Here is a 72,089-nt window from a genome sequence, read left to right on the forward strand (position 1 = left end):
GGAGAGGAATTGAAATATTTCGTAGTACATTCACTCGTGACACTATTTTTCTATGTCTTCTGATGAAGATATACCTCTATTCTACCGTATTTTCTATCTTTTTCATTTTTAAATATTTTCAAAATAATTCATGTCCCCGTTGAAAACTTCCTCGTGACTAATTTAGTTAGGTAGCTCTTTCGGTAATTCCAACTCACCTGGAATCTTGATGCAAGGGTTAACTCACTCTTCCCAGAGCTCCCATTCGCGCCACTTCACGGCGAGCATATATATTCCACAATGTAACCACAATTTCAATATTTCCTGGAACACCAGTCGACCCACAATGATCGCCGATCCGCAGCTCGTGCCTTGAATACGATTACGTTTCGAGGAAACGCAAAATTTCCCAGTTTCGCGTGGCTAACCCCTGACCCCTTACTCCGAAACTTTTACGCACCTTTCTCCAGGCGAATCACGCCGCGACTCGCGCATACCAATTTGACGAACGCCTGCGGTCATTCAGCTTCGGAATGGTTGCGCAGGTAGTGGTCGAGGCGTCCGCAGAAACGCTCTGGTGTTCGTGGAACGCGACAGAGGGCCAATTTGATCACAAATAGAGCAGCCCCACCCACAACAAGCCCATCGACCGATTCAAAACATTTGCGCCACCCACTGTGACCAGTTCTCGTATACTTCATTCAACCCCCGCGGCTTTTCAACCCCTTGTAACCCTTTCCTCGGGGCCAGCTACTCGCCCCCTTTTTCTCGCGCAGGCTATTTGGGTTCGTTTCGTTAATTTACGATACGGCACGCCACTTGACTGCATTGTGGGTGACCGCATCCCACTGAGAACGCCACAAAATCTACTAAGAATCGATCGTAAATCTTGCGGGGCTAGCTACCATCGGTACCGTAACAAACCTTCGTGAACCCGATTTCCTTGCAGAAAGTAGGTGGGTCTTGCGAGACTGTAGCGAGAAATTTGGGGCTGCAGAGTGGATTAAGGAAGTTAGTTTTGACATTACGTGAATGGGATTAATGGGATCGTGGAGGGGTAAATAAAAGGGGCTTGATAGTATGTGAGGGTGTATGTTACGTTGTTTAGGGTAGGGAGTTGGAAGGTGGTGTTATTTGGAATTTTAATTAAAGTGTGTTTACTTTAAATTATCAATATTTAAACATGAGAATATTTAAGAATTTGAATATTTGAATATTTGAATGTTCGAATATTTGAATATTTGAACATTTGCATATTTGGATATTTGAATATTTTAAAATTAAGCATGTTTAACTCCTGCCTAATTTCCACTTTAAATTCCACATCTCAATAATCCTGAATCTCCACAAAAACCAAATTTAAAATTCAGCATCGCACTTCCTCTTTATCTTCATTTACAAAAAGGAACTCTCTCCATATTTAGATAAAACGCTCCCGCTCGAACTCCCACCCAGAAAAAGCGAAACCATAGAATCACAAATCAAGTATTAATAAGTCCTAAAGTATCTTGCATCTGTCCACCACTTTAGCCATCATCAATCGTCCCCAAAATTGACGTAATCTCTCAGGAATACAGTGTTAAAAAACTCGATTAGAATGCAAGTTCGATAACAAGCTGAACCTTCGAACCGTAATTTATTACTTAGTAGCTGAGCACGGTAGCTGGAAGTAAAAAATGGCGGCCAGGTTGTTGCATAGCGTGTTACTAGACTGTTACTAGAATTGAATCGCGCACGTTGGGCCCTCGAGGTTCGTGGAACGGAGGCCTAGCTGGCCGACAGGTATTGTCGCTGGGCCCAAAAGGGAAATCGCAAATAACTGGATTTTCCGATTCAATGACGCGGTAATCCGCTTACGAGATTCGCGCGAGATTAGGGTGCGACGTTTTGACGTTTAACTGGATCGATCAGCTCGCGCCGACGATGTTATAGGATCGGGGGCGGACTCCGTGCAGAGTTAAGCGGATTAACGGTAGTCCACAGCTAAATAGATATGTTTGCCAACAATTGTGACATGTAGGGTAACAATTGCAACGCGAATCAATTAATCGTGCCGCTGACCAGCCCACTTTGTGTCTACTACTACAACTCGGTTGATATTTGAGTCGTTTCTCAAGTGGAGATTTAACCCTTGAGTACATAGTTCCATGGCAGTCAGTGTATTTATACTAACTCAACTTTTTAGAGTCGACATGGCTGTGAGAAATATCTGTGAGTAAGTTACAGAGATTAATTGACTGAAAAATTGTGGACTTTTTATGTAAATACCATATGAACACCTACTTACTTAAGTGAATATTTAATTTTTTTCTTTTAATGGAGTCACTGTAATTTTTACCATATTGTGTTAAGGTATTAACAGAATAAAAGTTGAGTGTAATAGCTGAGGAATAAGTTGTCACGTCTCTACTTAACTTTTTAAATTTCTTTTTTATTTTGATTGTTTTTTTTTTTTTTTTCAAAAATCGATAGGTTCCTAATTTATGTTTTTATTACAGAACCACTGAGTTTCTCGATTAAGAAGTGTCTTTAGTCCCACTTCTCTAAATATAAATTTAGTATGCAGATGGTAGATGTAAAACATGATTGATTATTTTATGAATGTTTCATTCATTAGCTGGAATTTAGTTTTACATTTTAAAGGTGACACAGAAAAGCGAATTTTTTACGCTCATCTAAATTTCTTTTTTCTGTTTCCGTTTTAACGAGAAAAGGTCAAGTCGAGTTCCACAGAAATGTCCCAGGGAATTGTTAACTAGAAGTCGAACACGAAGATGGTACGCGATGAAACTTTCGCACGTGTTAGAATTAATGAGATAACCATGGCATATCTAACAAGATATTCATCAACGATAAGCAAAATTTTATTCGTGCCTGTGATGCCGCTTTCGAAACTACTCTGGTTCGAAATTCCCTCTTGTATAATGGTATTTGATAAAACGATATCCGATTTTCTAATTCTGGTGTTAACTGTCGCTAGGAATGTGCCTGATAGCGATTCCAAATATTCCCATTTTAATGAAGAAAGTGCTGGACTATATTTAATTCGCAAACTCACCCATTACATAACTCTATATTCTCTATTTCCCAAAAAGATAACTTAAAAAATGCAAAACCTTGAAAAATTCGGAACCTTGTCACTTCCAAGGACCCCTTGGTTTCTCTCCAAAATGAACCCATCCCAGATCCACCTTCAAAATTGCTCAAGCCAGTATCCAAAAAAGTAATACACTAATTCAAATAATCTGCCCGCAACCGGTCGGCTCCGGTACGCAAGTGATAATATAAACGCGCTTAAATTTAAATAATTCCAGCTCGAGTCCGAAGGCAACAAAGCTGTCCCATAAATCTCTCGGTCGTCGCGATAAATCCGACACCTACTTATCAATTAAGCCCGAAGTTAAAATACCGCCGATCATTAACCCGTGTAATCCCGAGAGAAGGGGGAGAAAAAGAGTATCGAGTCGTGCAGCGAACACGTGACCCGCGGTAATATAATTATTTTTACGTACGAGTCCGAGACGGTGCGGATAATTAACGAAATATCCAGATCCCAAATTTTACGAGGTACAAGACCTCTGGTCCTCCCCAAAAACTGTTAAATACGATTTCCTTGGCCAGACGGGAACACCACGTGTGTTTGATAGTGATAGCCCGTTGTTCCCGAAGTTTTATTCGGACACGAGGGAAAGCATAAAAACGGCCGAGGAGAGTGTCGTCGCGACAGCCTGAGGGCTTTAACGACGAGGCTGGAGAATACTTTGGTCCCCGAGGAACACACGAATTCGGTCAGCTACGAGAGGGCGGAAGACCGAGGAAGGGAGGAGAGGTGGGAGTAGCTCGTTACCTCGGAGAGGACTCGTCCAACTTTATGCGAAGGTCGTAAAAAAGACAGGGCGATTTATAAGGCGAGCCACCATAGAAATTGGGCCAGCTTACGACAGAGGACCTGGGACTAGCGATCGCCAGCACTTTGTCTTGCGTGAAATCGAGCGATTCGGGCTGGGGAATCTTTGGACCACTTTGGGAGTTGGTTAGGCTTGGCTGAAATTTATGTCCCAAAGATTTTGCAAGCTTTAGTAATTGTGGCAATTTTTCTTTTTATTTTGATCTCACGAACGATTCGATCACTGGAGATTAGAAAACTTTTTTTAAACCTTAGGAATATAATATGGAGTCTCGAGAATTTCTAAAATATTCGACTTCAAATATCAGAATTCTAAAATTATTTAAATAATATAGAAATATTGAAGCTTCTAGTAATAGACGTCTCATAAAGCTTACATTATTTTCAAACATCTCTTCCTGAGAATAAGCTACAGGGAAATTTATGGTCCTAGGGAACTGCTCCAAGTTCTGTCACTGGAGCCAAGTGGCAAACGAGAGGCGATTGTGAACCACCTTAGCAGAGGACACTCGTGTGCGTGAATTGCCCAAGAATTGATACTTCTTTCCAGAATATTTTCGCTAGGAGTCGTAGAAACGGTTCCCAACTCTCGATTAATCTCGAGATCCTATCGGTCCGTGGAAGTGGGGTGTCGCAACGCGTGGTTCCCTGGGTCCACTAGGTCCACGCGTCGTTTGTATCCAATGGCTCTCTTTTCACGAATTCCACGCCAAAGATGGTCAGGCCAGAGAAACTAGAAGACAGGCAACGTGTTGCTGCGTTGCTACATGATACATTGCCATCTTGACGTGTTCGAGATGTCCTTTTGTGGGAGCACAGATTCTGTGATCAAGGGAATCTAGTCTTCTAGAATACTGTACGATTACTGTCACATGTGTACAGTGATCACAATCTCGCTATCTTCAAAGGTATTCTAGATCCCTGTTTGGCGAGGATAGAAATTGCTGCCTCGTTCAGTTTAATTGAACACGAATCCCTGGTCCATGTTTAGCAAATTTTATGGTTCTGTTTTCTGCTCAGACTGGCTCTTAATTTGTTAATTCCGTGTTATAGTAAACTGTACCCTGAAGAATTGAATGTAGAAACCTGGTACATACTAGGAACTCCGTTATATCACAGAATCTTTTCTTCTGTCTTCTCCTGTAGCTTCGATTTATCAAGAACCTTAAAGTACTTAATATATCTTGAAGCATCCTGTATAACTCCACTATTTTCTCTCTTTAAAATCAATAAGAGTCATCGATAGCAAGATTCCCAGGAACAGTACTCGTAGAATTCTCGTTCCTGAGCAACAGTGGCCCGTGCCCAATAATTGCCAGCTTTCGGCCAGCTCCCTCTTGACATCCCGCGGGACAAAACCGCAGCAGCCACAAATCTAACCGCATGGACGCGCAGCGTTGAACCGGCGACACGTCGTTCGATAAATCTGCTACGGGAGCGCTAACGCGGCCGAATGAATGGCGTTACGGGCCGACGAGCATGCTGAATGCGGGACGCTGGCTCGTTGACACGGTAGTCAAAATATTGGGGGAGTGCCTGGCCCGTTTGGATCGGCCACTCTCTTCTCCTCTCCTTTTTTCCCTCTTTTTTCGCTTTTCTGCTGCTGCCTTTCGCTGCAGGCATTATCGACTGGACCACGACGAGCAACCGTGAACACCTTTTACGAGCCGACTGGAGTTGTCGGGTTCAGGGAATCGCGTGAAGTGTTGGGAATGGTGGGTATAGGTGGTAGCAGCTGAGAGGATGAGGAGACAAGGGTGCAGAGGGTGTGGAGAGTAGAGAATTCTGGAGGAATTTAGAGTGGGGGTCTTTGATTCGAGTGACTTCGGTTTTAGAGCAATATTGAGGAAGGGATTTCTGGATTTAAGTCGACATTTTTGAGTTGTCTAGTTCTTGAACATTTCTGGGGCTTCTGGACCTAGAATTCCTAAGTGTATTGTAAACCTAGCTTCTAAAAGTCAAATTTTTCCCTAGTTACCTAGATATCTACCTACTAGGTACGTACTCTAAAATATAGAGTCGTGTGAAGCTTCTACATAAACTTCTAACCACTTTAGCCTCAACCCTCAACCTAGAAACATCCCATTCTATCACACAGAAGTAGAATCCTAGCATCCCAGTACTCAAGCAACTGTACAAAAAATGAAATCCCACATTTCTGTCATTTTATTTAATCCCATCTCTCTCGTTTACTTTGATCTCTCTGATCTCCATGATCTTTCTGATCTCCCTCTACCTCAGAGTATCTGAAGACTCTGAAGAACCACAGCATTAGAATCATTCTCCGAATAGTTCAGCGATGGGACTCGTTAACGCTCGGAAGATATTCATGACACCGTAGGATGTGGGTACACAGGAGGGTCTCTAGGATGCCGCAACAGGGTGCATTTTGTACCGCGAAGAAACAATGGGGGACCGAAATGATAGTAGAGAGGCTGATCGGTTGAAAGCCGAGGAGCAGCCGGGGACCCTCGTACGAAAGGAGCGTTCAATCGTGCGGAACGATATTCACCGTGTGGTTCCGTGTTATGTACTGGCGCGGTAGTTTATAGTTGTCATCCATTAAGCGTATTTAGACGGAGGGGTTTCTCGTCACCGGCGGAACGGGTCATTGCTTCCTGTCGTCGATCCTCGCGTCGGGAAAGCTGCCTCCTGGGCACGCCAGTGGACAAAATATGAATCTTGTTGCATCGAATAAATTCCAGTGAGTTATGGATCTCTTGATTCTGTTGGAATTCTTAGAACTGGGACTTGAAGTATATGAAAAGTAATTTTTCATTTTATTTTAGTTTTCTAGCAATTATTGCTTATGTGTCAGTCATTATGCTCTTGTGTTCTATCTGCTGGTCCTTACAGGAAACTATCCGAAAAGCTCCTCAAACGAGATCGCCGCGATAAAATCGGGTTCGAGACAAGCACAGCACTCGCCACGTCCGAAGCAGTAATTATCGATTCGTTCGCGTTCGATCATCCTTTACAATTTACAAGAATTCATTAAGCCTCTTTGTTCGCGGCGTGGTTCACGGACAGTGGATTCTGAAAGATGGTCCACCAACTGGTATAAACCTATAGTCACGTGGGGAGGTCCGCGCGAAGGTCGAGCGATTTTCTGTAATTAAATATGCCGAGCCCTGCGAGTGGGCGGTAGGCGGTGGGCAGTCGATTTATCGCGAAAACCGCGAGGACGCGATATTAAATTTCAGATAGGGCCTGGTAGTCCCTGCGCGACGGCGGATTACATTTCAAGACTCGTGCCGCGATCCACGGCCTTGTATCGACGCTTTTGTTCCGATACCATGGACGTTCCTCGTGAGAGCTTTAATCGATCGACTTCCTCGGTGACATTGGACTTCGATCTTGTCTTTGCTGGAGAAATTTGTTCTTTTTTATATTTGGGTATTGCTTTTTGGGGTTTGGGTGCCTGAGGAAATAGGGAATTGGAATTAATTTGTGAATAATTGAGGGTAGAAAGTAAGCTTTCATTAGAAGTTTTAAGTGGTAATAGAGTTTAATCGAAGATATTATGTACCTAGTTTTTTATGGAAACTTTGTTTTACTTCCTAGTATTTTTGCATTGAAATTAAATGCCTTGCTGTTATACATACCCTTATTTTATAAATCTATCTGTGAGGGAATTTCACGAAAAAGGACACAGTAGTTTTCCTAGGTATATCTTTGCAATTATTTAGATTTTGATAGAAAAATCTAAGTCCATCAAACTAATTGTTAAAAAAGAAAAAATTGTCAGTGAAAGATCCTCTATAAAAATACTTCCCCCCTTCTCCCAATTAAAATCAATTTTCCTTCTCCCGCCATTTACCACCGCCAACAGTGGCAACTCTCCCATACGTTATCTCGAAACTCTTCATCACTAGTTGATGAAATTCGTCTCGCTCCTGCAATCTCACAATCAGCACCTCCGCCAAAGAAAGCGCCCATAATTCAGAAGCTTTCGCGAGTTACCTTCTGAAGAGAACAAAATTCCCTCCCCCCATTCATTCCATTCGATTCCTTCAGATTGATCGTTTCCATCCCCCCTCAGTATCATAAATTTCCGCTGATTAAGGGCGCAATAGAAGACGCACTCGAGCGCTCGTTATGCGTATCGAAACGAACGAATCTGCCGGCTACCCAAACACTGTTCTCACGAGAGCGAAGCGTTGCTCGCTGCAAAACGCGCGATTCGACGCGGCTCGAGCGCGCGGCGCGCGCACCTCGCCACTAGACTCTCATTAGCGGCATTCAGCAATTATTCACAGAGGCGATGCTCGGCGAGGGCTGCGAGCCGACCTATCGACGGAAAACCGTTCCGTGACAAATCGAACAGATGTCGAGGACTAGTTAGGATCACGGGACACTTTGTCACAGGCACCACACTGTCACGATCGATGTTAATCATTGCTGATCGGCTGCTGACTCGTCATCCCGCCGTTTGCTAGCGATGCCTTGCGAGTCATCCACTTCAGAGGGATTCTGACCTGCAGTTGGATTGGGGGATTGCAATTTATCTTGTGGTAGTGGGAGTCTTGTGAGGGGTGTTGGAAACAGAGAGATGATAGCTGATTGGGAAATTTTGTGGATTACAGGTCTGTAATTTTTTAAAAATTGAAGAGGAGAGGTTCTTAGTGTGAATTCTAGATTTTGGAAAAAATATCTGTTCATGATTCTACCTCACAATACCAAATAAATACTCAAATAAAAACTCCCCAGAGTTCCTTCTCCCCAACCCCTCCAAATAATATAGTTCACTCCCATTCTCAATCACCGCGCAATCGATGTCCATAATCGCAGCAATAAGAAACAGCATCCCACTGGCTGCGTCGCCGTCCCAACGAGAACGATTCGTCCAAGCGAGCAGTGTCTGCGGGATATCGGTAAAAGGATTCAGCGAGTCCACGGAATCCTGCGCCGGAGGATTCGATCCAGCCTGGCCGTAGATCATTGAAACGTATATCCCGTGGATCGCGGGGTGGTACCTGTACCACTCTCGGGCCCCGTGGAAGGACACAAAGTAGATTCGAGATACCGAGCTCTCTGTGCACTCCCAGTTCCCGTGGGGTCGTGACGGTCGTATATGGCCGCCGGTTGACTTCCAGTTGCCTTCGAGATCGAAGATTCGCCTACGCCCTTTCCCGCGGAAGGATCGCGGCGAAGTTTCGCCCCGAGGACACGCGCTGCGGTCGAGATCCTGTTTCCCGTGGATCACTCGAAATAATTCGTCGGTGTCCGCCGTGAAATCGATACGCCACTTCCACTTGGAGAATTATACGCCTGGGGTTGGGGTGGGGAACCTGGCACCCGTGACCGATAACTCTGCCGATCGCGGCTGTCGTCGCTCGATAACGTGGCGAGGCTTCTGGCGGAGGAGCCTTCGCGGAGGATCGCGCATTAGTATCGCAGACCTTGGTGGTCTTCGGAGTGGTCGAAAGGTGGTTGGGGAAATCGGAGCCATTATCCAGATAATTGTGAGTGATACGAGCTGAGGTTTGTGTAGGATTACGGGTCATTATTTTAGAATTATTGGTGGCAGGAATTGTTTGTTAGACATTGATAATTTTATGAAAGGGAGTATTGTTACGAATTCTGAAGGTGTTCTCATTTTTTTGGAGGTATTAGAATTGAAGTATATGCCTGGTATCTAGAATTTTAGAGTTCAATTTGAACATTGGAAACGAGCACAGATTTTATTTCTAATTTTTGGAAACAAATAATCTTGTTTGTAGATAGGTACAGTAAATTACAATAAAAATGAATTTCTTATATGTAACTTAATCATACCTGACCCTTCGCTAAATCCAAGTTGAATCTTCCAGACTCAACAGAAAGATTCAGAAGTATCTTCACTCAAAACTGAATCAAAGGATTTCCAATTCCAAGCACCATAAGCCTCCCCGATCACCTCCTAAGTGACAGAATTCGTCTCCCTAATCCACACTGCGACTTCATTCCAACCACAGTCCCAGATCTCGAATCAAAAGCACATAACAAAACCCAGAAGATTTGTCTCCAAGGTGGAGCTTAAAATAAGCGGAAACCGGTGAACTCTAAGTCCTCGCCGTTTGCAGTCGCAGTCGGTAAGCCAAGGTATCCGTTACGCGACGATTTGCCTGGACTCTGGAGGATATTTTCGCCAGTGAAAAACGTGGTCGTGCGGCAGAGCGATGAAAAAGACGCTTTAACGAGCCCTAATAGGATTCGTACTGGCGCGGATTTCTGTAAGAACCCGAGGGGATTCCGGTCAAAACGTCGTTAGAGATCGTTCCAAACACCGTGGCTATTTCCAGCCCTGGATCCTTTCGCGCTGGACCCCCTCTATGGTCGGGTGTCCTGCGTGAATGGTCACTCGAGAGCTGGGTCGGTCGCTGACTAAACGATGTTTGCCCACAATGCGATAAACGTGTCTCGCAGAGCCCGAGTGGCCTTTCCGGGTAACCGACCCATCACTCTCCTTCATTTTTCATTTTTCGTCACATTGCTGGAGGCTTTTGTTTTCTGGGTCTTCGTGGGATTCGAAGAGTTGCTTCTGATCTTATAATTAGTGTTCTAGAATTTTGGGGGAAATTGTGAGCTATTTTTAAATTTTTTGCTAGTGTATAGCTTCACTCTCTGTATCTGTATATCACGTGGGGATATTCATGCCACCCCTCAACTCACTACACCGACAAATCACCACTTTCCTAACTTTAACAATAGATACTTATAAAGTATCTAAAGCTACAGATTTGAGCCAAGTCTTAACCCAAGTATTAAAGCTTCTATTGTACCTATCTACTCCAAAATATTTGTCTCCACTCTGAATATTCCATCCACCCTCAACCCACTCCAACCCCACAACACCCACAGACCTACTTCTTTCCTAATTTCCCCAATACCTGACTTTCGATTAGTAACCCATCTCTCCTCATCTCTGAAGCTTCCAACACCGCCACAAGCGACGGGTCCAAGGCAGCTACGCTCGCAAGATCCTCTCCGTGAGTTTTCGCAGCGAGAAGTCGCGTCCCGCGCGCCGTGTCCCTTTGACCTCCTCGCGCGGTGCGTTTTCTTCGCTCGTTGCGACCAAGACGCTTAATAATCTGGCCGTGGTAATCGATTACCGGTGACGACGAATGGACGTCGCGGCGGCGGCGTTTCGCGACGATTCGCACGTCGGCGTGTTCCACACGGACTGTGAAACAGCGATGTCGCGCCAGGGCCTTACGACATTCCGCCGCGCTTTCGATTAATGAGATTGAGTGCCAGTTTTCAGCGCTCGCTGGCGGAATTCAATTAATCGTCCCCGCGTTCCTGAAATCACGGGAATACCGCCGCGATACTCGCTCCTCGCTCGAACGTCATAATTCAGACGGCTGGGTAGCCTGGATTTCAGCGCTGTGTAATCCTGCAGGTGGCTGGCAGATTGCTTCGGGGATTTTTTAAGGAAGCTTTGGTATAATTCTGAGTGGAGGGGTTGATTGTGAAGGAAATTGGGATGTTGATTGGGCTGATGTTTGGAAATTTGGTAAATGAGGTCTTCTAATTCACCGTGGTGATTTGGAGTTCTAAAAGCATTAGTGGTCTAATCAGTCGTTTCAAGAATCTAATTTGCATTTGTGGTTTCCTGATTTAAGTCTGCAAATCAGATTACAAAATATGGGTACCTGGAAATATTGCCGTATTATTTCATACGTGAAGTTTGTGATTAAATACTTTAAATTACATAATAGATTCTATACTCAATTTGGGGTATAGTTTAGTTAGTGACTAAGCTTGCTGTGCGCAGGGTCTTGCTTCTAGGACAATATTTTCGGTAAGGTTCTTGCAAGTGACTTTCACTCACATCAGATTTCATCCGTGTGACTCATACTGTCATACGGATCCACGTATTTCGATCTCATGAGCACTTATGAAACTCTAAAACTGGGATATCCACCTGTTTCGAAACCGAAGAAATATACAAGGTGTGGCCGAAATTATGGTACACATGGACTGGAAGCTATTCCTTGTAGCCAAATAAATTAAGGCTCCAATAATGTAACGGTATTGGAATAAAATAGTAACGCGTGTATCTCAGCGTAAAGTGATAAATTTGAATCTCCAATGAGGAAACCAGAAATGGTTTGGCAGTCGAGTGACTTCGAGGTATTGAGTTATGAAGACCTGCTTCATTAAACTTTGTGGTTACAAACTCTGTAATCTCTACGAATTCCTAATTCCAACCTCACAAGAAGATTTACCAATATCCCTTACCTTCAGATACAAAACTTATCAATTTAGAAAATACGATTAACAATAATTCACCTTTGGTCCTGTTTCATTAAAATCCCAAGCTGCGTAGTCTCTATCACATAAAATCTTCTTAAACCACTGTCACAACACGTGCCTATCCTCTTAATATTTCATCAGCACTTTGCCACTTCTTCGCAAACACTGACATATCCACAATTATAAATTCTACATATTATCAGAAATAAATAATTCAGAGTCCCACTAATATTTACTAAAACCCAAATTTAATTTTGGACAATTTGTTCTTAATTAAATGCACACAGACTGCTTCACTCTTTATATCAGACTCATGATCAGTCTAAAAAATCGTTGCAAGGAGCCGTTTCACGTCGAGAGTCGTTCTCAGAGGACGATAAATCTCGTTTCCTTCCATGTCGATGGGCAGACACCTTCGAAAGAATGAGTTCATATCTTCGGGGGCAGAATCGAGTTCATATTGGGCCCATCTGCCTCCTCGGCGAAGGGCTTCTGCATGAACGAGCATGCACACAGGGACGACACGGCGACAGACAAAACGAGGCGGACGAGTGGATCGACGGACGGACGCGTAAATACATCCGGATTATGTTCGGCCAATTGATCATGAATTTCCAGGCGTTCGCCGCGCCTCTCTGTTTGCTACACATCGACGAATACCAGCTTTCTGCCCTCTGTCAAAAGTCGGATAAATTATTTATAGCGAACGGGAAAATGCTAGGAAAAGGTCTGTGCTGTGATGCACAGTGGTTTTGTGAGTTTTGGGAAAAAAGGGAAATAGGGATTATTTGTTAATGGAGAGACTCCTAGTTATTTTTTGGGGAAGTGTCAGAATTTTAGTTCTGCTTATTTTATTATGATCTAGTTTTTTTGGAGGTGGAACTCTGGAGGAAAAGTGTAACTAATTTTGGAGAACTTGTCTTGAAGTTGTTCCCTAGAAATCCTCGTTTCTCGATGACCCTCTATCTCCTATTAAAATTAGGTCCCCAAATCTCGTTCCCATTCTAAGCAAAGTGGACAGTAAAGCACAGTGACGCAATTCTTACGACTCCGATAGGAAGGTGTGTTCCAGACTCACCATGTCGGTGATCACCAGCTATCTAGCTCGTAAAAAAGGCCACGGGTCCCAAACAGATCGGACTTTCCCAGATTCGTGGCCATTATCTCGATAAAATGAAATCGGTCGTTAAACGAGGAAGCAAGGCAGCGTCTGTCCGAGAGAAGGAGACACAGGGAGAAAAAGCGCCGTGGCACCAGGAGGATTCATAGGGTCAGGGCGAGGGGCAGAGGGGATGGAAACGTCGAGGAAGCAGAGAGGAGAGGGTCAGGAGGGAAGAGGGATCGAGAGCAGGAGGAGAAACGTTTTACGTTCGAAACCAGTTTCTATGGTTTAATTTCTACGGGTGGACATCTTCTTTAATTTATGGCGCCGTCCAACCCCGTCCTTCCTGCCCTCCTACTCTCCTCTTTGAACGCCTTTCGACATTTTATTGGGTCGACCAGACCCTGCGACTCGCACGAAATCCAGAGCGACTACGATAGAAGCCTCGATCAGGCCCACACCTGTGCGCCCTGTTTCACGTTCCACCATCTTTTCCATCGGGATCGCGATTAGCCAGCGTCTAATTGCGATTTCGCAAGGTCGAATCGTTCCCAGCAGGCCGCTGAAAGCGACAAGATCCGGAACGATTCCGCGCCTCTGTCTGCAAGACGCTCGTAGTGTTTATCGGATCTGTACGTTAATTGAAGCAGCGAGCGCGTAATAGCTATCATTACGGCCGCTTATGTCTTGCAGGCCAGCGACTAAATTACATGGGTGAGTCCCGTGGTATAGATACGTCCTGGCTTACGCGTGCAGTCTGTTGCGCCTGCCATTCGAGAGCTGTTATTCGGAGGAGATTTCGTTCTGGGGGAAACTGGGTTGATGGTTGATGCTGTGGGGTTTCGGGGGAGGAAGATGATGAGGGCTCGTGGTTTTAATTTCGAGAGACTATGGTACGGGGATCTAGGTACTTGGGAAACTCTGAATTTTGGGGGTTTGAGGGGAAGAGGGTTGAGGATTGGAATGAGGATGAAAGGTAGAGGAAATTGGAGTAAATACATGTTTGGATGAAATATTGTATTTAGAGTTTTATGAGGATTAGTGTGGACACTTACTCATATGGGACAGAACTTATTTTGTGGTACAACTCACTGGGTATACTTGACTTCTCTACCTTTACTTGAAAAATTTTTAGCTTGAAATTGATACTCTAAATCAAGCACGTTTTGAAGAAGAGAATCTGTGTTCGTAATTATTCGTACAACTGTATTAAATTGGTATGAATTATTCAGTAACACCTGTATCTAGGAATATTTGTTGTCTTGTGATTAGATAAGGGTTAATTGGGTTCTAGGCCTCTGGTAAGATATGTTCATTACTATAATGTAGTACATCATGTGGTATGTAGTCTATTATCTTGCAAACATGTAAAGTAATAGAGGGTTAAAATTGTCCTTATATGTATATGGTAAGGTCTCTATATTCCTTCACTACTATTATAACTTGGAATTAGAATAATATACGAAAATAATGTCTATCATCCTCTATATAAGTATTCACGTAGTTTTCTTAAATTACCAAGCCTTCCAGGCATAAAGTCTCCTAACTTCTACTTCCAAACTCTATATCCATCAGACTCAAAACCCAACATCAATGTTATGGACGACTCTATCTATATCCAATACAACTGAAAAAAGGAATACAGTCATAACAAAAATCTCTATAATTCTCACTAGATAGTGGGTACCATTTTCTCTCAAATAGTATCATACCTCGATCTTACTCCATTTCCCTCTAAAACGACATTACCTACTGCCTTCATATCCTCCAATTCCAGACCTCCCACTTCCCAAACCCCAAAACCCTCAAAATCTCAAGCTGCCCCACTCCACTCCCAACCTCTCAATATCTCACTTGACCCTGAGGTCCTCCACTCGCCCAAATAACGGTCCCCAGGTCCCAACCACAAAAAACGAAATTTCCCATGTGCAGAGGCAGCCAAACCGTCTTGCAACCCAGCGGAGGCATCGAGGAGGCCGAGCAAGGACCGCTGACCGTTTCTCAGGCGAAGATAGGAGCAGCAATCGCGCAGCCGGCGATCGGTTCTCCGCGGGGGCTTCACCGACACAGAGCACGAGGAACAGTAGACCCAACGGTGAGTGGAGAAGCGTGCAGCGGCAGGAAGTGGGGGAGCGATGGGTGGCACCTGGCCAGCGGGTCTCCTGGGACCAGGAGCAGCGGGATTGGCGGACGGATGGGGCCCAACAGGGGCCCATTGGCCTCTGGCCAGCGGGGCGTGGCTCGAGGGGCAGGGCCAGGTCTCCCCTGCCACTGGGGGGAAAATCGGCTGCGGTCGGTACGCCGTGGCTCACCTTAGGCGCCTTCGATGCAGTCGAACAGGTCGCAGCGATCGCGAAGCGCCAGTCCTCTCCCGTCCATCGACGTGGCCGCACCGTGACTCGTGGATGTTCGAGAGAGACAGACAGCCAGATCCAGGGAAAAATAGTCGGATCCAGGACGGGCAGGGAAGGAGAGAGAAAGAAGGAGAGTCGAAGGTGGAGAGGAGAGACTCGGAAGCCAGTCGCGGACTCGCGTGGATCATCGAGATCAGAGCACTCGGGGTCACTCGACGGATTTGCACCGAGGGGAACGGTACACGGAGCCCAGTGTCCTTCGAAGGGGGTGAGATCGGTTGTCAACGCTCCCAGGTGAACTGCTACTGTGTTCCAAGGGTCTGTGCACGTTTACCGTGTGCCAAGCCACGTGACCGTGCTGCACGAGACTGTTCGACGTGTGTGTGTCAACGATCGAACGATTCGCCCTTGCGGGGATCACAGAGGGTTATGGTGTGTAACGTGTGACTAGAGGACTCGGACGATTTGTTTCGCGGAGACCACGGTTGATTTTGTTTGTGGTGAGCTGAGGCACCGGTTGGCGCTCGTGTGGATAACTGGCAGCGAAGGTGAGTGAGATTATCTGTACTCCATATTTTTCGTGACTTCATGTCTCATGCGGGCGTTGATGTCTCTTGAGCTCCCTAGCACCCCTGTGAGAGGCACTCCTTCGTATCTCTTGGTGCTATTATTTTAATTTCACTTCAGGAGAGAACCTTTTTCCTTGATCTTATGAGTGATAGAATTCTTCGAGTATCTTGTGTAATATAAAATCCAAGGAACCAATTCGGTAGAGAATAGTTTTTCAGCAAGAACTAGCTCGAAGGAGGGGTCGAAAAAGTTCAACTAATGATAGTTATAAAAACTAGAAAATAAATCACGCACGTTCAGCCAGTAATCACCGGCGTTTCGTCAATCTCACAGTCCATTCACCGCTCTATTTATCCCTCGTAAATTAAAGTCTACATCAAAAGTGGCTGCTCGCGATTACACCGCGCCGTGAAATTGATAATGCAACGTCGTACATGGCTTGACCGTTCGAAATCTCCCTTTCGGCCAGTGAATTTCGATCATAGTATAATTACGAAACCGTGCAGCTATTTGCACTGGGAATACTGTTATCGCGCTTGTCGAGAACTTATGTGGGAAGTTGATATTTAGTTAGCGAAATGGGGGCGAAAAGTTGAGAGAGAATTATTTCTTAGAATTAATATCTAGATAGTCTGGTCATGTTGTCTGAGGTTCAGTTCAGTGCTGGCAGATATATTGAAAATTTAGGAATTCTGTGAATTAGACAGTTGAAAAGGTCTTGGAGAAATTAGTTGTTGAAAATTGAGAATTTCTCAGAACTGAAATCTGGATAATCAAGTAACTCCATTTCCTGAAGAGGGAAGATTTACGTATCCTACAATGTCTATTAGTATTAGAAATTTTGCAATTTTCTTGACTCTCCATTTTTACCTCCAGTACCAAAATCTCGATTCTATCATAAAGCTAGTATCTATTAAGAAACATAGATATTTTCGTACCACACACAGGAAGACTACCCATACCAAAATACTCATATCAAAAATTTTGAAATTTTCTTGAACCTCTACTGTTACCTTCTCAATAAATATCGATTTCGCCATAAACCAGATATCTATCAAACAGACCTGAATAGTATTCTAATTTCTGAAGATTCTACTTTTTCTCAAATTTAACATAAAGTCTCCCCTTCTCTACAAATGAAGATTTCATCAAACTCTTCTCTGCGATTCCCAACAGGCCATTCCCTATCAGACAATCTGTCCCATCCCTCTCTCATCCCTTTCACAGTTCTGCTTTTGAGAGCACATACCCTCGCGTGCGCTGAGTGTCGTGCGGTTGGTCGGGGGTTGCTCGCAAATGAAAACATTATCGTCACCCCTGGCGAGCCGCCTGTTGCTATAATATTTGCCTACTGGTAGACAGCGACGTAATTCGGTCTGCACAAAGGGCGACACTTTTGTCGCGGCATAAAGGCGAGCAAGAGTCACGGAAGTGCACGTACACGCACGTGTGCTAGGCGGGAAGACAGGCGAGCGAAGAAACGAGGGTAAAAGGAAGGGAGACAGAGTCGGAGCGTTACAATTATTATGCATGAGAGTCCTGGCCAGGTTCTCCCATGTCAAAATATATTTATTGCCCCCTACCCTACCCTTTTTTAACCCCGTCGCGGTGTGTCAGCCGCTATTGTCGCTCTTTCATACGGTTATTACCCACTTGTACCTCGGCGGAGTTGTAATGTCAGCCCTGCCATTGAAGCAGCGCCGCAGCTCGTCGATGGAAGATTCGCCGCGCGACGTTTTCGAATTCCAGCTTCGAAGATGGCAGAGCCTCGCGACTAGTTTTAAGAGAAAGTCCAGAAAAACCTACAGATACGCCACGGCCGAGGATCTTTGAAAAGAACTACTTTGTCGGAGAAAGCGCGGGCAGAAATAATGGTTTGAAATTTCCATCAGGAGCGGCGGCGGGTTGCAGCGAATCTTCGACGCTTAATTAACCTTAATCTCAAGCTGGGAGCGCTCTTTCGTGCCTGTATCGACCGAACAATCAACGGTTCAGATCCCTCCGCGGCGATACTGCGTCGCCCCGCGTAAGCCGCCTGAGGATCCTCGCAGCCCATTTGCATATTAACCCTCGGGGTCGTGATCTGACTTAACGCCTTTCTGCCGCCGTCCTTTCGCCCTCCCCTCGCCTTGGAATCGTAAAACTCCCGACAAATACGCGTATTAGCTGGAGGTTTTTGCCCCTGCGTCAGTTACTGGATCCTTTGAATCCGAGCCCTTCTGGACCGGGTCACGTCCCGTTGACCCCTGCCTCTGGCGGGATCGCGATCGACCAGTGCGCGAAAAACGGTGCTCGCGAGGATTTTTCTGCAGCAGCCCTTATCTCGATGCCGCGTCCCCTGGACATGCATTTAACGGTACACAAGTCCCGAGTTTCACTGGCCCGTTACTTTTCTAATCTGAACCGATGCACTTCAGTCGAGCGGCGATAATTCGCGAAATACAGGGAACTACACTCGGCCGAGCTTCCTCCCATTTACATTTCCTTCGAGCTACGACGGGAAGCTGGCCCTTATCGCGTCAAGGATGACCGAGAATCCGAGAAAGTTGGCTAGGGCGAGTGATAGCGCGTTCGAGTTCCATCTTTCGATCAGAGGAAACACTTGTTGTGATTGGAGAACCGTTTCTCGGTGAACGTGTCTTCATTAGTCTTCATTAGTCTTCTGAGTAGTTCAGAGAACTTCGAAAGAAGTCGAGAGAGTGCTGTGCGCAAGTGATGATCTGTAGTGATAGTTCGACACCTGACGTTGCTGATAGTGCTGATGGTCTATGTTTATGATATTGTAAATCAAGGTTGAAGTGGTTAAGAGTTGAAGAGCGGAGGATTAAGTCGCTCTGACTGTTGCTGGGAGTTTGTTGCGAGCCTTCTGGCGACGGAGAGGATTCTGAGAACACTCTGCCGCTGAGAGAAGAGGCTGACATAAAATACTCGCGGGGTGAGTCGGGTTAGGAGGAATGGAAATCGATGAATGTAAATCACTGGCGTATTGCACCATGTAATTAAAGGAGATTACCCGAGTAAGCTGTTTACGAGTGTTTAGAGAAAAGCTGATGCTGGGGATTTTAGGTGATGTAAATTGGGGTGGGGATGTTATACTGAGGGTCTTTGAAGGATTTTTGTTTCAGTTGCGATAGGATACTTGGGTAATGATTAATTGTGAGTTTCATTGACTTTCTTTTTAAAAATTGTTGTAAGCTTTATTGAATATATAGGTGGTGAGCGTATTTTAATTGATAGTTCATTGACCTCTGATTGTGTACGCATTCTATGTACATGGAAATAGTACAAATCTGAGAGATCTTCTAATTTAAGTTTCTTCACTATTATGTTGGTTTAGAGTTTCTAATAGTTCGGAGGTTACTAATTCCAAGCAATTAAATAGTGAAATCCGCTTGACGTAGAATCTGTTGGTTTTATAAAATTTTCTAGAACACCATAAATCAGCTTATACTCATTTTATTTACAGTATTCCTTCGATATGAGCTCATACTTCTGGCCATCATTTCTGGGATTCCTCTTGTTAGTCACTACTCCTGATGTTAATTCCTCTGTCTTCAAGATACTAAGCTCGTATTTCCATCCACCTAATTTCCAAGCACTACAATTGCAGTCAGCAATCTCAGCATTTAAAATGGAAATTTCTACCGGCACATTCGATTGACGTTTGGTTAAGCAAACTTCCGCGATCGCGAGGTTATTAGAATGGAAGATTTTCTCAGCAGAGACTAAGATCTTTAACGAAGTTCAGAAGTCAATTCCCACTACCGAAGTCTCATCTTTCGCTCGAGCTTCTTATCGTGTCTCTCTTCCACTGTTAGAAATCATCGTTACGAGAGGATCAAAGATCGCTAGATCGCTGGTATGTTATTGCAGGAAACCAATTTACTTCTAAGCGATCAGAAGATGATACTAAAATCCTCGATTCCCTTATCTCATATCTTGCAAGGATTAATAACAGACTTGAAAACAGAATTTTTGTATATCAGAACATCCATTCACTTTTATTAAGAATTCCAACGGCGGCTACAATAATTGACTCTACCAAATTTTTTACCGCATGGTGCCTCAACTGTACACCACTTTAGCTTCTTCAAAATTCACCACTCTCTTCTCCCCCAAACCCCCAACCCTCATATCTCGGGAGCATAACGAATCTTGCGTAGCACATTCCCACAAGTAGCAAGGGTTGCTTCCACGATTAACGTTGAAGTGTCTGAGGAAAATCGGTTGTCGCCTAGGACCTCGCCAACAGACGCTGTTAAAAATTGGATCGGTCACGGGCCGAGGATCCGAACAATGCTCCGTCACCAGGTCGCCTCCTCTTCGAAACACGCACGCTGGATGCCAGAGGGCTCTGGCGCGTCGAGGAACCGAGCGGGTTCCTTCTCCATGGGGCTAAACTGTCGCGATAAATGATCCTACGGAAGGTTATTAATTGTCTTTGACTCCCAACCGGGCGCTTTGTGGATCGCGAAAACATATTAACCGAAAAGGAGCTGCCGTCCTCTCCCCTTGGCATTATGCCTCGGATCGATCCTCTCGTGTGTGTGTCGGAGGAACCGTGACGGGATTTCGAGTGCAGGAACGATCTGGAGCGTCATTTTTCAAGGACCACGATCGACGTGCCAGCGAGGCGCGGCCATCATCCATCAAAGCGATCGTTAAAAACGCATCCGAGCCCGATACAAATTGCGCGACCTGGTCGGCATTCTCGACGCACTCCAGTTTCCCTTTCGAGGCTTTCCCTGAACGTCTGTCCTCTGGATGGATTGTCCGGGCTCGTGGACGACCCGCGGCGACTGCCAATGAGCGGGTGCCTCGTGCCTGGGTCCTCGCTTTTTCGACCTCGTGCCGTGAAGACGACACAAAGGAATTCGCAAGTAACTGTGGGAGGGAGCAGTCGTCTTTGCTTGGACGAATTTCGAGTTGAGGGACTCTTTTTCAGGAAAGTACAATTTAGGCTTTTTTGGGATTAGGTTCTGGAGATGTTGAAGTTGGTAGATTGGAAATTTGGATATTTTTTAAGACACTTGTTCAGTGTTAATATTTTGACTCTCTCAAAATCGATAAGAGGTCTGAAGCTACTTCATAAATGTAAGAATATTTTGGAGATTTTTAGAATCTCTCAGAAATTACTAGAATCTCTTTGAAATTCCTTAAAATACTCTAGAAATCCTCCGAGTCTCCGATTCTTCAAAATCCTCCTCAAGAATCCTCAGATCCCTCATAAATCGCCAGCATCCACCAAAATCCCCAGAGTCCTCGCTATCATCATCTCCCGATCACCTGTCCTAGTGTTTCCCCGAATGAAATTTCACCACCGTGAGCAAGTGGCAGCGGCATCGAGGTTGTCTGTCGCCGTGGCAAAAACTCGGATCAACGAAACGCGAGTTAAGAGATAATCGTCCAATTAAACGGTTCGAATAATCTTTCGTCGATTTCCGCCGGGAGCGGGCGAGCGGCAAACGGGTTCCACCGCGCGATTCACGAGCGCGTTAAGTGCAATTACTCGGTTGACAGGGTCCGAGCAGCGATTGTTACAGTTCCCCGAGCTGAGTCAGTGAGCGCAAGTCGCTTAGAGAAAGCGTTACGCGATTTAATTAATTGGAGGTATATTAATTCGCGAATTTATGGCTGCGTTAAGAATGACCGCTTGATTACCAGCCCCGCGCGTGATATACGGCCGACGATTTTTCTCGCCAGGTTAATGAGTTAATGAATCTACTCGAAAGAGGGAGTCGATATATCACGCGGGCGAAACGGCGAAGGTGGCGGAGCGGGGAATTTCTCCGCGCGAAACTCGCTCGCCAACGACTCGGGAGCGATCTTATCGGCGCGTAGTTACGCGCGCGAACGACGATGCACTCGCTAAAATATACTGACGATTACGTCCTTTTATCGCCAATTAGGGGAAATGAAGCTGAACGTGGGGGCGAGTCTTCTTGAGCGCAGTTGCACGAGGCGATTAAGGCTGATGCAAGTAAGCTTTGGTTATAGTGGGTTGGTTTGCGAATGAGGGAGGCACCAGAATTTGGAGGGAACATTTAGGTACATGTTCTAGGGGATTGGTGCTACTTTTTGGTGCCTTTAGTTTCAATGGTGGCTTTGAATGAGTGGGGATTTTGGGAGAGATAGTTTTCATAATTTAGCTAGCTTTGGTTTTATATATAGAGAATTTTTGATTTCCTGGGGAATAGCTAAGCAAAATTTTGATTAGTCTCAATGTTGATAGTTCTTGATATATAGGAGGACTTTAGTTAAGTTCTGTGTGAAGATTGTGTACAGAAGAAACATGAGTTCGATTGTGGTAAAATAGTTCTTAAAGTTACTAGATATTTATTAGATGTTATTTTCGAGTTTGTTAGTGGCCATCTTATTCGACATATCTGGTAGTGTATAGTTTAGAAAAAACACGAGATATCCGTGTAAAAATTGTGAAGTATGTATTCTGGTGTCTAATCAAGGACCAACAAATCAAAGTTTCTGTTCACGTAGCCAGTTTCCTTCTTGGACTGTATCGAGCCTTGCACATAACCTTCTTCAAACTAAATTTATCTTTCCTTTTCCACGAACTCTGCTATAGAATTTAGTATATCAAGGATCTTCCATTCTATCTTAATCCTGTTGCTTCTATTTGTCTTCCTCCTTTAGAAGCAGTCTTCCAAAAACGCCATAAAAATATGTAATTCTGAATTCAAGGTGCACCTCTACTGACACAGACTGAAAGATTCCACATAAGTAACTTCATTCGATAACTCAGTGTCTCAGGCTCTAAATTTCGAAATTCTTAAAACACTCCATCTTTGAAAATTCTAAAATCTGTCTTTTTTACTATTTAAACACCTCGATTTTTAAATTCTCAGGGTACTATTGTCTCCCAAATCCTCAAAATCAGTCATCCTCAATACTTTCAAAATCCACTTCCCAACAGTCCTAACTCCTAACTCCCAACTCTCAATCTCTCAACACGCTCCATCGTCCAAAGCCTCTTCAATCTTCCACTTTCTCGCCTCCCCTGCCCTCCTCGCCTCCAGATCGCGCAAGAAGTCGGCCAAGAAAAGGGTTGTCGGTCCCAGTGGCCAGGGTGGAAGGTACAATGGCAACTGGCGCAGGGAGCCCCGAAAAAACTCTCATAAAGGGATAAACGTCAGACGGGACTCGGGTTTAATGGCGCGTAAACTCTGGCGTGCCCCTGGACGCGGGGAACACGCGCTGGGGCCGAGTGCAAGTTCAAGGGGAGGGGTTCCTGACCCCTGGCCCCTCTCTCGATCATCGCCGCTCGACGAAGCAGTCGGTGCCGCGTAAGCCGATATTTGGAGCAGGTCGATCGACTTCATTAACGAACGACCGCCAGGCAAATATTGACTCTTGTTCCCCGTGGAAACTGGGGTACCGAAGCACGCGCGCGCACGAGGCTGACCCCCCCATTCGCGAGCCTCGCGCGACGGGCCCAATGAAACGTCGATGAACAGATTATGAACTCGCTCTCGTTGCTCCCGGGTTCACTATTTTTGCATATCAATGGAGAAGGAATGCTCCCGAGCTGGTGGTCGTTATCTGATGCTCCGTGGCCGTGATAAGCGTCTCTAGTGCCGTGGGCACGTGAACTCGGCCACTCTGGGAACTGGAATCCAGCACGGGGGGGACCGTGCTTTTAGATTCCCATTAACGGAACGCCGCATGAATATTAATTCGCTATAACGTTCTCGATATTGAAATCTAGTTATTTAAATGGGAGCCTTTATCGAGGAACTCCTGTAACGTCTGAATCGAACCTCTTTCGGATGAATATTCAAGCCCGACATTAATCAACCGCTTCCTATCAAGGGGAACCGATTAGGCGTGATAAATCTGGGATAGCGTGAGATAAAGGAACAGGCGAAAATTAGAAAGAAAAATCGAGGCGGGAGAAACCTCGGAGTTCACGTGTCACGGGACACTTTAGGGCAGAGACGTTGATCAGAGGCCAACCTTGGCCCGGATTAACCTTCGTGGGACCGAGTTCGATCTGTCTTCTACGTCGACGGATCCTTTGTAAAATCAATACGCTCGGCTACTTAAATGGTACCGTTCGCTGGTTATAGTCACCGTCGCGGTTACGGGCCACGGATACGGTTACGAGGAAGGCTGTTTGAATCGATGCGCCTCGCCGTGATTTACTGTTAATCGCGAGACCACTCTTAATCAACGTCGGCCTGCGTGCACGGCCTCGCGCTCGCTCGAATATTCCTCCTGGCGTGTCGACCGCATCGATGGAAACAACGTCTCGATATTAGCTCCGCGCCCCGTTTTTGCTCCGCTTAACCTTTCCTCCCTCTTTCTCGGGTCTCCCCCTCTTCTAGTCGATCGCCGTCTGCTCTGTCGATTCAAAAGCTTCGACTCTCTGGAGCATTCTCACGCGACTCCTTGGTGCTTCTGGCCTTCGAGCCGAGTTTTAGGCTTCCAGTTGTTAGAAATGTGGGTGGGTTGGTGGGTGGACTTAGTGGTTGGGCAAAATTGGGTTGTATTCTGAGGAAGATTTCTCGTGGGTTTTGGGATCTTGGGTGTTTAGGTGCTCTGAGTATTTGGGATTGAGAAGAGGTATTGATGTAGTGTATTATAATTCTTTATTCTTAGGATAATTAGTATTTTTAGTTCATATTGTAGGAAATAAGAGTACACACATTCCTTCAAAAATTGAGAAAATACCCAATAGCTATTGATCGCCCTCCAAATAAACAAATTTATCTGCACCTGGTCACACCTGCTCCTCAAGATCACTTGACCAGAAAATCCCCAATTATTTCAAGCCCCGAGCAGTCCAGAAATTGATGTTATCCAAAAATCTCGTAACAAGTGAGGCGAGCAGAGTCTGTCGGAGTAAGGGAAAAGGTGGAAAAGGAAAAAAGGAACGATACCTGTATCAGTGGCCCCTGCTTCGAGGGGCAGAAGAGAAGAGGATGGGTCTCATCGGCAAGCGGAATGAAAGAAAGAGCGGGCGTCAAGCAACTGCGTCGAGAAAAAACTTGGAAACCTTAACGAACCTGCGAGCCTTCTCTTCTTCTCCCTTCTCTGCGTCTCTCTGTCTCTTCGAGTCAGTTTCTTTACTTTCAGAGAACAATTGCAGAGGGTCGATTAAACGGCTGCATTCGGGCTTTAATTACAGACAGCTGGGTTTTGTGTTCAGCCTGTAAAAAGGAGGGCTTGCGAAATTGTTGGAATTTTGGAGAAATTTTGTGGCACAGTTTATGAACTTCTTGAAATTTGTATGATATTAATTTTTAGAAACACTTTTTTAAGTTTTTTGCTTTACCGAGAATTAGTGGTGTCTGTTAGTTTGTATTAAAGGTAAAATTGATTCCAGAAATAAATTAGGAGATTCCTAGTCCCACGAAAACAAGGTTTCCACTAAATTATGCGACTCAACCCTCTCTAAAAGATAAGACCAGGCAACACTAGAAACCGCCAGGTGTATCCCTACAGTCCCAGAAAGTCCCCTTATCAGATCATCGATGGTCCAATTTGATTCCACTTTACTCGAAAAATGGGACCGTTTCCCTGACACCGACGCGCAACAGATGGTGTCTTCGCCCCGATAGCGGTGATTTATGACCCTCCTCCCTTACCAAACAAACTCCACCCTGTCGAACCTAGAAAGTTACTCGCACCCCAGGAAACCCTAACGATTCTCCAGCTTTCTTCCACTGTCTCCTCATTAATAATGGACCCTACAAAAGAGAACCAGAAGAAATGTCCCACTCCTAATAGTAAGCTACAACCAGTCAGTAGTCCTAATCCACGAGAACTGTATCCAAAACGAAGTTCAGTATCACTACACATAATAGAGGGAAAAATAAGAAGGAAGGGATGTCGATAGTGTAGCTGATGCATTAGCATTGGTTGCACCGTGTCAGTGGCGATAATAGTCATAAAGAAGCAGGGGAATAATTTTTCAAGCTCCTCTTCCTCGTAATCCAAATAGCACTCGAGCATTCGTAAGATATTGTGGGAGGAATAAAAATCGAAGCGAACGTAGAAGAACCGGTTCGTCATCCCGCGCCCTCCCCCGTCGCGGCAGGCCTCCTCGCCTCTTTATCTTTCCAAGGATGAGCAGGCCTAACTGACGCATGCGTAGCTATCCTTCGAATAACATAATTTCTATAATTGCAGATGAACCAACAGTGCAAGGTCTGCGGCGAGCCGGCGGCTGGGTTCCATTTCGGGGCGTTCACGTGCGAGGGATGCAAGGTAAGGAGACAATCCATTTAATTGTTGTATTCATTCCTGGTCTCTGCTTCCTTAAACCCTCGCTACTAGACACTCGAAAATTTAGATTAGGCTTGTGAGGAGTTATATTGTAAGAAGAGGATTTATGATAAGTAGACTGAGGATCTTTATGCTAATTTATATTTTGATAATAATGCAAATATTTATTGTTATTTAGTTAAAGAGATAACATGTGAGTAGAAATTTTGTTCACTTCTGAAATATTACTTTTTATATTTGTGGATTTTTTCGTATTTGAAGCTCCTATAAATGCATCAAAATCTGCAGTCTAATAGATCTAGAGAAGGTTCGATTATAGAGAGGTGGGAAATCTAATAAAATTCTTCGTCCTTTTATTTTAATATTTTCTGAATGAAAACACGTGGCGTTTTATATACAGCATACTGAGCAATAATTAGTATATAATTGAATAATAAGTCCCTTGAGTAATAGTAACGAGGTACACTCACATAAATACTTCATCCTCATATTTTAAATTACTAGAGCAGACGTTTATTCATTAATTAATCCATTAAGCCTAATCAACGACCACTTGGAGCGTTTTTCTTGTACCCACTCAAGTTAGTTAAGTTAACTCTGACACCTCCAGCCTGAGGAAGTTCATAAGACAGAGGTTTAACGAGCACACTCAATTCTTCCACCGCAAGTCTCGTTTTGCATACAGAAGCTGCATACCTGTGCTCGTGTAATTATCGTTCCCAAGACACGAACGTTTACAACGTAACCGAGATTCTTGAAATAGAATTACACGTGTGTTCCACGCAATAAGGCAAACTAGTGCGTAGTTAACGCGATTCAAACGACTCACACTCGATTCAGCGGCGCCAATTAAAGAATAGCGATGAAACGCGTCGAATAAAGTCGTCAGCGGATGAAGCCACGTAAAAGCAATTAACAGAGAATTAATTAAGGTCGAGGCACGCGTCCCTTTCGAATCCCAGCGACAGCGTTTATCCACGCGTTGAAATCACCGCTTATCCACGCGTTTAAGTCACCACTTCTACCGTCATCGAAATCATGAGTCAAGAATCAATGTATGTCCTTTCCAAGTCACCCTGCGATGCTGGGACTCTAGTTTAAAGAAAAGGGGAGCTTAATAAGCCGCATCGAATCAGAGTAGGAACGAGGAGCACGTACATGTCGAGCCATCGATGAGGAAGGTGAGGAAGTCTGATACTGATGGAAGCAAGAACGGAACGTTTGACGTAAAAAATCATTGGCCGACGCGAATCCATAAGTGGATGGGGGAATCGAGCGCGGAGAATCGATTTTCTCTGATCGTCCTCCTTCAGGAACTGTTTCGGCTGCTACTCGATCGTCTTTAGAATCTTGATGAAGTTCCCAATATTTTAAATACTATTTAGGTTTTTATATTAGGAATTAGTAGCTTCAGCTTTTTAAGTGAATTTAAATTCTTCTTCATTTACTTATTTTTTATGTTCAAAATCAGTGATAGCAATTAACTAAAAATTCTACTTTTCCTTCAAAGCACCAGACCCTCAAGAATCCCTCACCCTCCCAATATATAATTGCTCATATCTCCAAAACTATTTAATAACTGTACTTAGTATCTTACAAACAGTATTAACAATCTATTTAAAAGCACATTAAAATCGAAGTCGACAACTTGAGGTGTTTTTCTAGTCAGTTCCATTCCACAATCCATCGAAAAGGCTCGTTCCTACTGCTCAGGTGGAAACAGCAAAAGTGGGGTCTCCTTTCATCTCAACGTCCTTCGATGTTAGCATCGTCGATCGATAAGGCGAATAATATCCAATCGTCGGAATCCGCTGAGCACGTGCGCGCGCGAGCTCAGAACGCGTGCAGAGTTGAAACGACAGGAGGATCGGAGGAGTCTCGTTAGGAGCCGCGTTTAGTTGGCCGAAGGGTGTTGACCCTTGCTCTCATCTCTCGTCCCACTAATGTGGTGCACCGTGGAATATCGGTACCGCATACTAAGTGACCCATCCGATAGTAATTGGACCTCATTAAGGCAACAACGGGCCCACGGGCTGTCTCTGTTTCTGCCGCGTGCGTTCGGCGAGCTCCGAGACCGAGCCACCAGATAACGCGTTTTAGGTAAATTAGACTCTCTCTCCGTGGACTAGGAACTGCTGGACGAGGGAAAATACGGCAGAGCTCGGCTCGATACAGATTTATGTGCGCTATACCTTCGATGTCTTGCCACAGCGGCCTCTATCGGCTCCTTTCAGCTCGTTCTCTGTGTGGGAATCCCCTTTACCTTTTTCTCGCCCTCTCTCGACGCTTGGATGCCTCTGATAACTTGGGGTATATTTATGCGTTTATTAGGTGCAACTTTGTGTCACGGTGTTGAGGCACATGTTGTATTTTTTGGGATTAGGTAGTTGGAAGATTTTTTAGCCTTCAGTAGGATTTTTTTGGAGATGCTCTAGGTATCCTTCTGACGTTGAACAGTTTGAAGTGTATACTTGCTCAGTTTAGAGTCAAATTCAGGGATTTCTATTAAGACCCATTTAAGTGAACACCTGTTTCACTTAGAAATCAAAGAATTAAGTACCTATATACTAATGCAAGATAAATAGAGGCATTTTATCTTCTACTTACTATATACCCATGGTCTCCAGTTGCCCCAATAATTTTGCAGATATCCACCTCAACTGTTTTTCAATCGAGTCATTCTACGCTTCGAAAGAATCGTCCTGTGTCATCAATCTAATCACACTCCTTTCACTTTCATCAGAAAAATCACTTTCAGCAGAGCCTTTGCATTCTTTCCTCTCGTTAATTTCTCAGCGGCGAGACGTCGAATTGCACCATCCCGTGTTCGTTTAAGAGCAAACGCTCCCAACGCAAGATGTATCGCGAGCTTTTTTCCCTTCGTTCGTTACCGTTAGCGCAGGAGGGATTCGTTCCCGGGACCTTTTTCTCGCCCTTGATCCGACATCGATCAAGCTGTTAGCCGCGAGGCTCGAAAATTTCTCATACGAATTGAATGTTTAATTAATGATCGCCGCGCGACCTGGCTCTCGGATGAAAGACGATACGGCCAGCTGGGGAATTAATATTATCATCGTGCGGTGTACGTCGCTCGCCGCAGCGTAACTATGTACTACGGAGGTCGAGAGAGAGGGCTGGAACGTTGCTCTCACGGAGTTTTCGATGTTATCGCGGGATATATAACGGCGCCATCGGGCCCTGATATCGAGAGCCGCACGAAAGTCCAGAGGTGAGAATCAGAGCCACTCGACCTGGCGACCGATCTTTCATGCTAAACCGACGCGTGTTGTCCGGGATACTCGATTCAGAAATTGTTGGATGATCGTTCTTAAGATGAGGTTCGAGGGATATTTGATATCGACACTCTACGTGGGGTTTTGTGTAAAAGGGTAAAATTAATTGGAAAAAATGGTTAGTGGTATTTTATAATAGTTATCTGTGGTGGAGGTAGAATCTCATAGAGTTGGTATCTGGATTACAAAGGAGGTTCCTTGAAGATTTGATCTCGAAACTATTCAATTTGAGATATGTGAACAGTACTACGTAGCTTTCGATTGAATTTTAAGACTTAGGTATAAAATGAAAATTTTTTATTCGAAATTTAATAATTCTACTAAATATTCTATGTAAGATTCTACAATTTTACAATTTTGAAATGGTTATTATGTATCTATAGTCTTTGTAGGTACTTCTCCCTAAAAGTAGCAATGAGTTAGCAAAGTGAAAAAAAAATTTTTCGGTTCAATCAAAGCTTCTTTCCATCTCCTCAAATATAATAATCCAAGAAACCAACAGAACCAATAAAACCTCTGCAGCGAATAAACTCCACCTATTTCCTTAAAAAATTCTGGAACTATCAGAGCAGCCAGACCATCGGACCTATCTTATATCACCTAAAAGTTTCGTACACTTCCACATGTAACATAATCTCCTCTACCAAAGTGACCATAAACCACGTCTCCATTATGGTCCCCGAAAAGGGGGTCAAACTTGATACACTAAAAAGAAGCCTCGAAAATCCCGTTCGATCTGTCCCTGTCTCTCAATTTACGTTCAGTTTCGACTGAGAATGTCGCGTGTCAACACAGAAATGTTCCATTCTCACAGAGTTAGAGTAGTCGGACGAGGATGGCCCCTCGGTCCACGGGAGTTCGGGAAATATTTGAAATAATTTACCAGGCCGTGCATTACGGGAGCGAACCGAGGAACCAGGGACACTCATTAGCATACTAACGACTGCCTCGAATTCCCCGCGTAACATCGGAGACGAGCCTCCCCTCGTGCCCCTCCCTCTTGTCCAGTTTCTTCGAGCCTCTTCCATTTTTGGTGCACCACGTTCTTCGAGATGTACGAAAGGCAACGTATGATGCTGTCGGAAGACTCGATGATACCATTAGCTGTCTAAAGTGCTCACTAATTCCTACATTTTCAAGGGAACATCTGTTAGCTGGAAGAAATTAATTTTTCGAGGGGGTGGACATTGAAAACAGTAGATAGTAAGCTAGGAAGCAATTTTTAGCCTTGGTAACCTTTCCTTGCACTGAAATTTCTTGCAAAAGGAAGCAAATAAAAAATTCTAGTTTAGAATTAAGGAATCAGAGCTAAAAAGCACCGAATATCTATTATTTTATATTATTAGAATTTTAATAAACAGGTATGTATAGGTACGTATAAAGAAAAAAAGAATAGGTTTCCTAACTTTCTTTCTCCATTCCCTTCTAAATTTTTCCAACACTCTGCAATCGTTCTCCTTGGCCTGTCAGAGCACAGTGAACTGCACTCGAGAACGTCGATGCAATTGCACCCATCGCACCGGAAAACTCGACACTTCCATCACGGCTAAGTGCCTTTTCGGATTCCCCCGCCGGAAGTCCCTCGGATTCCAGGCTGAGGCCGCTCGACGAGCGGGCAACAGTGCCCGAGTTGAAAGGGTCGCGCGAAAACCAGCGACCCGGTGCCACGATTCGCCTCGAGCTCGTCTCCGCTTTGTCGCCTGTCCTCGATCCACAGCTCGTGCCTCAGCGACCTCGGTGAATCACGCGACTCGGCGACGAAAAATTTTCCCGATGTCGTCCGACGCATAATCGCGCGAAAAACAATGCCTCGGGACGATTTGCATCGCAACGTGTCGGGAATCCCCTGATTCGACGCCTTAGTGGCGGGGTCAGGCGTGGCGGGCCTTATAAATTGGTGCAGAGATATTTGGGATGAGGAGGGGTTTAGAGGAAGCTTCGAATGAGAGGATGTTTGATTTATTATTAGAAAAGAATCGAAGAAGCTGTATGTAGTAGAAATAGATCTTGATGGATTTAGGGTTTCTCTAGTGGAAACAGACTGTGGTGGTCAGACACGAGATTCAGAACATAACGAAACCTTTTCTATGGAAAACAGAATTCAGGGTGATCAGTTTATCTGGAAACCCTTCAAGTGTTGGCAGCATTTAGAATAAATTAGCATTGTAAGTCCTGCCAAGATTCATTAGAGGGTTTCTAGTTAAACTGAAAGATGAATAGGAATTTTCTTGAAAATTTTATTCTCCTCAAAAATTCTAAAAATCTCCCTTCCCACACCTCGGGACGCTAACTTTCTTTCCACTCCCCTGGCACATCTCCACAAGCCTGCTCCATTTGGCATGGAACCTACAGTTCCCTTTCGATCGAAGTCCTAGCCAGGAAAAGAGGCAACCTCGTCAATTCGTTTGCGTCCGTTGGCTAGGCCAATGGAGTTTCGCAACGTTCGTCGACGATTCCGCGGTTCGACGAAAGCGTTCCAGGGGTTTGCGTAACCGCACCGCCTGGCATCGCCACGATTCCGCGAGCCTCCTCCGGAACGAAAGGGGAGCCGATTCTCGTCGGTGGCAGCGGATAAAATACGGGACGTGACAGTTCTGTCTAAGGGAAGTCGATATATTCCGCGGCGAGCTGGTGGACACTCCCAGCGAAGCAGTAAAGCGGCGCGCGGGCAAAAAACGAACCGGTCGACTAATCTGTCGATCGTGACGGGAAACGCTAATCGGCGAACGCGTCGCGAAATCGTCCAACGCTGTGGAAATCGAGCGCCTAAACGGTCGAAACCTCGGCTGCCGCGGCCCGAGCCCGCCGAGGAAACGGTTTCTGGTGCTGTGCCCATTGTGCGTGTCCCCCCCACCTCCACTGTCACTTTTATCTAGCACGAAAGAAGAAGTGTTCCCTTTACGTGGCCCCGCCGAGCGTTGCATAAAGTGCTCCGGTAATCTACTTCTTTGATATTCCTCGGAGCCTCTATCTCTGACGTAACGACGTAGATAAGTCGCGGACGTGTGCTCCTACTCCAGGTCGCTCTGGAGGAATCGAATTGTGGCTTGCTGACGTCAATTTTCAATTATCCCTGGGAGAGCGTACGTTCGTGACGTGACAACTGGGTGGGTTAAAATGTTGTTTGGATTGATTGCAATTAGCGCCTTTGCATGTGGAGTGTTTGAGGTAGTTTGTTGCTTGTTGTTTTTTTGTTTTAGTCTTTAAGTTGTAGTGGATTTTAGTATTTGTATGCAGCTGACGACGTTTTTAATGGTAATGGGTTCTTGTGTAAAGGTTGAGAAACGTTTTATGGTGAGATCTTGGAATATATCTAAGGTGTAGTTAAATGGGTTGGTGAAACACTTTGTGTCGCTTTGAGTTCGATTTTAGAGAAGCACCCTGATTCATCACTCCCACGTTTTTACAAGCTTTGTGTCGCTCGTCCTACGCAGAAACTGTGATCAGACACGATCGTGTATAATTTTGAAAATGGAGGTTTCGATTCCTAGAAGATGTAGCTTAAATTTGTGCAATTAATCTCAAGAGAAAGAGAATTCGACTCTATCCTTTTTCCTGGATTCTACTTTCACAATCTTCGTGAACTAATAACTTAAAATAGCTACAATTATTCAGGACACACTATCCCCTCGTTATAAGCTCTCAAATCACTTTACAGAATAATCCGCTCGAGTAAGACCACCTAAATATCTCTTTATGATAACACAAAAGATATTCCACATTCATTACATCCTTTCTATTCGCCAATTACAATTTTATCTCGAACTCCATCTAAGTATTTCTGTTCTCCGATAGACTACATTCCAAGTCCATTGACCCACGCTTTCCTAATTTCTTTTCTGAACCTCATCTCCGCCATAAAGTGACCCAAAGCAGGTGACACGGAGATTCCGCTGCAGCAAACACTTTGCACCGTGGTCGGTAAGACAGCGCAGCAACTGAGATCGAGCGCCGTAAACTCGATTATAGAGCCAATCTGCGCGCGATATCTCCGCGCCGGCACAATTAGCTTTCTCATAAAGCGGACGTTAGGAGACCTGGCAATAAGGTGGCGCGTGTTAACACACGCGGAGAATCCGAGCGCAGCTAGCGTCTTCCGCCTCCACCGCCGCTCTTTTCCGCGGCTCCCTTTTCTGCAGCCGTCGTTGTACCAGGCGATTCGGTTGGCGACTTCGACTTAACTTAACTGCCGCTATTACGTCGCCTAATTGCCAGCCATTTAAATACCACCGCTGCAAATAGATCCTCGCGATAAACGGCCTGTGGATGTCATGGAACGCCGTGGAATCGCTGCGCGGCTTTGAACTTGCTCGTTCTTCGATTCTAAGTGACAATGGGAGTCTGTGATTTTTGGTTGAATAGTGATCAGAGGAATTCCTGGAGAAATGTAACTCAAATTCCCAAATTTTGGAATTTTGCATTCTGGCTATATGATTCGATTAGGAGAATAGTCAGAAGGATCTTGTAGGATATAAAATCCTAGGGATTAGGAATTCGTGGAGTTTTTAATTTTGTGTTTTAAGTTTCTATTTGTCGACTGTCTTTGGTATAAGTTCGCAGGTTAACGTGGCGTTAGAATGCACTTTGCTATCCCATAAATGAGCCAAAAAATGGGCTAGCAAATTCCTCCGTGGTTCGTGCTGGTATCCAACGATCCCACCGGAAGCGACGCCTAACCTCGACGCTGGCTGACCTCGACACGCGTAAAACGTGACACGCAGGGAGGAAACCGCGAACCGCAACGGTTTGCTCGTATAAAGAGCGATTTATGAGGAAACGCGCGACGTCCAGCACCTTGCCTCTCTTATGTGGGCCAAATCACGGCGATTCCGCTTTTACGAGCCGATAAATCGCGATCTATCGATCGTGTGTGCTAACGTGATCCCATCATTGTTAAATTTATGCTCGGAATTATTACTTTCGCGTCCCGTGAAGAACCACAGTGTTGATTTTAATGGAGATCGATGTTGTAAACTTTAGGAGAAAGGTATTTTTGAGCGTAATGACATTTTGCAGTGAAAGTGGATCAAGGCTTTTTATGCTATTCTTGAGAAAGCTTAAAAATGGGAAAATTCACGTTCGGATACGTGGGAAAAGGTCGAAGAAGCTTTAAACTATTTTTCAAATTTCTGGAGTAATCTACTTTCTGTCTGTTCACGGAGTTCCCTTTCTACTTAGGAATGCTGTACCGTAGGTATTTCTTCTAAAAGATATCTGAAATGGAAATAGATACAGTATTTGCTAGCAATTGTATAACTTCTCACATTTCTGGAAGCACTCTGTCTCCTGTCTGTGCATAACGTTCCTTTTCTACTTAAGAATATCGCATCACGCAGTATTTCCTCTACAAGGTTCTCAAAACAGAAATAAATGTAGGAGACCAATGCCTTCGTAAAGTAGATTCTCAGCACTCGCGAAACTCCTAGCTACTCCATTTTTGCCTGTCCATGATCTCCTCCACCACTTGTCCCACACTCATCTATCATTACTTCTCCCTCGCCCCGCAAAACATCTTCGAACCCGCCATTCCCTCTCGCTAAACCAAAAAAAGAGCCTCATCTGCATCTTACATAAACCCACATATTTTCATATTCATCGTCCGCGAGAGTTCTGCGCAATTTACAAGCAGGCACACTCACGCAGAGCAGCGTCCGTCTGCCGCTCGCTTCGCGAGAACATCCTAATCCGGCCGACAGTCCATTCGCCGCTGTGTTTGCCCAAAAACTTATCGAGCAATCTTACAGGTGTTTAATCAAAGGAATCAGCATAAAGAGCGAGCTCGGGGCCGAGGTTTCTCGCGGCGAGTCCACGCCGACCGGGAGCGCTATGCAAATGCGGCCGTGAGGCACGCAATCCGCTTGTATTCGCCGAGCGTCCGAAAACTCTGGACGATTTCACGCGCGACCCATCACAAGGCGCCTCTGTTCCACTCGCTCGTTCATTTTCGACGCTTCTCCTCTCGAACGACTCGCGCGAACGTGTTTGCTGTGGCGGCTACCGCGGAGCCACCTTTTCCCACGAATTCGATCCGGTCTGGAGACTTCCAAGACCGTTTCGCGCCGGTTCGCGAGAATTCGCCGAGTTGCGTCAATATCGGTGTCCCCGTTTGCGCAAGCTCGATCGTTCTGAAAAGATCGGGCGCGGGCACGTTCGCGCAGGGCGACGGGGAACCACCGCGTCCCATGAATGCTTAAGGCGATCCTCAAGGGCGAGACGTCTGTGGCAACTGAGCCGATCGCTCGGGCGTGAACTGGGCCAGCTCCTTTGTTTCTGTTTGCATCTTTTTAGAGGGTCATCGCTGAGCTGCGGCTTCGCTCGAGTTTTCTGACGAGGACAGATTTCCATCGGCGCAGAGTGAGGGCAGAGTGATTTATACAAAAATGTGTTTTGTGTAATTAATTATCCTGGTAGATTGCTTTGCTTGGGGAAATTGTAGACTGAAGAAACAATAATTTAGAGAGTAGAAGCTAGTAAAAATATGTCAGAGAAAGAAATAGTATTTCATTGACTTCATTATTCTGGTGTCGATAATTATGTAAGTAGTATAGGTCAAGGATTCAGAAAAATTGAAATTTTCTTTACCGCAGTGGTCTGAAAATTACTTCAAAATTATTGTAACGAATGTAGTAACATGTTCTAAAATTTCTGGCTTAAAGAACTTTTATAATCACCCACATAGCAGAGAATAGAAAATTCTTAGAAAAATAATCTACCCACGCACCCTACTCTATTTTATTTTTCCAAAGTTTTCTGAATCCATCAGTCTCCCAAAGCAGCGCCCTCAAAATTCCTGTTATTCAGCTCGTTCCTCCTTTCACCGGAAGCGGCTCGAAGCGGCAGACGTCCGTCGTCTCGCCTCGTAAATAAAGGGCCTCGTGTCGGGGTTGCGTCTACGTTGGCGGCGGGGCCTGTTGTCTGCTAAATCTGTCTGTCTGTCCGCGAGACAATCGTCGTTCCTGGTTCGCAAACGAGGTGGCTGGGGGAGCTCTGTTAGTCACGCGAACTGGCCGCGGATGAAATATCGAACTGGCGGCAGCCGTGGAAAGCGTTCGTCGAACGATTATCACGCTGGAATCGGATTCACGTGACCCCCTCGTACATCCCGTAGATGCACGCGGGACGGTGGCGTGCATTGAGGATGATCTTTCGGATTGAGTAAGCGCACGAGGTGCAGGACCCTCGTGTAACGAGGAAACACTATTGTTTTCTTGGAGAGATTGGTCCCACCGTATCGCGACACCTTATCGCTGGGATGAATCCCTGAAAATTAGCGATCTAGTAATGGTCTACTTTGCTAGTGTTGTAGGAGGTTCGTGGGCTTTGAAATGTGAGAGCTGAGGTGAGGAATCGATTTTTCGTTTTAGGATAAATTGTCATGAATTATATGGACCATGAAATTGTGAAGTATTAATATTGCTGTTATTAACATCTTGTATTTTATAGTATCACTAGCTACAGTGATGTTTTAGTTACATCCTAGCTGTGACACTTGTGTTTCTTGGGGACTTTTAATTTTTAAGGTTTAAAGTGTGTTTAAAAATTTAACGTGATTCTTCGAGCTTATATCGAGACAACTTTATAACCCAATTTTAAACAATTTTCAGCACAGATTTAAAATTCTTTAAAATAGAGTCTAGCCACATGTCCCTGAAACTCAAGCACCAACGACCCGATAAAATCGTTTCCTGTCTCTCCTCCACAAATCTCATGTCGCGAAACTTGATCCTCTCGTTCTTTCCCTCTTGGACATAATAGCGAACGTAGGTAGCCCACGATGCAAGATTACGTCGCGATGAAGCAACGGTTCGGTAGCGATCCGATAAACAATCGGCAGTCTTGGCCGAGCAATTCATCGAGCATCTTGCGAAACGTCGATCGTTCGACATTTCCCCTCTCTGAATATGATCGGGCAATTAAATCCATCTCGCGGATGGTAGATAATGGTATGCGCGGCCTTTGCGCGGCGACATCCTCGCGCCAGACGCAGAGACATTTTCCCCGCGCACGCAACGGATAAATCAGCCGATCCTGCGCGATCGATCACGCTCCTCGTGCGCTCGATCCTCCCAGCGCGCTCTCTCTTACCCTTTTCGGGGAGAGGAGACTTTTCCGCGGCGCAGCCTCGTGCCTCTGCCCCGTCGAGTTTCCTCCGCGACCTCGTGTCCTAATCGAGCGTCGAAATCCTCGGCGCAGGTGAAACTCGAATATCGTGATCGAGTACGATCGCGGGGAGATTCGAGCGATCGATTGCCAGGGAAAAAGGACGAGGCTGAGTGAAACGCACTCGAGGCCATAACTTTTCCACCTTAGCGCACAGTAGTTTCCTCGGCGCTCGAGGAATAACTCTTCGATATCCCACGATCGATCCACGAGTTTCTTCTTTCCTTCAGATTTACCCTTTCCATGGCCCTCGTCTACATTGTGCTCGTCTGTGGCTCCTCTGCGCTCGTGCATGCTGGGCTATCCGACGACGCATCCACGGTTCGTTCGACTTCCCTTGGATCAGGACTAATGCAAGCAAATCGTCGGCGAGCAGACAAATTCCCCTCGCGACCATATCGGGATCGAGGGAAAAATTCGTGACGTACGAGCCTGCGCGAGGCTATAAAGCGCCAGTCGAAGACGCGGAGCTTTCGAGACGGCTGAAACACGGGCTCGTCTCGCCATGGTAGATCGATGACTTCCTGATGCAGAACGCCGCCGTTTAACTTCCTACCGCGCGAATACGCCTCTTCGTGGGCTTCTGGGGACGTTTTATTGGGCTGCGGAGGAAGACAAGGGGTTGAGGATTGATGAGGGAATTGGTTGCCTTGGTTTTTTGAGTCTACTGGTAGAGGAGGGATTTGGTTGAACTTGGGATATAGATTTGAGGAGGAATTTTTGGAAAGAATTATTCTGATTACTGACACACATATATTATAGAGAACAGAAGCTACGAGATCTAAAGAAATTCACTTTTCTCTGATTAAAAGACGAAGTCTATATTTCTAGAAATTCTAATAATAGCAGGAGCATGATTGTGCAAAATTATATTAAAATTATAATACTATTCTTACGTGTATACTAGGTTACGTCCTCTTTACAATGATAATGTACTCGCTAAAGCGTGAGAAAGGTTAACCTTGGCAGAATTTTGCAGAATTGATGTCTCGAAAGTGTATAGCACCAAAGGTGGATGAAGGAATGCCTGACAGGCGTTAATTCGAATTACACCTGTTGCTACTATAATATTTCATCACTTGTTAGTGTGTACCTACCCCGATCGACAAAGGAAGGCTAACAGGAAGACAAGGTGAACATTCTTCTTTAATCGATTGTGGCTCGAAATGAAAAGCGTGAACGACCAACGACCTACATCCATAGAATACTTCCTCTCGCTTTGTGCTCCAGATTGATGTCCTGGAACTTCGACACGACGTTATGAATCACCTTGCAATGAATCATCCGCGTCATGTATGTATTTAGGTCTGACAAGCATGGTGCGAGAACTTGAGGATTTTTAGTATGCTTGCTTTCACCGGCTCTGTCAGTCTCCCTTGAAAGGTTCTCCTAATTATGACCCATAGAATTTGCATAAAAAATACCTAGAGATTTAACTTGAATTTTAGTCACCTCGATTTTTCCTAATTTCCAAAAAATTAGTCTTCCAAATAGCCTGCAATCTAAAATATCGAAATTAACAGTAATTCACAAGGCTCAAAAGATTTCGAATAATTAAGTTTCGATTGCACTGAGTTTTAAGGAAAGTAGAAAATCGAAGCCAAAATCGATTCCACGGCCATCATTTCCTCGCACGTAGCCCCAGAGAAACGAACTTACAAAATCGCGATGGAGGAATCAGCATACAATAACCCTCGTTCATTGTTCCTGCAGTTAGGAATTGTCGCCGCGCGATCTGCAATTCAATCGCGCTGTACCGTACGGCATGGAAGCGCTACGCGTCATAAAAGTGCGTTAAACCTCGTCGAGTGACGAGGCATTAAAGTCCCCGTGACACTTACAGTCCACCGATCAGCACTCCAGGAGCACTTCAGCCTTCCCTACGAGCTACTTTCCCATTGGTGTCTCCATATCCATCTGAATCGTTTTCGATCACTTCTATAGCGTGTAACTATTTGTATGTAGTCGTCTAAGAGATATTCTAAGCTGGTTCTACAACTGTATTGACGATATGATCAATTGTGAGTGGCTAAGAATGTCTAGTTCCACTTGTAAGTAGGTTTAATAATGGAAGTTTCAGTAGAGTGAGCGTGTTGGGCTGATAATGCGTTTATAGTGGTGATATACCTACAATTTTCTTTGGATAGATAGAGCTTCAATGAAAAGCAGATAAGAGTGAATCTAAATTTTACTTATCTACCTAATTCCTACCTAACTACTTGTCACCAAGACGCCAAAACTTGCCTCAACCATAAACAAAAACGAGACCATCACGCTCAGCATACACAGCGCACACATCAGCCAAGGTCTCCCCATCAAAATGACATCACAGTCGTCACTTCACTGATCCCCTTTCCAGAAGAGGCTCCCCTGGCACCACGCCAAAAAGCCAACTCAAATCTCTCAGAAACTATCGCAATCGCAGAAATCGTTCTCCCAGAACCCATTCACTCTCAGTTTCGAAAGGGGATAGGCCTCTGCATCGCTGTACCAAACGATAGCCTGGCACACGCGGAAAAAGGAAACCCGTCGGCGAGGAATCAATCGGCGAAACGTCGATCATACCATGCAGCCAGTCATGCGCGCGAATCGATCGAGAGACCGCGGCAAAATCGCGCGACTGGAACGTGCTATTCTCGCCTGGCGGCTAGAAATAGACTCAGATCTAGATAAGTCATTACGTGGAACGCCTGGTTAGCGATTCCCAGGCTAGAGGAAGCCACGATGGAAAACGATTTCCCGACGCCTGCTCGGACGTCACCGAAAACCGCCTCGCGGACGATTATTCAACGCGGCTGCGCGCAGGTGGTACCACGTTGTGCCAGGACACGGGATCCAGATCTCGCTCACGGCGTCGAGTCATCCCCGCTGGGAAAGTCACGGAGGAAGGAAACGCGAGAGCGAGGCACGCGGATTCGCTGGAACGAGGATGACGCGCGTTCCGTGAATCGACACGCTGAACCGCGAGTATCAGGGTCACGCTGCGTCCGAGCGCGTGACTCGGACATGGGAAATTGGAGATCGATTTGGGGTTCATGGAACTAGCTTTCTGAGAACACAGTGTCTGCTCAGAGTGCTTCTGTACCTTTCTTTTCATTTTAGTAGAATAATAGGAATTTAGTTCAATTACGTCATGAGTGAAGGAAATTTGATAGCGTAAACTACTTCAAATATTATGCTAAGCAATGAAACACAATAAAAATTGATTTATTAGTCTGACTCTGAGGTACAGTATTTACTTTCTGTAAATTTGTGAGTCTGTGTGAGATAGGAGGTTTTATTTAATTATAGCTTATGTCTATGGGTGATGTATTTATCTTCAGCAAGGGTGAGAGTGAAGGTTGCCTAAAGAACAGTTCCAAAAAATTTAGAGAATTACCAAGCGTCTATAATAAGTAGAAAAATACTGTAGCTATCTATTTAACTTCATCTACTTCAATCTCTTTTAATGAAGCTTACAAGGTATACTACTTCTGCCTGCAAAAACTTCTCACCTTAATCTCTCTGCTATAGACAGCAGTATTACTCATTAATCCTTGCTAATTCTGTCTCCAAAGTGGATCTCAGCATTGAACACTTCATGTACTGAAATAGACTCCACAGATCTTGAAAGAAAGGAGCTAGAAAATGAACCAGAGAAAGTCTTTTGAACCCAAGTCCCCGAACCAGGGATTAGCTTCATCCTTATGTTCAGCAAGTAGGAACAGAATAATTATTCTAAATACCTAGCACCTTTTTGGCTCCAGAGTCACGGGCCCATTGTCTTGTTCCATCAAAAGAGTGCTTTTCACGGAGCCTCGTCAAAAAGCGTCCAAAAAAGAAGCATTCGTTCCTCGAGTCCTTTTCACGCCGTTTCTTTACAATCGTTCGAGACACCTGTGCACAGGTGATGCAGTCCTCTCCGTTGCGCTAAGGTGGCGAGGCATCGTGACCTCTTCGTCGTCCCCCGCATGAAACGCAGCCTTTATCTGTCCGTTTTCGTCTCCTCTCGACGTCTGGCCTCCTTCTACGCCGCGATCCTCACCGTATCCTCGTCCTTTTCATTTACCATTCGCGTCCTTGTCCCACGCGCCGCTTACTCGCTCGCTCGCCTATCAACAATCTATATTAAGGACGTGGGAATGTGAAATGGCCTGTCCAGACAGATCTTAGCCGTCTTTTCTACTATTCTAGCGGTCGCCGACTGTTTAAAGCTACATTTATTTAGTTTTATGGAGCTGAGACACCTTTGCGATCTTGAGGCAGGGCTTGGCATGGATCCAAAGATTCTGGGATTTGGTACGGATCCAAAGGCTGTAGGATTTCTAGGATTATCTAACAGTTACATTGTATCTACTAAATTCCTAAGTAGATTCGGATAACCTAGACAGACAAACCCCAAATCTACTTACTCATCACAATTCATCCTAATTTATACGATCTTCTCTCCAGAAGTCACTTCAGGAAGACTATCACCTCAATTTCCTTCGAATTTTCATCCCGTCCCCTCAGCTGTTCTTACAATTCCCAGCAAAAAGTGCACGCAACGAGTCTCCCCACATCCATCCGCGCTTCATTTCCCGCGACCACTCTACTTATATAATCACAAGGCGTGTTCCATCCGCGACCCGTCGTACGCGTGCAAAATCGAGCATCCTCGCGTTCCGCGATTGTCACGGGTGAAAATTACTTTAGCCTCGAAGTCGGTGCTCCCCTCTAATCGCGTTAACTCGCAGCGTCATCCAGCGAAGCGTCTGCCGACCGCGAAAGTCGTGTTTGCTCGGTCACTTAGCTGGCCGCGACGTCGCCGCGGACAAAGGTCGCGTCGATTCGCGGAATCGTCGAAACGACGCGATCCACCTCGCCCCGAGATCGTCGGGCGATTCGAGAACCAGTTCCTGGAACGCTCGAATCTCGCTGTCTGGGCTGTTGGAGCGTTCGATCGTCGATCTGGCTCGCTGGTTCTGCTTGAAATCGCTCGCCGATTGCCCGCGACTTCGATTCCCGTCACGTGAGGGAAACTATCGGCGAGCTCGCGTTTTTTTTCTCCTCCCTCTCTGTCTCTCTTGCTCCACACGAGGAAATTGTTCCCGCAGCGCGAGCGACTTAGCAAACGCCGTGCCAATCGCATTCCCGATTGCTGGATCGGGGAGCAGGCCGTGTTCGGTGAGTTCGATCGAATTTGGGGAGGCCAGTGGAGTGCCTTGGTACTTTGAGATACGTTTTGAGAAATGGGAATGGGAAACTTGGCTGGTGAATATTCTGTGAATGATAGTTGTAGGGGGACTGGATTATACTTTGCTACAGTTATTGTGGTTATATTAGTGGGCTGTCAGTCTGTGCTGGCACTGGTTTACACTACTTATGCTAGTTTGCACTTGTTTAGAATGAGTAGGCTGTGGTAGATTGTACTAGCTTGAACTAGTTTGTCTTAGCTTATGCTTGTTTATATTAGTAGCAGCATGTAGATAGTGTTGAGTGTAGTATTCAAGAATTTTTATTGGTTACTTCAAAATATCTCAGTTAAACCCACGTAATACATTTTATATTCATACGATAGTATTTTACATTCCACAAATCACAATATTTTCAAATAACTTCATATTGTCAGGTTCGATTGAAAACTCTTTGCCAGGGGTAGTTCCTGCAGTAAACCCTCCCATAACACGGTACTCTCATAACGCGGTTTCCATATAAAGCAAAGCAAAAATAGGGACGGGCGGCAGTCTTAAAGCGCTTAGTCTCAAAACTTATGTCTCTATAATATATACACTTTCACGGTCGAAATTAATGGAGAATTCCCCTCTTTTCCATATAACACGATGTGAATTATTCTGATTTACACTAATTCTGAGTTCCTTATAACACGGGTTCCACGTAACGCGGTACGAATTAATCGCGTTATAGGAGGGTTGGCTGTACTACATACTACGCGAGTTCATTTTTCTAAATTTCCTCTGAACCCAGAGAAAAGCTTCACCAAGCCCCGCCAGTTTCCCCAGGCTCAGCAATTTGTCAAACTTTCCCGCGGCGTTCACGATCACGGGCAAGCGGTGTCTCCGCCGATGGTGTTTTATGCTCGGCGTTACAAATCGGTGCAGGATTCCGGGCATGCCGTCTGATTTGTGATAATCCCAGCCGTCCATGACGGATTTGTCGCTCGGCCCTACATGGCGAGCGTGGTTTCAGGAGAATTTTTCTCCGCTGTCGCGGCTCGCTCGCGTATACATCGCCGCCGCTGCGCGGTTCGCGAGCGTACCGAGGACCTGGGCAAAAACTTGAAAAGCCGCGAACCACGCGCTCGCACGGCTGTTACGCAACCACCGCGAATCCCGTTGTCCACCTTGTTTTCTGTCTACGGTCAAGACACGCACAGCTGACCGTACCCGGTCCACGCAATCTCGGGATTGTAAACACGCCTTTTTACCACCTCGATTCTCTCACGAAGAGATGCAATTATTTTTATTCCGACGAAGAGTGAAATTCTGTACCTGAGAGATAGACTAAGTCGAGTATCCTTTTGTTAGTTTTTAGGAGAGCAGGAAAAGAAATGGGATCACCTGTTTCTTAACGTAGTATTCGAAACAGTTTACGCTATTACGTTTCTTTTATTTATGACTTCATTTCGAACTTTCTTTTGCGACTTAACTAAATACCTGTTACTCTTTGGTCAGACAATCGAGTTGTTCAAGCTAAAGCCGATCAGAATTGTCGTTTCAAGTTGATTAGAATTGCACCTGCACGGACAACTTCGATCGACTTTAGATTAGATAACTCAGTGGTCTGACCAAAAGTTGCTTAATGTAAGCGTAACATTACAGGGACATTTAAAATCTTAATCGTCCAGGTGTTGGGACATTCACCTCAGGTATATTCAATAGACAGTATTTCCCCAGTATCAGCATTCGAAACGAGATCTACTCTACGAACTACTTTGTCCGCCCATCGCGATAACTCCTAAACACACTTTGCTCTCCATCGCCATAAATAATTCTAATAGCGTACTATCAATATTAATAAAAATCCCCTGCCCCAGAAAGCACACGAAACCATCGCCAGTAAATTCCGATCCGAAAGGCTCTCTAACGGGACAGCAGTATCCAAAGGATGCTGTCCGCCTCTGCGGCATTTCTAATATTCCTTATACCGCGAGAGCTGTGCTCGCACACGAACGCGAACACGCGTGCGCGCTAGATCATAGCCGGGCACGGACAATGAGCGTTTCGTAGGCGGAAGCGATCGGGCTCCCCCAGGCCGTGCTCGTTTTCGCGTTGCATACGGCACCGTAACCTCTTTCACACAGTCACGGTGACAGCCAAGGATCATCTGGCGTACGGGAGCCGCTTCCACCGCGTCCCCAGCGATCTGAGATCGTTGCCGCGAGATTGCCTTTCCGCCGCGCGCTGCCGCGCGTCCCGCGATCATTACCAGTTTGTCAACCTTCCAGTCCGCGGCGACATCGATTAATCAACGCCACTGGTGCATCCTCCTTGACACTTGGAATTCCTCCACCTTGCGTTTCTCTTAGGATTACGAAAAAGGCTCGGCCCAGGAATCCCCTTTTTTCTGGGGAATGCAGGAGAGGATGATGAGCGAATCGGTCGTTGGAGGTGATTGTCAAAGAAGATTTTTAGGCGGGAGTTTGTTCTGAATGGGTGGTGGATACTGTGGGTTAGGACTTTTTGGGGCCTGATTGTAGGTAGTTGTTTTGGATGTTATTTTGGGTAGACTTGAATTTCTCATTTTTTACTCTTTTGGGTGGTCTAAGTGGTTTAAGGAAGGGACTATGAAACTGTGAGTCACAGGGTATGGTGGGGACGAAATCTGGGTCATGGATCGATGCAGGCTTGAACACTTTTATTTGGATGAGTCGTCCTCGGTTTTGAGATTTGGACCGCTATACAATCTTTCGGGTTTTCGGACCGTTAGGAAATCAACCATGTTTCCGGTATGCAAAGTGAAACGTGAATGTTTGGAGTCAGACGTCAGAGTATGCTTGAATAATAGGGCTCGCAAGAGCTCACGAAGTTGGAGTTTCGAATATTTGAACACTCGAAAGTATAAATATTTGAAAATTTGAATATTTAAAAATTTGAATATTTAAAAATTTGAGAATTTGAAAATTTGAATATTTGAAAATTTGAGAATTTGAAACTCGTTTAACTGGTATTTAAAGAATCACTAAAATATCTCAGAAGATCCAAGAACCTTAAAATATGCAAGACACTCTTGCTCCACAAACTGCAACAGAAACTTTCATTTAATGAAATTCGTTCACAAAGTACAAGTTTAAAAACCCCCCAATCCCTTAATTAACCTTCAAAAAATACAGCCCAGCGAGGTCATAAATTAGTCCACTCTCCCAAGACAGCAACATTTCAAGCACTTTAATCGTCGGCTAACAGACGCTTAACTTTACGATCCCCGTGCACTTCCTCTCGCACCACCCACCTCTCTACGCAGTATGCTAATTCCCCTGACGCGCGTAACATTAAAACCTGACGTTTAATTCGGCGCGCGTGACCTGCCGGAGTGCAATACCCCTTGGTCCAATCATAAAAACTCAACCTCCTAAAAATAGGTATCTCTTGACCCCATTCAGCGACAGGGTCCCTCCAATTAGCACAAAAGCGCAGCTTACGTTTCAGTAAAATATCGATTACCTCCAGAACCTCTCGAAGCCAGATAATTTCGCGACATTCCCAATCAGCTGGAATAAGGACGACGCTATTACCTTCGCGACAGCGCGGTACCGGTCGCGACGAATATAACTCGGCAGTGTCATAAACGAAGACCAGCTACCAGCGGCGCGCTCGGTTAGTCTATTAGAAGCGAATAAAAGAAATTGGCGTCGCGGTCGCCCGATAAAAACCTCGGCCAGCAAGGAGATAAATCTCGCAGTAAACTACCGAGCCAGCGGGGTTAAGTTTCATCTTCGAGGTAGAATTTTCATCGGTCGTTTCCGTGGACTCTAAGCAGCCGCCGTGTATTCTATGATCAATAAACGAGCGAGAACCGAAGCTAGGAAGAGACTGAAGAAGGAGGCGCGATGTCGGATATCCATGGTACACAGATCCTCTGTCCTCTTCCTTCCACTCTATCCACTCTCAATCACGCAACTCACCGACCCCTTTTTTCTGTCCACAGTCCTTCTTCGGACGGACCTACAACAACCTGGGCAGCATCTCGGAGTGCAAGAATGGAGGCGTGTGCGTGATCAACAAGAAGAACCGCACCGCGTGTAAAGCCTGTCGCTTAAGGAAGTGCCTGATGGTCGGGATGTCGAAGTCGGGATCGAGGTACGGACGCAGGTCGAATTGGTTCAAGATCCACTGTCTCCTCCAAGAGCAGACGAATGGCGCGCAGAACGTCAGCGTGGCTCCAGGAGCAGGCTCCCCCTTTGGCCCAGGCTTTCTGCCAGGATTTCTGCCCCAGGCACCGACCCAACAGAGCACAGGCGCGTACAAGGATGGAAAGGACCGTGCTTCACCTAGTCAGGAGGACCTAGCCCTTCAATCGCACCTACTGCACGTGGCCATGCTGAAGCAGGAGCGTGAACGAGGCAACAAGTCTCCTCATCCTGACGACGTCGCTCTACAGAATCAGCTACGTCTTCTGGCTTGGCAGAAGGAGCGCGAGAGGATTGGCGTTCAGCAGCCACCTGGCACTCCACCGAGAGACACCACTCCACCTCCCTTCTACAAGCAGCAGCAGCAGCACGCGGCCTCCCCTATGTTCCCTATGAACTTCGCCCAGAAGGACTCCGTCTGCGTGCCCTCTAGTCCCTCAGACGTCTTCAGACCGTTCCTCCCAGGGTACAAGAGGGCGGCAGACACTCCTAGCGATAGTGGCGCCTCGTCAGTGGACGGGGGCGATGGCCAGGACACTGAGTCCAGGAGCAACTCTGCTTTGAGCTACTTCAAAGCCAGCGCTGCGTCGCCCACTCTCTCTGAGCGCGAGTTCCCTCCCAGGAAGATCAACGCGACTGTTACCTTGACAACAGGCTACCCTCACCAGGCCCTGGGCCTAGTGTACCCTCCACCAGGGTTGGTCACCCCAGCGACGTCCCAGCACTCGCCCCGAGGAGGAGATTTGCTCCTGGTGAGCCCTAGTCCTGGGGGTCTAGCTGTGGAGCAGGACGAGCCGATCGATTTGAGTGTCAGGTCCAGCAGAAGCTCCCCTCGACCCAGTCAGTCATCAGAGGAGGACAACAGAACGAATGAGAATGACTGTGAGCATGATAGTCCGACGAAGGAGGAGGCGACGACGAAGAGCAAGCCTTTGGACCTGACTCTGGGAGTGAAGAGGCCAGCTGAGTTGCCTTTGTCGCTGTGAGCGCCTTGGCGACTGGGCCCACTGAGGGCTGGTCCCGAATTTCTTGAGCAGCTGAGGGTGCCTTGGTAGCTACCCTGAGGAGTGGAGGAAGGTTCCTCTTCGAGGGAATCGGAGGAGGAAGGATAACGAGGATTCTGTGGAGATGAGCGAGTTGAACACGCTCGAGGAGGAGGAATGATTCCCGTGGCGAGGGAAGGTCTAGCCCGCCACGAAAATGTGTTCAAATTTGTACATAGGTGTCGTTGAACCGGCCTGGCGGAGATTAATTTATTGCGGTAGTGGCTAGAACGGTTGATTGATCTGTCAGTCTGAGGCGTGCTCGCACGGCGGGATAGTAAGTCAGTGTAAAGATGAAGCGAGAGTATAATGGCCAGTAGTGGAGTGCCTTAATATAATATATTTATATTGAATATTCTATATCGTGTATGAATGTGTACTTGGAGAGGACCGCGCAGGATTTGTGTAAACTCTGGGACGATCCTGTCGAGCGATTGCGTTCTTCTGTCTTGTCGCGACGAGGGGCCAGTAATAGAGAGAGGGAGAGGTGACGTCACGTCGGTGTAGAAAAAAGCGTGCATCTTGTAAATAGGTTACAGGGGGAGGGGGGATGACACGAGTCAGAATATCGCTTTTATGCTTCCGCTTGGTGTACGACCTCTCGGCTGGCGTAACGAACGTCTCTTTCTTGTTTTTTTTTTCATTGTTCTTTTCAGATTCTTCTTTCCCTACATTTTGTACATAATAGCGTGTAAGCGGTGAACGTGAGCGGCCAGTACCTAAACAGTAACGCGAGATTAAATATTTTTTGTTTAATCTATGTTTCTGTGTCACTTGTTGCCCCACACTTTTCTTCCATTTCCTGTTTTGTGATCCATGTGTGCTCCATAGTGATGAAATATTTATTTCAGGCATTTTTTTGTGGCATACAATTTTCTGAAAGCAGGTAGGAATTTTGATACTATAGAATTTTGATTGTTGATGGATAGAGATGCCAGAGAGTATCGAAAGTACAAGTATCGAGGTTCCACAGCAAGTGACTTTAATTTCAGGAAAGTCGAGAAGGCAAGTACCTACATTCTATTATAATTTCGAATAACATAATATTTGACAATATAATTATATATTATAATACTCTACTGAATTCGGAGAATATGTTTCATGCTTAAAGAGGGATGAAATTCTACATATACTCTTTCTATAAATATTCGAGATAAAAAACCTTCGAATGCAAAATGGAACAAAATACCACAGTATCTTAATTATCACTCATGTTTAATCACAATCATTAGTAAAAAATCTAAAACTCTAAGTCCTCCAGAAATTCGCTAATAAATTCCCCCAAAAAGTTGACTAAAAAGTGTCTCAATAAAAGCAAGAAATTGAAGCTCCTCCCCCCACATACACACACGACACCGTCATTAATCAGCCGCAACAGGAAGCGCTAGACGGTTGCAAAATCGTCGAGTTACGGATACCTGCCCACGCGGCTGACCTTGGCAGGTCGAACGTTCCTTCCACATCCGGATCGCACGCGAACGCTGCACCTTGGCCCCCCTCTCCGCCTTCTGGCGAGGATCGGTCCCACGTGACGCGAGTCTTCCGCGAGCCGTCGATTATCGATGCTAATCGACCGTGGTTTTATGCTCCGCGGCGCGATAATAACTTTACGTAAGCCGCGAAAGGCGGACTTAAAGCCGGGGATCGACGAATTCCCGCAGTAAAACGCGATCCGCGGGACGATCGAGCCACGGTTTTACTGCGCTCTAAACTCATCGAGTCGCGTTTTATTGCGGCCCATAATTCACCGTATCACGGCCCATATATTGGATCATTCATTTCGCGTGTAATGTATACGCGACGCGGGCCGCATAAGGGGCCGCGCGGTAGGTATCGGCCGCGAAAAAACTGGCACCACTGAAAAAATGCCCTGCCCCGAGTCGATTTGTCGAGCGACGGGCTCGCGACCCCCTTAGGGCGCGTTTACACTGCTCCTCCTCGTCCAGTGGCTTGCTACGTGCTTGTCTCGCATCCAGAAGCGACTCTTAATGCCCGTTTTGGTCCAGGGGGGCCTCAAATGGAGATGCTGCCTCGTCAGTTTAGCCGTTTTTGCGTCTAGATTTATTATACAATTTCGGTGGCTGTATCTTACCCTGGCGAAATTAATGGTACTTTAAGATGTGGAGAGTTTTGTACATATTTAGAAATGATTTATTGAATTAGTTTTGGGAGGAACGAAAGTATTGTGAAATAGTGTGTAAGATAGTTTTGAGTTAAGGATTTTTATAGAACCTGAGGGTGATAGAGAATTTCGACAATAATCACAGTTTTAAATCGCTGAAATTATTTCTAGCTGGTATCTACCTTATTAAGAGTATTACTCTAAATTCACCACTACGCCATGAGAACATTCTTACCTACCCATATCCATCAAGTAAATCCCCTCTCATCTCCTCTACTTTTCAAGAATAAAGCTAATATAGAGATGAGTGTAGATAACACGAGAGGTAAAAAAATTCCTAAAAATTTCCCAGAATTACTTTTCTATTATGAAACACCTTCTTGGAACCGTGGCAGGCTCCACGGTGGCCAGGCCATAGAAACAGGCTCGTCAATGCAAATGAGCGTAGGATAAAGCAGGCCCCTTTCCCGTTTCCCATTCAGAGCGACATCGTTCGCGGTCGTTATCTTCCCAAAGCACAGAGAGTCGTGGCAGTGTAAACGTACCCTTACGCGATCGTTGCGCACGTACATGGACCGAACGCGGCGCGCATTCGCGAGGCAGCGGAGCTCGCGAACACGTACACTGGTACCGTGTAGACCCACGGCTATCCAGGATAACAAACGGGCGAGACTCGAGCCAATGCGTCAGCCAGCAACGGCTGGTTGCACCACCCGGGCAATAAGCAATCGCTTACACCCGTGTCATGACTCTATGCATGAGTTGGGCAACGCACGCAGGACGATTTCGCCCTGTTCGCGACTCGCTCGGCCTCTCGCCGAGTGAAATATCGACGGGCCTGGGGTTACCAGTTAGGGTTCGAGAGATCGACTGGAGGAATGAGCCGCTCTGCGGGAGAAACTGGAGCGATCTAGATGGGAGGGAGATCATTTTCGCTGGAGATTGCATTTGGATTGGGAGAGGAGTGGTCTGTCTTGGTGATACTTTTTTTTCTGCTGTTGGTGTTTTTTGTTGAGAAGATGAGTTGGATAATAGAGCAGGATCTTTCGGTCCTTTTGGTTTTGTCTGCTTTCTATTTTTAAGAGTTAGTGAATATTGTAATGGTTTGTGATTGATACTGAGACATTTCAGATCAATTTTAAATGTGTATTATGTTCTAGAGAAATCTTAGTTTTTTAGAATGCCTCTTATATGAATTGAGAAATTGTGGATTTTTTGATGGTAGACCTTGTCACATAGATATTGAAGAAATTGAGAGTTAAATTTTGTAGAATAAGGTCTTGCTTTGGAAAATGAGTAGGAAAAACCTTGGATGGTGTCTGTTATAAGTAGATTATGACGTGTGTTGGTCAGGCAGACTCTGCCACTCTTCAGCGTTATAAATATGTAAAGTTTCGTCGTTCTAACTTCATATAAATTACAGATATTCAATTCGAACATGAATAAACGCTTGGTCGACATTTATTATAAGTGGATTATGACATTTACCGGTCAGACAGGTCCTTTATTGCTTGAACGCAATAAAAATATTAAGTTTCACTGGTCTAACTTTATATAAATCCCCATTGACAAGATAGAAAATGAGTAAAACCCTGGACGATATTTATCTTAAGTAGATTATGACCTGTGGTGGTCAGACAGGCTCTTCAACACCTCAGCAGTATAAATATCCGAAGTTTCACAGCTGTAACTTCGTAAAACATAAAATTTGAAAACTCTGAGGAAATATACTACAAAAATTGTACAGGCTGTTCTAAAATTATTGTCACAGATGAAAAACTGAAGTACTAATTCTACACAAAAAAATGTGATCAAACCTCAAACTCCATTCCCTTGAACTCCACCTAGAGTCAACTCTAAATTATTCCACACCCTTCTACTACATTTCCCCGAACTCATAACCCCAAGCCGAATCAGCAAGTATAATCCCACGTTATTCAGCTACCAACATCCCCTAGCATTGTCACGCGCAAACCTTTTAAAGCCTCGAACCCGAGTCGTCCAGGAGTTAATGACTCCCACCGAGGAACAGAATCGTAGACATTGACAGGTTCATTTGCACAAAACAAAAACGCAGCGCATTGCTGAAATTCTTGAAGCGGTACGAGTACCGGAAGGCCTTTAAAGACACGTAGGAGACTGTCCATAGCGCCGATACCTTTCGAGGCCTCTTTCACGACAGCGAGGGAAAATCCGCTGCGAAAGGAGAGACGCTTGTATAAAATACGCGAACCGGTCAACATAGCGCACCGCTGCTGGATGTCAACAGCTCTCGGGGGACCCAGAGGAGACGCTCGCGTCCCGAACGTGGACACGAACAGCCATTGATCGAGCGTTCTACTCGCGTACTACGCGGCTGGAATAAGAAGCCCCGCGTGTAGCACAGCCTCGTATCTCGTGTCTGCTCATTTTTTCGATCCTGCCCCATTCCCTCGTTTCCCGGTTCGAGGGGAATTAACGAGCCGCGGGGAGAGAGAAGGACCACCGTAATGAGCCTTAATTGATTACAGGGAACGCGAAGTCGCGTAACGACCAGCGATAGCGGTGAGTAATGAGCCGTGTCCTCGCGTGATTATTAATTCATAAAGCTGCTGTCTGGTCTCGCTGGAGAGTGAGACTTGCCAGTGTCGACGTTTTGGTGTCAGGGAAGAGGCTGGGGACTCTGGCTTTTTTCAGCAGGGTTGAGCTTGAGCGATGAGCTGAGAGAGAGGAGGAGGGAGAGTTCAGGCGACTACTTAGAAACTATATGAAAGTGAATAACAGAGAAAAGGGAAAACTAGGGTCAGTGTGTGTGATCGGCGTAGACAGACGGCCTGGGACTTGAACTAATAACAAATTTATGACAGGGCCTGCTGATTATGAAATAGACCCATGGGTCTCCAATGTGTAATTGAAGGCTGAAGAAGGAGAATCAGGATAGTCTTTCGGGAGATGTTGAAGTGAATAGAAGTAATGATCTATGTTTTGTGAATAGTTTAGTTAGTTTTCTATATTCTGTGAAAAATTTAGTTCATTATATATTCTATGTGGTGGTCATCGAATCTATTGAATACTTAATTTATTCTTATAAAATTAAGAAACTTGTTGTGGAAGAATTACTAAATTTGTGTGCTGGAATTTGTGGTGAATGTGTGAGGTTCCATATTAAGATTGAGGGGAGTGAATATTTTAATACAAGGAACTGGGAACGAGGTAAAGTAAGATAAATTATAGTATTGTGTATTATAGTACAGTAATATAATCCCTACTCAAAGAATGCTCGCTACTGAAGACAAGTGATACGCAATATTTTATCGTGAAGTGAACGTGTACTGTTACTCATATTTTCGAGGTCCATTTTCTCAATGACTCCTCAATCCCCCATTATTTTAAACTCTAATCTCAAAAATCCTGCGACAAGCCACGCGCACCTGCGTGCTCCAACTGGTCCATAATTGCCCAATAAAATTACCCTAATGCCCTAACCATGCCCAACAACGACCAAGCCACGCTCCTCTACCGTCTCCATCCACGTCCTACCCCTCTGTCCCTCGAATCCTAAGTAAACCTTCTCCGCATAAATGCAAGGCTTCCAAGAGTCCCCTCCCATAAAAAGCGATCGACGACAGAGGAAATCACAGGGCCGCCTGTCCCTCGATCCAGATTTCGATAGTCAAAAGGGACGACGGGTGGAAACTGGTCCAACGCTGCCACGACTTCCTGCATGCCCATATACGCGTCGCGGGCTCTGGACGAGAGGGACTCTAGCTGCGACGGTGACTATCGTCGTGGCAGAGGGGGGAGAGCAAGGGGGAGGGAGAGATGGAACCCTGGCGTGCACGGAGAGCGTTAGGGGTTAACGAGGGCCGATCGTGCGATCGGTCGATCTTTCCCAAGAGGCAAGGCGGCCCAATTAGAAGGCACGTAAAAGCTGGGCGCATAATCAGCAATTTGTATTGTTGAAGTATAAGGTTGCTCTCTGGACGACGGAATCGCCTGTCCTCTCTTCCTCTGCACCCCTCCCTCTCCTCCCGCCTTCCACCAGGCCCACGATCCTCGTTCCTCGTGCCTTCCTCCAGCAGTTTGCGGAATAACTTCATACGGAGCAGGTTCCAAAGGGGATGGCACCCGATTAAGCTATGCAATCGCCAATTATCGGCAATTTGATCCGGTTATAACTCAATTTAAAGTAATTGGGACGCGCGGGGCCCCTCTCCCTTCTCTCCTGTTGCTCCTCTTTGCGTCTGACCAGCACGCAGAAACGCGAGGGAAGAGGATACGTCGCGAGAGAGCTAGCTCGCTTTTAGCGCCCCTCGATGATCGTAAATTGCCCATCGGGCTCCGCGAACGTGCTCGTGGGGAGGGAATGCGTGCTGCGGTTGAGCGACTCTGCTCCTGGTGCAACCGACACTTAGCCACGGAAAAATGAAACGTTTCATTATGGAGCGAGGCGTTTTACGCCCTTGGTATGAAGTCTGTAGAGAGGTGGGTATTTTTTATTGAGGAAATACAGGGGTTGGGGGTTTTCGAGACTTGAGAGACAAAGGGGACATTGGGAAGGTGCTTTTAGAGGTGAGATAATTTTTGATAATCGAATCTGGAGAATTACTCTATCAAATAAGGAATAAGGTTGCAATGAACTAGGGTGGTATTGGTATTATAATTGTAATATTAGTCAAGCTAGTTGGTTTACTAAATTTCTGGTACACAGAAAATTTGCAAGGTTCCTAATTCTCCTAACTTACTGATGTCTAGAAATTCCTCATCAATATTCTTCTCATCAGATACAGAAAATTGAGTTAACATAAGTACTATGATCTACGTCATATCAATTAAAGAAGGGGCTCCCAATTTTCTGACAATCTCAGCTTATTAATTCTCTCCAATTCTTTGAGTTCTTCAAAAAGTGAACAATTTCCTCCACAAAATATAAATCCTACAACCCCTTCCATATAAGTTAAGAATCACAACCCTCAATTTTCTGAAAATCTCATCCCACCAACTGTCTCCAACTTCTCTAAACTTTTATCAAAACCACGAACTTCCTCCACGAAACGAGAAACTCACGAAGAGAGCGACGAATTCTTCCATCGAACCATCCCAGCCCAATCTCACCGAGCCTCGAGTCCCTCGAGCCAATGGACGCGACCTTGTTTCCAGATGTAAGATAGAAGGAAAACGGCTACCGTCGATGGATCGCGATCGAGGGTATCGAGGCGCGAGATCGGCGAAGAAGGAAGCGGTTGGCGAGGCGCAATCGCGAGATTTCCGTGAGAGCCGACGTGATCGAAAAGCCAATATCTGTTGCGCTCGGGTCCCAGCCGAGGCCGCAGGGAGAAACGAGCCTGATCCGCCTAATGAACCGATCGCTGTATCGATTAGCGCCGGTTAAGAGCGATCGATTGCGTGTCTTGTCAAATTTGTCAACGGGTGCGAACCGGCCGCAGACATAACGATCCCGCCAGCCGACTCGATCCGCGCTCTCTTACGAAACTCGAGGCACGATCGTGAACGAGAGCCCCAAGGGGAGAGGAGGAAGAGAACGAGCCGTGGTATCGATCGGGACGCGTGCCGAACTGGATCCGACAACTCCTCTCGCCTCGACGAAAATCGACTGACGGACAAAAGTCGCGCGACGGAATTATTTATTGGTTCGTTGGGAATGGAGGTCTTCGGCGCCTGGGGATAACTAGTTTTTAAGTGGTTTATGGTAAATTTGGATGAGCACAGGAGATCCTGTGGTTGGAGCTGGTTATATTTAGGTTCAGGTGTGAAGTTCTTGTTGGTTGTTTTCCTGGTGGCTGGGTGTGGAGCAGGGTAATTTGTTGCTTAATTGTTGGCATGGCGAATGAGGGTCATTCAGAGGGATCTCAGAATTTTCTAATTTTTGAGTTTCAAAGGCTTTGAAGGTCTGAATAGATAGATAATATTCTCAATTTCTCAAGTTTTCGTGTATTTAAAATTCAAATTTTTAAATTGGCAGTTTCTCAGATTTTCAAATTTTGATCTTTCAAATATTCAAAATTTTCCAGTTTTCAAATATTTAAAATTCAAATTTTCAGTTTCTCAAGCTTTTCCATCTTCAACTGCTAAACTTACAATTTTTTTACAGTTTGAAATTTCCAAGATTCTACACTTTTGCAGTCTTATTATATGCTGATATTATAGTATATTCATGTAGCTATGAATTCCAATTCCTGAAGCCCTGAACTTGAATTCTGAGTGGCTCCTTGGTCCGACAAGAATTGATATCTATTCCAATTGGTGTCACAGTGTTTCCTCGATGTATAAGCTCACTATTCACTAGCAAGTTTATATTTTCGAGTACTTCTCCCAAGTAAACTGAAGCTCGCGTTATCCCATTCATGTCTCATAAAAAATCGTGAGTGAAAGTCCAGGCAAATAAAACTCCAACTTAAAGTGACCATAACAACGGAGCTATAACAAGGCAAGACTGTACTAGTTTTCTGATTTCTCAGCAAACATTCAAACATCCACTTCCTCCTCGCTTAAAGCACACACTGTGTTGCTACACTCTGATCGAGTTTCCTCATGAATCCGTTAACGACGCTCCCGTGCACGCAGGCCCAGGAGATGTCTTCATCACGCTTTCACGCAGCTCTGGGTCCATTTCCGCTGCAGTAGCATCTGGTTACTTCCCGATCGAGGCGTCGTGCACGCGGAGAAACTTGATCCGTCGTCGGAGAAGTAATTATTAATGAAGATCCGAAGGACCCCAGCGTTCAGCTGGAACATTCTTCATCCTTCTCTTCTCCTCTTCCTGATCTGCTCCCATCCGCCGTTTCTCCAGCGTCCACTGCACGCGTGTGCGTGCGCTATCTCGTGGAAATCGAAGAGGCCGCTTTATCACGGGGAAACGCGCGATTGGACGGAGGCTGGAGACGTTAACTAGCCAGCTGAGATTTTCCTGAATCGGAGGACGGATAGCTGGGGCCCTGACACGAGATCCTAGCGACGATAGCGATTCCTATCGCCGCGAGTGGCGCTAATAATGCTGGAGGTTTGGATGCGTGACGCTGCCAAGGCGATATTTTTTCGAAGCTGACGAATTCGTCCCTCGTTAGACGCTGTCGCGGTAGGCTTCTGTGGTTTTCGTGTTGGAGGGGGATTGTATTGGCTTCTGAGGGATTCGCGATGTGTTTCTCATGCATGGCGATTAGTCAAGTCGTGGAGAAGCGTTCGGGGTAATTAGTAAGTAACTGTAAAAGAAGGTGAGGAGTTGGTTTCTGTGTTGGTGGTCAATTGATTGAGGAAGCTCAGCTGAAGTGTCGTGAGAGGTTTTCGATTTTAATCGAGATATTCGTAAATTAAATTCTGCAATTTTTATATATTTATTTAGTTACAAATTTTTAGATATTTGAACATTCAGATTTTGAAATCATCAAATCTTAGTTAAAATAAAATTATGATTTCTAAGAACAATATTTCCAATACATATCCAGATCAGATTTATCACATGAAAATGCCTCCCACTATTTCTCTTCCTCTACAAAAACCGAATTACACCCAAGTCCAATTTGAAACACTCATTTTCAAGTAGAATCAGAAATCCTCAATCAGATCAAAGATTACTCTGAAGAAGATATCTAATCAAGCACCAAATTCCCAATTCCCTCCCAATCCAATTAGAGCCGAGCATCGATGCACAAAGCCCCTTCAGCGATCATCTTCATCCTTCATCTCCATTTCCCTCCCTCAACAAGATTTCCTTCCCTTCCTCTCCAACTCCACTCCTATCCGTCGCTAGGCGCGAGGCAATTTCCCTGAAACCCCATTAACCCTTCGGAGATGAACGATGAAGGGGCAGAGGGAGTTGCAGCGAGGGCTCCCCAAGAGGGACGAGGATGCAGCGAAGGGGGGAGGACGTGGAAGATCGCACTTGTCGCTTGGCGGTGCATCGAGGATGCACCTTGGCTCGAACGTAGAGGGAAAGGCGAATAAAGAGGAAGAGGTGGCCCAGCGAGGCGAGGGGTCACAGCCGCTTATGTAAACCATATAGAAGCACACACTATCTAACAGCGAGCCGTTTATCTAATAATATTATGGTGCAACGCCAGCACATCCCATAAGAGGCGCTCGAGATGCACTGGCCGCGATGCATATAGATACGGTTAGGGCCCAGCTCGTACGCCTTGGACGGGGTAATGCTCGTGTACACGAGCGCAAGGTGTGCGTCCCCATGGGGGTGTGCGAGCACTTGTACCGATACTATCGCCAGATATTTCGCCAGATAGCGAATACATCGCTGATATCATCGTAGAGGAACGAAGGCGGTTTTAATGCTGGCGGAAGTTAATCGAGGAGGGATTTGAAGGGTGGTGTTTGCAATTGTTTTAAGAGGAATGATTTTAGGGGTTGCTAGATCATAGATTTGTGTCTGTCAAGCTGATTAATGGAGGTCCTACTGTATCAGAAACAAGTGACTTGATGAAGTAGGTGATTCCAGTACCTGGTCAGACACGAGTCTTCAATGCGCAGTATAGGTACAGTGCAAGCATTTTCGACCCTACTGGAGACCACAAATGAATCTCTCAATATAAATCACAAGTGAATCATACAATTTGCATAATTATCAATCAAGGCATTGACAGCAACAATTATCTAACCCCAATATTTAGAAAAATCAGAAAAATAAGTGATCTAAAATATAGGTCTTCCTTATAAGAAATAAATGCTACCAATTCAATTCCAGAAAACGTGACTTAGTCCACTTCTGCTGTTTTAAATATTCTCCTCTCAAGTGAGCCAACCCGACTCGCTCACGCAATATCACTAAAGCGAGCCTTGCCCCCAGTAAATCTCACAGAATCGAATCTCTTCGCTGAAAAATCCCTGAATCCTGTTTCCTGGTGGAACCACAGGGACGTTATTCGATCGTTAGCGTCGAAATTACGAGGCGTTCTATCGAAGGCGTATCCGAGGAACTTTGTAACCGAACCGTTGTAACCGGGAACTCGCTGCGACGCGACTTACGAGCCTTGTAAATTACACGTCCGCTGGTGCAACGGCCGCAATCCCCTAACTCATTACACGGGAACTTACGACCGTCAAAACTTCGCCGCGCTCGCGCCAACTCCTCGTTCCCCGGCGCGAGCAGGCTCGTTCGAGGCGTCCAACAGCCGCGCCGCGGTTCTTACGATCCGTGAATCTCTGGCTGGCGAACGATTCGCCGCGGCTAGAATCGATATACATGCGAGCCGTGAGCGGCAAAATGATTTGCGAATTGCAAATTTATGAACTATTAAGTGGCGAGTACTTAGGAGCCGAGTGCCTTTTCCAATTCCGACGGGGAAATTCCGGGAATGCCTGTTTCAGCATCGTAAAACTGCTTTTTCTATTTCTATGCTGTTTTTGGTTTTTTAAGGCGAGGGGATTCTTGTGGGTTTCTGGGGATGTTTTTTTAAGGAGAGGAATTTTAGCTTGGGTTTTGTTACGTGTGGGAAATAGGGGTTATTTGAGGAAAGCTTTTAACTTGGAATCAGTGGTGAGAGTTTATGTTGATGTGAGTACTATTTCTGAGGTCCACTTGTTCATTGATCTATCCCTCTTCTATTATTTAATTACTATTTACTGTATGTAATGCCTCTTGTTTTGGGTATTTCCAACAAATATGGTGTCTTTAACGTCAAGTGTCTATCGTGACCAAAAGCCTCAATGCTTTGTAATTTTTTAAAAGGCTAGTAGCTTCGTGAAAGTAGAGCCACAGATACATGAAATTCATTTTAAGTCCATATTTCGTCCGACGTAAATTAAACGAGTCAGCAGTATTTCACAAGCTCAGAGGAAGCATATGTTTATTATAGAAAAAAGCGTCGACAAGAATTCGATTTCAGAAATCCTCTCAAGACTATCCACACTCGATTCCAATCCGCTGAATCGAATCGCAAGAAAAAGAAATCTGCAGCTCGCGAGAGGAACTTTCTCTAAGCCCAAATAATCCCAGAGTATTCCACGACCTCTGATCACGGCTGCCACCCATCATCAGGTTCACCCGTGTGCCCAAATTCGTCAAGAGATTTCCATTCCATTTGCATCGCCAGGATTAAAAGCACCGACGAGCTAAAAGCCAGCGCAAAAAAAAACGGAGCCTCGAGAACAGCGGTTCGCGATAGAGCGCAATTATCATTCCATTTATTGGCGTTTAGCGTGTCGAAATCGTCAATGATCGAGTACCTTTCTAAAACGGATCCTTCTTAAGGAAGCGACGATAGGAAGACGAGCCTTGCTCCTTGCAAAGTGGAACGAGCTGCTTTAACGGTGGCACGCGTGATCGCTCGCAATCGCGCGTCCTCTACTTTAAAGGTTAATGCCGGGACGCCAGAAAAATGGCGGAATTAATGCGTCGCGTGTGCTACTGGTTGCGTGCCCGATGACCATATCCGTGACCAACGCGCGGTGAAAAAAGGCGACGCTGCTCCGTGGGTAAATCCGCGTAAACACGCGTGCAGAGAAATTCGTCGCGGCTCGAGACTATCGGGAAGCCAGTGTTAGCGAATCGGTAATGCTGAACGCTGGCTATAATCGGATCTGCGCCGACATGGACCAGATTACGGGCTACTGTCGTCTGGCCCCTTGCATGGTCTCAAACTGGTTCATTTTGGTCACAATGTGGTGCTGGAGTTGAAAATTATTGACGTGGTTGGGATTCTGAAATGGTCTTTTCTTGGGCCGCGAAAGGCGTTTCTGTGGAATGTGCAGTGGGGTTCTTGCCTAATGCATAGTTTGTTCTGAGCTGTTATAGAGTTTATTTGTTGCAGCAATGTCTAAGTAGCTAATAGATGCGATAGATTTAAGTCTTTCCAGAGTCTTTATTTAGACCTCTTTCATGTTCACAGGTATAATTAACCCTTTTACACGAGAAACGTGTGAGGAAATAGTGAGAAAAATGAATTGGGAAATTAGATTGAATGAGTTGTTGAGAGGTAGCATAAAGAAAACTTTGAAAAAAGAGACTCTTTCTCAATTCAATAATATTCAGACCTGAAAATATTAAAGAAATAATGAAGAGCTTACGCAAAAGGTCTCCAAAAAAATTCCCCAAACAATTGCTTCAATAGAACTCAGAGTTCTCAGACCTCCCGACGCGAGGTCCCTTATAGAGAGCTTAAAATCCCACAAATCACCCCGCCTAATTCAAATTACAAGCCCAATTACATAATGACAGAAAAAGTGCCATGGCTCCCATCCACGGCAGCCTCCCTCGAACAAGAGCAACAGGTCGAAAGCAATCTCGAGTCCCCCGCGCTGTCTTTTTCCCTTTTTGGAATTCTCCATCCCCTCGCCAGCGCGCGGCGCGTCGTTGAAAGTTGCATGCGCGGCGCATCGATCCGTCATAAACGTAACTCAATCGTACAGCGTAAAAATGGCTCCGTGGGCCGTGAAGATCGATGATCGGGCGTGCAAGTCGGCTGGCCGTGGCTCGTCTTCACGCACGAGCCGGGACGCGGATCGAAGGAGATTAACGCGGCCCAGAGGTGACGGACGCGCGAGGAAGAAAAGCGAGAAGAAGCGACGCGGCTCGTCGGTGCTTATCGACCGTCGAAGCCGCGACTCGGAGCGAACTTAATTACGCGGCGAGGGAACGAGCGTCTCTCGCTCGCCCGCAGCGATTCCTCGAGTTAATTTATTAGCCACGCTCGCGTCCGCTCGAAATCGAGAACGACCGTCAACGTCGCGCACGCTAACGAGTCGCGACGGCAAATTGTTTCGCCTTCCATCGCTCCGCCAGGCTATTGTGACCCGTTCAATTATCGCGCTGACTGATTTCAGCCAATTAATTGACTGACTGCCGCCGATGGACTCGAGCTACGCGGCTGACCATCTTTGGCCGTGAAAAAACTCGCCTGCCTCTGACTCGATGGGGAATAATAGCCACTTCGAGGATCGAGAGAAATTCAGTGAGATTGAGTGAAATTCGATTGAAATTCTACGCTCGGATGGGATTAATTGGGGATTCTGTTATGGGGGAGCTGGTGGACGCTGGGACTTGGAAGTGATTGAAGGCGATTGAAAGTGAGGCTTATAGTGTTAGTGGTGTGGTGGTTAATTAAAAAGACATACTCTGGGTATTAAATTAAATAATGAGTTGAATTTTGTTTGGAAGTTACAGCAAGTCTAGCAGAAAATTAATAAGTGAATACATAGGACTTTATATTCTACTTAAATATAACATAGTCATATACCTACTTCTCTATTAGTTTTAGAGCTTGAAATATTGTCCTAGGATCAAAGGACATGTGAAACCTAGACCACTCGGTGCAGCAGATCCATAGACATAATTCATAGAAATAATAGCCTCGAACAGACTATTTCTCATCTCCAAATACCCTTTATCGCTCACTCAATAAGTCTTCTCCCCATTTCGTGCAAAAACACCTGTCATCGCTTGGACCCATCAGTATCCTCCCGCATAACGATTACACTGTACCACAGAAAAACCTTCCATTCTCTAATTTCTGTCTACCCTCACAAAGGTATCATACTATTTGACAATTTGATGGACGTCCAAGGCGCAAAAACTAATTCTCCACACGCTCTGTGAACAGTTGCGCGCACTCGTCGGGATTTCTCTCTTATGATAATGCGAATTAAAGATCGTTTAATGCTAAACGCCGCTTTCGATGGTTAATCTACGATCTTGATTTGCGAGTCAAATGCAAGTGGATAATAGAGGAAGCACAGATGATGGAGGATATTAAGATAATGGGCAAGATTGACGATACACGTCGAGGGTTAATTCGTGGATGACTTACGGGGCTCCAGTGAAAACGCTGTTACGTATCGATCATGTCTGCAAACGATCGTAAATATGTTATCTAAGTTCGCGACTTAATTAAGTGGTGATCCAGTGCTTCGCGCGACCCGCGTCAGCAGGACTTGAAATCGCTGCTGATGGATATTTACTGCTCTTGCGTCAGTGGCATGCTAATTAGGGGATTACTGAAGCACTATTTTCCTAGTCCCTTGATGGGTGAGGTAAATGTCCTAATTGCTGACCATTGTATCGATACCTGGACATTAAGGCCAATTTTACTTAATTATGAGCTTCAATTCTGAATAATACTAGTATTACTAATAAAAAGCAAAGAATATTACCATGAAATATTATGTTCAATTACTGAGACACAAGTCAAGTATTGAGATACCTATATGTACGCATTTTTCGATTGCCCACTTTGTGGGACATCAGAAATCTTGAGACATTTACCATAATGCCTTTATAGTATCTCAAGTTTGCTGAGAATTTTCAATCTGTAGAAACCACAAGAAGTAAAATATAAATTATAGTAGAAAAGTAGATATTCGTAGGGCAAAGGATTTTTTCTTTTTAACTAGGTTCCATTTCTCTAGCCCTCTTCAAAGAAAACTGTATCATACCAAAGCCACTTACCTAAAAATGGTCCCCAAGTTACGCTCCAAAGTGGGGCACATGATTCTCGAGTCACCTGCCCTCGGTGAACGAATGAAGCAATGAAGCTAATCCGAAGGAAAGGGAAGAGGAAGAAAGGCCACCGATACAGGAATAAACGCGGCGTTTCGTAACGTCGTCGATCGGATCAAGACGATACAAAGCCCTCCACTGATTTCCAATGGTAAAGTCCTCTCGCGGTCGTAACAAACGTGACGTCCCCCGCCACGGGGATCCACGAGGTTCAAGCGGCAGAGGAACGAGGACGAGCTAAGGAGATCGAGCTCTCCGTACCCCCATGAATATTTAGGGCCCCGTACTCCCGCAATGGAGTATTTATTCGCGGTCGTCGGTTTTATATCACTCAGACGGAGCGCAGGGGACGAGAGAGATCCAGGCCTCCGCGGTACGTCCGCTGCTGCCGGCTTCTCAAAGAGGCTTTCCCGATGGGGGATCCGTGAGCTCGATCCCCGAGATCGAGTTTCACCGTCCACCAGTCCCGATCCGCTTGAAATATCGCCTCGATCGAGCTACCGATCAGCGATACGAGCCAATCGACGCGTTGCTAATCACGGATTACCTGTTATCGGGGTACACCGTGTCCCGTCGCTCTTCCTCGCCTCAGTTTTCGTTCGAACAAGTGTTTCGGAGGGAGAAGCGGATTTAATGTGGCGATAAGATGTAGTGTGCTGTTCTTGGGACGGGTGATTGATAATTGAGCCGCTGGGAGGCTGATCTGATACACTGTTTCAAGTAAAAAATAGAGAGAAGTTAGTATCGTGTTATATATAATACGATAATATAATTATGATGATTTAAAATTGAGTCTGGAGTAAGTGGAGTAGGTTATATAGTATAGTGAATTATTTAAGTGTAAGAGATGTTTAATGTTGTTTCTCAGATATTGAAGTCTTGATTAAGAACTCGTAATCAGCCATAAATACACATTTTTATTGTTTTATGACAGTATTATGACAGTTTTATGATATATAATTATGCAAATAAATTTTGTATTAATCACGTGTGCTTAAGAAGGTTCATACATGTATCAGAACTAAGTGACTTCACAGCATGGCGAACCTAGTGATTTCAATGCCTGGCCAAGCGGTGATTTCAACTTAAGATAGAGAGGGATTGCTGTTTTAGCAGTCTATGATTTATGAATAATTTACCTCAGTGGAATCAGAACTCTCACAGTAAATCTTATAGCCCTGTAACTTTTTATTAAAGTCAGATGCTTCTTATGCAGGTTGCAAAATGCAAAATAAGAACTTCTACAGAACACTACTTATATAATATTAAAAAAAACTCTTAATATAGTGATAAGCCTCTACTCAACACAGCTTCTAGAACCATCATCCAGACATGGATATCTCAAGTCGACTCGCGAATTATAATTCGAGCGTATTCCAGGCAGCAACTAGTACTCGCAGAAGATGTTTCGAGAGGAATAAAAAAAGTAGCAAATAATATCACACTGTCCTCACTGCCTTTCACCGAGACGCGCTAATGCTACCCTACGAGAGCGCGTGCACACGCTGATGGATGAAATTCAAATTCGTAGTCGCCGTACTATTCCAAACTACTAATTCCAAGTCATTTCGTTGATGGACGAGACTCCTCGGTGTGTTTCATCATTCGACACCTTCGAACCCGGCAACGAGACATCGATCTTCCCTGCACGCAAACTCTTATCGATAAGTGGAACTTCTACTGGTAATAAGTTTGTGTAATCTCATTGCGACTCTTAGTTCTGAGATTGTATAATGCAATTATTGCAATTTGCGGAGTCTGGAGGTATCTCCATTTTGTTGTGGGGGGAATTTTAATTAATTTTGTAAGGTAAAGGGAAAGTAGGTCTTTTATTCTTAGTATCTATTTAGGGAAGTGTCGCATTTATTATAGAGAATACTACTCAAAAGAATCTGGTTTTGGTATTTGGTATTTACTGTTCCAGGTGGTCCATAGACACATTATCCCAAAATCGCCCAAAAAATCTCTTCCACTCTCATACTCACACCCCTGAGTTTCACTAATTAACGCTCCTCATCGTCCACAATCGTCCCAACAGTAAGAAGAGGTCGCGAAAACGCGGGAGACTTGACCTTTCGGATCGACACGGTTTCTGCGATTTCTCGAGCCGCGTTTCTAGACGACGTCGTTCCTGCGTCCCTCCCTCCCCCTCCCCGAATCGTCTCAGGCCGATGTGTATCTGGGAGAAGGATGGCGCGCGCCTCGCCGATTGTCAGGGAATTTCTCCTATTCTGGGCGCGCAGGCATCCGCGCGCGGACGCTTCCAGCTCCGCGGACTCGCCGCTGGTTCTCTAAATAAGGGGCTGCCGCCTGTGTGTTGCAAGGAAATAATCGATGGATCGGATAATTTATTCTGGCCGATGCTCTTCGCTCGCATTTAAATGGAAAACGGCGGGGGGAAGGCCGACGCGAGTCACCGCGGCGAGATTTCGATCTTCCCCTGAAATCGAGGCGATCGGTGGCCGCCTCGGGATGACCGATCGATCGGGGATAAGATAAAAACGAAAAACGCAGAACGAAGCTACGTCACTGATACGAGGTTAATGATCCACGTACGAGACGAACTGGCCGCTTGATGGACATTTTTCTTGCCGCCAGCTGGGACCGATTGATGGGCGCTTATTAACTATCTGGGACAGGCTATGTTTGGATAATCGGTTACTGAGAGAAGCTGCCTGATTCTGTTGTGGAGGAGAAGCCTCATTGCTGATTTTTTCTGTCGAGGGAAACGTCATTCTGTGGTGCTGGTATTTTTATGTTATCTTGTTTTTTGAGGTAGCTATTTGGGGACTTAGAAGATAATGTTTTTAGGATAAAGTCAGGGTTGACATATGAATTCCTTTCTTGGATATAGTGGGGAAATTCGAGGAAGAAATAATAAAGGTACTATTATATGCTGTTGCTGAGGCCTCAGTTTAGAGTCTGGTCTTATATCGATAATATATCTTGTTATTCTTTGCTCTCACCTACCAATTTTCTCCCCTATCTAATTACTCGTTGCAATAACTCTACAACAGGTGTCTCTTTGACCCGTGAAGAGGAATTAATTTATTACCAATCTTTGCGATTACGTTTCCCTCCAAAAACCGAAGACAGTCTCCCCACAGCTCAATTAACATCTAAAAATGCAAGCCGCCGCGTGCATCGAGTATTCCCCAGGCGCAAGCTTTCGGCGCAGATTGTCCGTTCCCCGCTGGTCCCTCGATTAACTTGTAATTCCCGGCTGATTCTCGTCGATAGGGCCTCAGAGCGAGGAGACAGCCGATCTCTCGTTAAAAATTCCATGGACGCCGCTCGTGTTTCCCCGAATCATCGCGTCCAGCGTCCTGGTAATTTACCAACTCGCGTTACGCGTACGAGGCGTTCTCTCGAGGAAGAGGGTCCCCTCTCGGGGGCCTCGAAGGGGAGGGGAGAAGTTATCGGAGGCGGCCGATCGATAAATTACAGTCAAGCATACGAAAGACAGCGGGAAGAGGACGGATGCGTGTTCCCGATCGGCGTATCTGCCACCGTCGCGCGGTAATAACTTCGCGGACGTTTATTCGCGACAGCGATGGATTCGTATCGCGCAAATTATCAGTGATAAATTGAGTCACGATCGAGGATCGATGAGAGTGGGAGGAGAAAGCGGAAGAAGGCTAAAGGAGAGTGGGTGACCCGCGCTCGGGCGAAGTCGCACCCCTGCGGCGTCCAAACAGCCGAATCTGTCGCCGCAGAGGGGACCCTCCTCTGACCCCGAGGGTCCCCCTAATAACACGTTGCTGGCGTAGCCCGGCCAATATATTAATTACCGCTCAATATATTAATTACTGACCCTGTAATCACGCCGGTGCGCCGTGGGATCTCGACACGCAGAGTTTGCGCGCGGTCACGATGGTCCCCCGTCCTTCGAACGCCCAACGTCGCCCCTTTCTGATATCTCCCCCTGACCGTGGCTTTCTTCCCCCTTTTCTGGGACGGAGTGTCTTGGTTCCCAGCGGAGAGCGCTGGGCCAGCAATTTGGGGTCGGTGGGAGGGACGATCAGGGAGATCGTTAAGGGAAGAACGATTCTATATGTTTTTGGGTGGAAATTTTGCGAGTGTTTTTTCAGAGTTTAGTGGTGGTTTAAAGTGGAGCAGAGAAATGGAATTGGAAATAAGGTAATTGAGTGTTTTATGTGTTTGTTATTTACGGGGAATTTTTTGTGAGTGTATGTGATGATTTACAGAGGTAGGAACATGTTTGGAGAGTTGTGAGTTGAGTGTCGAAAATGCTGGTTTGTATTGAAAGTTTGGAGAGTAAGTAAACACGTGTAGTGAGTTCGATATATGCAAAGCGAGTGATTTCAACGCGTGGAGAGGCAGGTGATTTCAATGCGTGGCCAAGCGGGTGATTTCAACGCACAGTTAATGCTGGATTGCGCGCGCCGTCGATGCATTTCTGAGATTCCTGATAAGAGTAATGATTGAGCATCCAGTCGAGGTACTGCACAACTGTTAACGATAATTGATACTTGTCAAAACAAGAAATTATCATGGCTATTTTATTATCTGTCAGTTTTCTCTTTTTCCTATTTTTCTAGTAGTGTATCATCCTGCCCTTCCTAGGTAAGGAAACGTAATACATTAGTACCTGCATATTTAAATAATTTAATACGTTTTCAGTTTCTGTATAAATTTTATTTCCATTTCAAATACTTAGGTTCCTTTAACAAATTTATCCAAAAAAATTTTCTAACACTAAAAGACAATTATCATGCTTCACCATTTCATAGGAATGGTTTGAGCCTCCACTATCATTGTCCAACCAGAACGTTACTCAACTCACTCCATGGATCTTACATTCTCCACAATTCTCATAACTCCTCCATACCATTGCCAAGAAAGGTCCTTCCTCGATTCGATCCCACCAGCCTCCTTCCATGTTTTGTTAACAGCAATTAAAACACGTCCGCCAGTGAGTGGCGCAAAATCAGCTATTCTCCGAGCTGTAAACCGCAAAATGGCTCGTAACAATCTCGCGAGGTGGGATTCTTTTCTCTTTGAATTCTGTCACGCGTTCTGTGCTCGAAGACGCGTCTCGCTTTCTTCCTTAACGACATGCTTACTTCCACTCCCGTGGAACTTATATTACACGCTCGTAAGGATCTCGCGTGTAGGACGAAGCCAGGGTGCCCGCCACCGTCAGCCTCGCGGTTTTTCTCTCATTAGTCAGCCTCGACCGACGACAGCACGATAATGCACGCCCCAAACGGAACTCCCACGCTTCGGAGACCAAAGAGGATTGTTTTGCCCTGGAAGTAACGAGAAAAAGAATAGAAGTTATTATAATTTATTTATTTTATGGGTCATTTGGATCTTTTATTGTTACTGTTGACTTTTTACCACCACTTGTACCCATTTATTTAAATTGTAGATGAGAGACGCTTGAAATACGAGTGGGATTCAGGCGTCTACTATTCTTTTAAGGGAGTGGCGTTTTATAGCAAGACCTGTCTAACTAGACCTCCTAGTAAACAGTACCTAATATAGATACCTATCTAGAATAATTACAGATAGTAAATACATAATACAGAGTCTAAATGTCTACTAATTTCTCAGTATAAAAGTAGTGCAAGTTTATTTCTTCTAAATACAAATCCATTTCTTTTCACTACCCCCATATTACAAACAATATCAACTCCCAAAGAATCCACCAAAAAATACATAAAAAAAGTGCAGCAAAAGGCGAAAACCTCTCTCCCAAGATCGCAGATACAGTTCGCGAGGCGATCCAAGGGGGAAGAGCCTTCAACGACATCGAAGTCGTGAAGCGCGCGATTCAAGGGCCTCGCATACCTCCGCAGGTCCTGCGATGGGACGATACCGGAGCGGAATTCGAATGAGACGGCGATAGATTCAACGAGGCGCATTCCAAGGACGATCCCCTGGCCAGAAATCGGCCCCTGTAGGTGGCGATCGTCCCGCGAGGGGGGGATCCAGCGCGCGTCATGATCCCACGTCATCGCGAGAGGTCTTATTAAATCAAAGGTGGCGATTCGTGCTGACGATAAGGGCGTACCTGTCGACAGGTGGTTTCGTTTCCCGTTCGAACGGTTACGGGAGCGCGATCGGGCCGATAACGGGGCTTAAAAAGTCCCAGAGAGGACGTCACGAGTGTCACGCACGCCGCGCTCGCCGCTGCTTGTAAACTATGAGTGATCAACACGAACGATACAGCGGGACGATGTGATTAACAAGCTCGGGAGGGAATTATGGTTCGATCGTGTCGTCGATAGTTTTAGCCTGGTGGCTGGCTTCGCGGGTGATGTATGGACACGTGGGCCACGGTTCCACTGATCGCCGCGAGGAACAATGGCCTGCTGAATTAACGTTTAACGAAGGGACAATTATGAGAGGGGAACGAGCCGCGAGGCGGGTCTGAGAGGCTGGGGAAAAGCTTCTGTTGTGTGTTCTGGTTGTATGGTGGAGATAGGAGAGTGCTAGGGTGAAGGAACTTTGGGTGAAGGGCGTGAGTTGTGTATCTAGGGAAAGTGGTTTTTGAGGTATTCAAAAAAAAAGTAAAATAAAGTATTAAGTGGATAGATAAGTAATAGAAGATTTCCAATTTTTTGAGAATATGGATATCTACTGAAGTTTTGATATCTGTAGAAAAGAAGAAACTTTCCAGCTAAACCTGCAATAGTTTAAGTGCCTAGAATCCTCTTAAACATTCTAAGCTCATCGAACTCGCAACACGATGATGACAATTTCGATTAAAGAAAAAAAGAAGCTACTGAAAAGTAAAAGGAAAATCCACCTACTAGGATCACCTTCTCCACACAGCGGATTTCTAAGAAAAACTCTCAGAACTCACATTCCCTCAACATTTACCACCTACGTCCATGTCGCAACTCGTGGCTCGCATCTTGGCGGGAATGTGGAACGATTCTTCGACGTTTCATACGTCGAGCCGATCGACGCGACAAAGGAATCTCTCGGACGTATTGCGTCGAGATCGGAATGCAGGTGGAGGCGTCATGACCGATTGCGATCGTTCCGCGGCACGTCGCAGATTCTCGATACATTTAAATCGCCTCGTTTGCCGGATGCTCCGTCTGCCACGGGGGAGGTCCCTCGCGATTACTCTTTTTTTCATCCTCTCTCGCTTCTTCAACCCCTCCCCTGGCGTTCGTCCGATTCGCTCTTGACGCGGATGATTTTTCGACCCTGTCCGAGCGACTCGAGGACCACCGATGTTGCTCGATTCGCCAAACCGATTTCGAAGGTGGAGAAGACAGAATAAGAAGACAGCGGGAGGGGGCGACGGTGTAAAAGTAACAGGATTAATTCCCGTGCGAAGGTCGAGGATCCTTCGACGAGCGGCGCATAAAAAGGATCGTAAAAAGACAGCCAAGTGGTAAAATTCGAAACAATAAATTGCACCTGTCTGTTACGTCGATGACGAGCTGCACGAGGATGTCAGTTTTATGGGGGAGTGCGAATAAAGGTAAAATACTGGGGCTGTAAAGTCTGCAGAATAATATAACGTGTGGGGTTTGGGACGATGGCATCAGGAAATTTTTGAAAAATGGGATGTCAGTTTTTAAATAAAATTGCTAATTCAATAATTCTTCCTGTCTACTTATAAGTGTAATTATAAAGTAAACATTTTTGGATAATCTCGTTTAACCGAAAAGACTAATTCAGCGTTAAAAAACATCTACTACTCCATATCTAACACTCAATTTTTTCATTGCAGGACCTCTAGGACTTCAACACATGCTTACAGGTGAGTGACTGCAACACGCTCTTCATTTCCCTCTCATTAAATACTCCCGACTATACGCTCCCTCCCCTCTAAACTCCTCATCTGCCCCCTCTAGCGCTCCACACATTCTCCCCCCGATAGCGCTCGATAACCCGAGCCACCAAGGATAAGCCTAACCCACTATCAAGCCAGCAGAACAAGAGCCCACGATAAGCGTCAGAGTAACTCGAATGCTCCCCTAATAATTAAACGATCAGCTGGGATCCGCGGTACACGGCTCCCTCGCGATGTTCACACGCGATCCACGGAGCTCTGGCCCAGATATCTCGTCGGCGTAACGACGCTAGGAGCCCTGCGGAGCGGCGGAGAGGGCGCAAGAGCGAGGACGAGTCGTGATCCAGCGCGCGAACCGACGGGAGGACGGTGGGATCTTTTGCTTTCTAATCATCCTCAAGGTTAAAACCCTTGCTGAACCTGCCGGCTCCCGCACGACGTGGGTTAAAGCCTCTCGTCCATCTACCTTCTCCCCCGCCCTCCCTCCCTTCCCTCTCCTCACCCTGCCACCATCGGACCGT

At 45.6% G+C, this 72,089-nt stretch overlaps 1 protein-coding gene across 1 annotated transcript; it reads left to right on the top strand.

Moving 5' to 3' along the window:
- Positions 1-16,054: 16,054 nt before the first annotated feature.
- Positions 16,055-48,973, top strand: LOC143186910 (uncharacterized). Its single transcript, XM_076390765.1, has 3 exons — positions 16,055-16,131; positions 26,303-26,380; positions 46,978-48,973. The coding sequence occupies exons 2-3, from the start codon at positions 26,303-26,305 to the stop codon at positions 48,163-48,165; spliced, it is 1,266 nt and encodes a 421-aa protein (XP_076246880.1). The 5' UTR covers positions 16,055-16,131; the 3' UTR covers positions 48,166-48,973.
- Positions 48,974-72,089: the final 23,116 nt, after the last annotated feature.

The sequence above is a fragment of the Calliopsis andreniformis genome, unplaced genomic scaffold (assembly GCF_051401765.1).
Source record: "Calliopsis andreniformis isolate RMS-2024a unplaced genomic scaffold, iyCalAndr_principal scaffold0022, whole genome shotgun sequence".
Classification (NCBI taxonomy): Eukaryota; Metazoa; Arthropoda; class Insecta; order Hymenoptera; family Andrenidae; genus Calliopsis; species Calliopsis andreniformis.

Coding starts and splice junctions, on each gene's coding strand:
- LOC143186910 (XM_076390765.1), top strand. CDS start 26,303: ATGAACCAACAGTGCAAGGTCTGCGGCGAGCCGGCGGCTGGGTTCCAT. Junction 26,381..46,977: donor TCACGTGCGAGGGATGCAAG/GTAAGGAGACAA, acceptor TTCTGTCCACAG/TCCTTCTTCGGACGGACCTA.